Genomic DNA, 72,089 nt, shown 5'->3' on the forward strand with positions numbered 1-72,089 from the left:
GAGGGGAAAGCTGTAACTCTGTGAGCTGATTTCACAGAACACAAAGAAATTTCTCAGAAACTTTCTTTCTCTTTGTCATCGGAGGATATTTCCTTTGTCCCTATAGTCTCCAAACGGATCCGAAATATCTGTTCTCAGATTCCACAGAAATAAGGCTAGCAAAGAGATCCACGAAATACAGATGTAACTCTGTGAGATGAATTAACAGAACACTAAGCAGGTTCTCAGAAAGCTTCTTTCCAGATTTCATCTGAGGATATTTCCTTTTTCACCATAGCCCTCTATGGGCTTCCAGATATCACTTTGCCAATTCCACTAGAACTGTCTTAGCGAAAGGCTTCTTGAGGCGAAAGCTGTAACTCTGTGAGATGATTTCACAGAACACAAAGAAGTTTCTCAGAAAGCTTCTTTCTCTTTGTTATCGGAGGATATTTCCTTTGGCCCTATAGTCTCCAAAGGGATCCGAAATATCTGTTCTCAGATTCCACAGAATTAAGGCTAGTAAAGAGGCCCACGAAATAGAGATGTAACTCTTGAGATGAATTAACAGAACACTAAGCAGTTTCTCAGAAAGCTTCTTTCCAGATTTCATCTGAGGATATTTCCTTTTTCACCATAGCCCTCTATGGGCTTCCAAATACCACTTTGCCAATTCCACAAGAACTGTCTTAGCGAAAGGCTTCTTGAGGGGAAAGCTGTAACTCTGTGAGATGATTTCACAGAACACAAAGAAGTTTCTCAGAATGCTTCTTTCTCTTTGTTATCGGAGGATATTTCCTTTGGCCCTATATTATCCAAAGGGATCCGAAATATTTGTTCTCAGATTTCACAGAAATAAGGCTAATAAAAGAGATTCACGAAATACAGATGTAACTCTGTGAGATGAATTAACAGAACACTAAGCAGTTTCTCAGAAAGCTTCTTTCCAGATTTCATCTGAGGATATTTCCTTTTTCACCACAGCCCTCTATGGGCTTCCAAATATCACTTTGCCAATTCCACAAGAACTGTCTTAGCGAAAGGCTTCTTCAGGGGCAAGCTGTTACTCTGTGAGATGACTTCACAGAACACAAAGAAGTTTCTCAGGAAGCTTCTTTCTCTTGTTATCGGAGGATATTTCCCTTGGCCCTATAGTATCCAAAGGGATCCGAAATATCTGTTCTCAGATTTACAAAAATAAGGCTAGCAAGGAGATCCAGGAAATACAGATGTAACTCTGTGAGATGAATTAACAGAACACTAAGCAGTTTCTCAGAAAGCTTCTTTCCAGATTTCATCTGAGGATATTTCCTTTTTCAACATAGCCCTCTATGGGCTTCCAAATATCACTTTGCCAATTCCACAAAAACTGTCTTAGCGAAAGGCTTCTTGAGGGGAAATCTGTAACTCTGTTAGATGATTTCACAGAACACAAAGAAGTTTCTCAGAAAGCTTCTTTCTCTTTGTTATCCGAGGATATTTCCTTTGGCCCTATAGTCCCTAAAGGGAACCGAAATATCTGTTCTCAGATTCCACAGAAATAAGGCTAGCAAAGAGATCCACGAAGTACAGATGTAACTCTGTGAGATGAATTAACAGAACACTAAGCAGTTTCTCAGAAAGCATCTTTCCAGATTTCATCTGAGGATATTTCCTTTTTCACCATAGCCCTCTATGGGCTTCCAAATATCACTTTGCCAGTTCCACAAGAACTGTCTTAGCGAAAGGCTTCTTGAGGGGAAAGCTGTAACTCCGTGAGATGATTTCACAAAACACAAAGAAGTTTCTCAGAAAGCTTCTTTCTCTTTGTTATCGGAGGATATTTCCTTTAGCCCTATACTATCCTAAGGGATCCGAAATATCTGTTCTCAGATTTCACAGAAATAAGGCTGTTAAAAGAGATCCACGAAATACAGATGTAACTCTGTGAGATGATTTCACAGAACTCAAGGACGTTTCTCAGAAAGCTTCTCTCTCTTTGTTATCGGAGGATATTTCCTTTGGCCCTATAGTCTCCAAAGGGATCCGAAATATCTGTTCTCAGATTCCACAGAAATAAGGCTAGCAAAGAGATCCACGAAATACAGATGTAACTCTGTGAGATGAATTAACAGAACACTAAGCAGGTTCTCAGAAAGCTTCTTACCAGATTTCATCTGAGGATATTTCCTTTTTCACCATAGCCTTCTATGGGCTTCCAAATATCACTTTGCCAATTCCACAAGAACTGTCTTTGCGAAAGGCTTCTTGAGGGGAAAGCTGTAACTCTGTGAGCTGATTTCACAGAACACAAAGAAATTTCTCAGAAACTTTCTTTCTCTTTGTCATCGGAGGATATTTCCTTTGTCCCTATAGTCTCCAAACGGATCCGAAATATCTGTTCTCAGATTCCACAGAAATAAGGCTAGCAAAGAGATCCACGAAATACAGATGTAACTCTGTGAGATGAATTAACAGAACACTAAGCAGGTTCTCAGAAAGCTTCTTTCCAGATTTCATCTGAGGATATTTCCTTTTTCACCATAGCCCTCTATGGGCTTCCAGATATCACTTTGCCAATTCCACTAGAACTGTCTTAGCGAAAGGCTTCTTGAGGCGAAAGCTGTAACTCTGTGAGATGATTTCACAGAACACAAAGAAGTTTCTCAGAAAGCTTCTTTCTCTTTGTTATCGGAGGATATTTCCTTTGGCCCTATAGTCTCCAAAGGGATCCGAAATATCTGTTCTCAGATTCCACAGAATTAAGGCTAGTAAAGAGGCCCACGAAATAGAGATGTAACTCTTGAGATGAATTAACAGAACACTAAGCAGTTTCTCAGAAAGCTTCTTTCCAGATTTCATCTGAGGATATTTCCTTTTTCACCATAGCCCTCTATGGGCTTCCAAATACCACTTTGCCAATTCCACAAGAACTGTCTTAGCGAAAGGCTTCTTGAGGGGAAAGCTGTAACTCTGTGAGATGATTTCACAGAACACAAAGAAGTTTCTCAGAATGCTTCTTTCTCTTTGTTATCGGAGGATATTTCCTTTGGCCCTATATTATCCAAAGGGATCCGAAATATTTGTTCTCAGATTTCACAGAAATAAGGCTAATAAAAGAGATTCACGAAATACAGATGTAACTCTGTGAGATGAATTAACAGAACACTAAGCAGTTTCTCAGAAAGCTTCTTTCCAGATTTCATCTGAGGATATTTCCTTTTTCACCACAGCCCTCTATGGGCTTCCAAATATCACTTTGCCAATTCCACAAGAACTGTCTTAGCGAAAGGCTTCTTCAGGGGCAAGCTGTTACTCTGTGAGATGACTTCACAGAACACAAAGAAGTTTCTCAGGAAGCTTCTTTCTCTTGTTATCGGAGGATATTTCCCTTGGCCCTATAGTATCCAAAGGGATCCGAAATATCTGTTCTCAGATTTACAAAAATAAGGCTAGCAAGGAGATCCAGGAAATACAGATGTAACTCTGTGAGATGAATTAACAGAACACTAAGCAGTTTCTCAGAAAGCTTCTTTCCAGATTTCATCTGAGGATATTTCCTTTTTCAACATAGCCCTCTATGGGCTTCCAAATATCACTTTGCCAATTCCACAAAAACTGTCTTAGCGAAAGGCTTCTTGAGGGGAAATCTGTAACTCTGTTAGATGATTTCACAGAACACAAAGAAGTTTCTCAGAAAGCTTCTTTCTCTTTGTTATCCGAGGATATTTCCTTTGGCCCTATAGTCCCTAAAGGGAACCGAAATATCTGTTCTCAGATTCCACAGAAATAAGGCTAGCAAAGAGATCCACGAAGTACAGATGTAACTCTGTGAGATGAATTAACAGAACACTAAGCAGTTTCTCAGAAAGCATCTTTCCAGATTTCATCTGAGGATATTTCCTTTTTCACCATAGCCCTCTATGGGCTTCCAAATATCACTTTGCCAGTTCCACAAGAACTGTCTTAGCGAAAGGCTTCTTGAGGGGAAAGCTGTAACTCCGTGAGATGATTTCACAAAACACAAAGAAGTTTCTCAGAAAGCTTCTTTCTCTTTGTTATCGGAGGATATTTCCTTTAGCCCTATACTATCCTAAGGGATCCGAAATATCTGTTCTCAGATTTCACAGAAATAAGGCTGTTAAAAGAGATCCACGAAATACAGATGTAACTCTGTGAGATGATTTCACAGAACTCAAGGACGTTTCTCAGAAAGCTTCTCTCTCTTTGTTATCGGAGGATATTTCCTTTGGCCCTATAGTCTCCAAAGGGATCCGAAATATCTGTTCTCAGATTCCACAGAAATAAGGCTAGCAAAGAGATCCACGAAATACAGATGTAACTCTGTGAGATGAATTAACAGAACACTAAGCAGGTTCTCAGAAAGCTTCTTACCAGATTTCATCTGAGGATATTTCCTTTTTCACCATAGCCTTCTATGGGCTTCCAAATATCACTTTGCCAATTCCACAAGAACTGTCTTTGCGAAAGGCTTCTTGAGGGGAAAGCTGTAACTCTGTGAGCTGATTTCACAGAACACAAAGAAATTTCTCAGAAACTTTCTTTCTCTTTGTCATCGGAGGATATTTCCTTTGTCCCTATAGTCTCCAAACGGATCCGAAATATCTGTTCTCAGATTCCACAGAAATAAGGCTAGCAAAGAGATCCACGAAATACAGATGTAACTCTGTGAGATGAATTAACAGAACACTAAGCAGGTTCTCAGAAAGCTTCTTTCCAGATTTCATCTGAGGATATTTCCTTTTTCACCATAGCCCTCTATGGGCTTCCAGATATCACTTTGCCAATTCCACTAGAACTGTCTTAGCGAAAGGCTTCTTGAGGCGAAAGCTGTAACTCTGTGAGATGATTTCACAGAACACAAAGAAGTTTCTCAGAAAGCTTCTTTCTCTTTGTTATCGGAGGATATTTCCTTTGGCCCTATAGTCTCCAAAGGGATCCGAAATATCTGTTCTCAGATTCCACAGAATTAAGGCTAGTAAAGAGGCCCACGAAATAGAGATGTAACTCTTGAGATGAATTAACAGAACACTAAGCAGTTTCTCAGAAAGCTTCTTTCCAGATTTCATCTGAGGATATTTCCTTTTTCACCATAGCCCTCTATGGGCTTCCAAATACCACTTTGCCAATTCCACAAGAACTGTCTTAGCGAAAGGCTTCTTGAGGGGAAAGCTGTAACTCTGTGAGATGATTTCACAGAACACAAAGAAGTTTCTCAGAAAGCTACTTTCTCTTTGTTATCGGAGGATATTTCCTTTGGCCCTATAGTCTCCAAAGGGATCCGAAATATCTGTTCTCAGATTCCACAGAAAAAAGGCTAGCAAAGAGATCCACGAAATACAGATGTAACTCTGTGAGATGAATTAACAGAACACTAAGCAGTTTCTCAGAAAGCTTCTTTCCAGATTTCATCTGAGGTATTTCCTTTTTCACCATAGCCCTCTATGGGCTTCCAAATATCACTTTACCAATTCCACATGAACTGTCTTAACGAAAGGCTTCTTGAGGGGAAATCTGTAACTCTGTGAGATGATTTCACAGGACACAAAGAAGTTTCTCAGAAAGCTTCTTTCTCTTTGTTATCGGAGGATATTTCCTTTGGCCCTATAGTCTCCAAAGGGATCCGAAATATCTGTTCTCAGATTCCACAGAAATAAGGCTAACAAAGAGATCCACGAAATATATATGTAACCCTTGAGATGAATTAACAGAACACTAAGCAGTTTCTCAGAAAGCTTCTTTCCAGATTTCATCTGAGGATATTTCCTTTTTCACCATAGCTCTCTATGGGCTTCAAAATATCACTTTGCCAATTCCAGAAGAACTGTCTCAGGAGTGGCTTCTTGAGGGGAAAGCTGTAACTCAGTGAGATGATTTCACAGAACACAAAGAAGTTTCTCAGAAAGTTTCTTTCTCTTTGATATCGGAGGATATTTTCTTTGGCCCTATAGTCTCCAAAGGGAACCGAAATATCAGTTCTCAGATTCCACAGAAATAAGGCTAGCAAAGAGATCCACGAAATACAGATGTAACTCTGTGAGATGAATAAACAGAACACTAAGCAGTTTCTCAGAAAGCTTCTTTCCACATTTCATCTGAGGATACTTCCTTTTTCACCATAGCCCTCTATGGGCTTCCAAATAAGAGTTGCCAATTCCACAAGAACTGTCTTATCGAAAGTCTTCTTGAGGGGAAAGCTGTAACTCTGTGAGATGATTTCACAGAACACAAAGAAGTTTCTCAGAAAGCTTCTTTCTCTTTGTTATCAGAGGATATTTCCTTTGTCCCTATATTATCCAAAGGGATCCGAAATATCTGTTCTCAGATTTCAGAGAAATAAGGCTATTAAAAGAGATTCACGAAATACAGATGTAACTCTGTGAGATGAATTAACAGAACACTAAGCAGTTTCTCAGAAAGCTTCTTTCCAGATTTCATCTGAGGATATTTCCTTTTTCACCATAGCCCTCTATGGGCTTCCAAATATCACTTTGCCAATTCCACAAGAACTGTCTTAGCGAAAGGTTTCTTGAGGGGAAAGCTGTAACTCTGTGAGATGATTTCACAGAACACAAAGAAGTTTCTCAGGAAGCTTCTTTCTCTTGTTATCGGAGGATATTTCCCTTGGCCTTATAGTATCCAAAGGGATCCGAAATATCTGTTCTCAGATTTACAAAAATAAGGCTAGCAAAGAGATCCACGCAATACAGATGTAACTCTGTGAGATGAATTAACAGAACACTAAGCAGTTTCTCAGAAAGCTTCTTTCCAGATTTCATCTGAGGATATTTCCTTTTTCACCATAGCCCTCTATGGGCTTCCAAATATCACTTTGCCAATTCCACAAAAACTGTCTTAGCGAAAGGCTTCTTGAGGGGAAATCTGTAACTCTGTGAGATGATTTCACAGAACACAAAGAAGTTTCTCAGAAAGCTTCTTTCTCTTTGTTATCGGAGGATATTTCCTTTGGCACCATAGTCTCCAAAGGGATCGAAATATCTGTTCTCAGATTCCACAGAAATAAAGCAAGCAAAGAGATCCACGAAATACAGATGTAACTATGTTGGATGAATTAACAGAACACTAAGCAGATTCTCAGAAAGCTTCTTTCCAGATTTCATCTGAGGATATTTCCTTTTTCACCATAGCCCTCTATGGGCTTCCAAATATCACTTTGCCAATTCCACATGAACTGTCTTAGCGAAAGGCTTCTTGAGGGGAAAGCTGTAACTCTGTGAGATGATTTCACAGAACACAAAGAAGTTTCTCAGAAAGCTTCTTTCTCTTTGTTATCGGAGGATATTTCCTTTGGCCCTATAGTATCCAAAGGGATCCGTAATATCTGTTTTCAGTTTCCACAAAATAAGGCTAGCAAAGAGATCCACGAAATACAGATGTAACTCTGTGAGATGAATTAACAGAACACTAAGCAGTTTCTAAGAAAGCTTCTTTCCAGATTACATCTGAGGATATTTCCTTTTTCACCATAGCCCTCTATGGGCTTCCAAATATCACTTTGCCAATTCCACAAAAACTGTCTTAGCGAAAGGCTTCTTGAGGGGAAATCTGTAACTCTGTGAGACGATTTCACAGAACACAAAGAAGTTTCTCAGAAAGCTTCTTTCTCTTTGTTATCGGAGGATATTTCCTTTGGCCCTATAGTCTCCAAAGGGAACCGAAATATCTGTTCTCAGATTCCACAGAAATAAGGCTAGCAAAGAGATCCACGAAGTACAGATGTAACTCTGTGAGATGAATTAACAGAACACTAAGCAGTTTCTCAGAAAGCTTCTTTCCAGATTTCATTTGAGGATATTTCCTTTTTCACCTTAGCCCTCTATGGGCTTCCAAATATCACATTGCCAATTCCACAAGAACTATCTTAGCGAAAGGCTTCTTGAGGGGAAAGCTGTAACTCTGTGAGATGATTTCACAGAACACAAGGAAGTTTCTCAGAAAGCTTCTTTCTCTTTGTTATCGGAGGATATTTCCATTGGCCCTATAGTCTTCAAGGGATCCGAAATATCTGGTCTCAGATTCCACTGAAATAAGGCTAGCAAAGAGATCCACGAAATACAGATGTAACTCCGTGAGATGAATTAACAGAACACTAAGCAGTATCTCAGAAAGCTTCTTTCCAGATTTCATCTGAGGATATTTCGTTTTTCACCATAGCCCTCTATGGGCTTCGAAATATCACTTTGCCAATTCCACAAGAACTGTCTTAGCGAAAGGCTTCTTGAGGGGAAAGCTGTAACTCTGTGAGACGTTTTCACAGATCACAAAGAAGTTTCTCAGAAAGCTTCTTTCTCTTTCTTATCGGAGGATATTTCCTTTGGCCCTATATTATCCAAAGGGATCCGAATTATCTGTTCTCAGATTCCACAGAAATGAGGCTAGCAAAGAGATCCACGAAATACAGATGTAACTCTGTGAGATGAATTAACAGAACACTAAGCAGTTTCTCAGAAAGCTTCTTTCCAGATTTCATCTGAGGATATTTCCTTTTTCACCCTAGCCCTCTATGGGCTTCCAAATATCACTTAGTCAGTTCCACAAGAACTGTCTTAGCGAAAGGCTTCTTGAGGGGAAAGCTGTAACTCTGTGAGATGATTTCACAGAACACAAAGAAGTTTCTCAGAAAGCTTCTTTCTCTTTGTTATCGGAGGATATTTCCCTTGGCCCTATAGTCTCCAAAGGGATCCGAAATAACTGTTGTCAGATTCCACAGCTATAAAGCTAGCAAAGAGATCCACGAAATACAGATGTAACTCTGTAAGATGAATTAGCAGAAAACTCAGCAGTTTCTCAGAAAGCTTCTTTCCAGATTTCATCTGAGGATATTTCCTTTTTCACCATAGCCCTCTATGGGCTTCCAAATATCACTTTGCCAATTCCACAAGAACTGTCTTAGCGAAAGGCTTCTTGAGGGGAAAGCTGTAACTCTGTGAGATGATTTCACAGAACACAAAGAAGTTTCTCAGAATGCTTCTTTCTCTTTGTTATCGGAGGATATTTCCTTTGGCCCTATATTATCCAAAGGGATCCGAAATATCTGTTCTCAGATTTCACAGAAATAAGGCTAATAAAAGAGATTCACGAAATACAGATGTAACTCTGTGAGATGAATTAACAGAACACTAAGCAGTTTCTCAGAAAGCTTCTTTCCAGATTTCATCTGAGGATATTTCCTTTTTCACCACAGCCCTCTATGGGCTTCCAAATATCACTTTGCCAATTCCACAAGAACTATCTTAGCGAAAGGCTTCTTGAGGGGCAAGCTGTTACTCTGTGAGATGACTTCACAGAACACAAAGAAGTTTCTCAGGAAGCTTCTTTCTCTTGTTATCGGAGGATATTTCCCTTGGCCCTATAGTATCCAAAGGGATCCGAAATATCTGTTCTCAGATTTACAAAAATAAGGCTAGCAAGGATATCCAGGAAATACAGATGTAACTCTGTGAGATGAATTAACAGAACACTAAGCAGTTTCTCAGAAAGCTTCTTTCCAGATTTCATCTGAGGATATTTCCTTTTTCAACATAGCCCTCTATGGGCTTCCAAATATCCCTTTGCCAATTCCACAAAAACTGTCTTAGCGAAAGGCTTCTTGAGGGGAAATCTGTAACTCTGTTAGATGATTTCACAGAACACAAAGAAGTTTCTCAGAAAGCTTCTTTCTCTTTGTTATCCGAGGATATTTCCTTTGGCCCTATAGTCCCTAAAGGGAACCGAAATATCTGTTCTCAGATTCCACAGAAATAAGGCTAGCAAAGAGATCCACGAAGTACAGATGTAACTCTGTGAGATGAATTAACAGAACACTAAGCAGTTTCTCAGAAAGCTTCTTTCCAGATTTCATCTGAGGATATTTCCTTTTTCACCATAGCCCTCTATGGGCTTCCAAATATCACTTTGCCAGTTCCACAAGAACTGTCTTAGCGAAAGGCTTCTTGAGGGGAATGCTGTAACTCCGTGAGATGATTTCACAAAACACAAAGAAGTTTCTCAGAAAGCTTCTTTCTCTTTGTTATCGGAGGATATTTCCTTTAGCCCTATACTATCCTAAGGGATCCGAAATATCTGTTCTCAGATTTCACAGAAATAAGGCTGTTAAAAGAGATCCACGAAATACAGATGTAACTCTGTGAGATGAATTAACAGAACACTAAGCAGTTTCTCAGAAAGCTTCTTTCCAGATTTTATCTGAGGATATTTCCTTTTTCACCATAGCCCTCTATGGGCTTCCAAATATCACTTGGCCAACTCCACAAGAACTGTCTTAGCGAAAGGCTTCTTGAGGGGAAAGCTGTAACTCTGTGAGATGATTTCACAGAACTCAAGGACGTTTCTCAGAAAGCTTCTCTCTCTTTGTTATCGGAGGATATTTCCTTTGGCCCTATAGTCTCCAAAGGGATCCGAAATATCTGTTCTCAGATTCCACAGAAATAAGGCTAGCAAAGAGATCCACGAAATACAGATGTAACTCTGTGAGATGAATTAACAGAACACTAAGCAGGTTCTCAGAAAGCTTCTTACCAGATTTCATCTGAGGATATTTCCTTTTTCACCATAGCCCTCTATGGGCTTCCAAATATCACTTTGCCAATTCCACAAGAACTGTCTTTGCGAAAGGCTTCTTGAGCGGAAAGCTGTAACTCTGTGAGCTGATTTCACAGAACACAAAGAAATTTCTCAGAAACTTTCTTTCTCTTTGTCATCGGAGGATATTTCCTTTGGCCCTATAGTCTCCAAACGGATCCGAAATATCTGTTCTCAGATTCCACAGAAATAAGGCTAGCAAAGAGATCCACGAAATACAGATGTAATTCTGTGAGATGAATTAACAGAACACTAAGCAGGTTCTCAGAAAGCTTCTATCCAGATTTCATCTGAGGATATTTCCTTTTTCACCATAGCCCTCTATGGGCTTCCAGATATCACTTTGCCAATTCCACTAGAACTGTCTTAGCGAAAGGCTTCTTGAGGGGAAAGCTGTAACTCTGTGAGATGATTTCACAGAACACAAAGAAGTTTCTCAGAAAGCTTCTTTCTCTTTGTTATCGGAGGATATTTCCTTTGGCCCTATAGTCTCCAAAGGGATCTGAAATATCTGTTCTCAGATTCCACAGAAATAAGGCTAGCAAAGAGATCCACGAAATACAGATGTGACTCTGTGAGATGAATTAACAGAACACTAAGCAGGTTCTCAGAAAGCTTCTTTCCAGATTTCATCTAAGGATATCTCCTTTTTCACCATAGCCCTCTATGGGCTTCCAAATATCACTTTGCCAATTCCACAAGAACTGTCTTAGCGAAAGGCTTCTTGAGGGGAAAGCTGTAACTCTGTGAGATGATTTCACAGAACACAAAGAAGTTTCTCAGAAAGCTTCTTTCTCTTTGTTATCGGAGGATATTTCCTTTGGCCTTATAGTCTCCAAAGGGATCCGAAATATCTGTTCTCAGATTCCACAGAAATAAGGCTAGCAAGGATATCCACGAAACACAGATGTAACTCTGTGAGATGAATTAACAGAACACTAAGCAGTTTCTCAGAAAGCTTCTTTCCAGATTTTATCTGAGGATATTTCCTTTTTCACCATAGCCCTCTATGGGCTTCCAAATATCACTTGGCCAACTCCACAAGAACTGTCTTAGCGAAAGGCTTCTTGAGGGGAAAGCTGTAACTCTGTGAGATGATTTCACAGAACTCAAGGACGTTTCTCAGAAAGCTTCTCTCTCTTTGTTATCGGAGGATATTTCCTTTGGCCCTATAGTCTCCAAAGGGATCCGAAATATCTGTTCTCAGATTCCACAGAAATAAGGCTAGCAAAGAGATCCACGAAATACAGATGTAACTCTGTGAGATGAATTAACAGAACACTAAGCAGGTTCTCAGAAAGCTTCTTACCAGATTTCATCTGAGGATATTTCCTTTTTCACCATAGCCCTCTATGGGCTTCCAAATATCACTTTGCCAATTCCACAAGAACTGTCTTTGCGAAAGGCTTCTTGAGCGGAAAGCTGTAACTCTGTGAGCTGATTTCACAGAACACAAAGAAATTTCTCAGAAACTTTCTTTCTCTTTGTCATCGGAGGATATTTCCTTTGGCCCTATAGTCTCCAAACGGATCCGAAATATCTGTTCTCAGATTCCACAGAAATAAGGCTAGCAAAGAGATCCACGAAATACAGATGTAATTCTGTGAGATGAATTAACAGAACACTAAGCAGGTTCTCAGAAAGCTTCTATCCAGATTTCATCTGAGGATATTTCCTTTTTCACCATAGCCCTCTATGGGCTTCCAGATATCACTTTGCCAATTCCACTAGAACTGTCTTAGCGAAAGGCTTCTTGAGGGGAAAGCTGTAACTCTGTGAGATGATTTCACAGAACACAAAGAAGTTTCTCAGAAAGCTTCTTTCTCTTTGTTATCGGAGGATATTTCCTTTGGCCCTATAGTCTCCAAAGGGATCCGAAATATCTGTTCTCAGATTCCACAGAATTAAGGCTAGTAAAGAGGCCCACGAAATAGAGATGTAACTCTTGAGATGAATTAACAGAACACTAAGCAGTTTCTCAGAAAGCTTCTTTCCAGATTTCATCTGAGGATATTTCCTTTTTCACCATAGCCCTCTATGGGCTTCCAAATACCACTTTGCCAATTCCACAAGAACTGTCTTAGCGAAAGGCTTCTTGAGGGGAAAGCTGTAACTCTGTGAGATGATTTCACAGAACACAAAGAAGTTTCTCAGAAAGCTTCTTTATCTTTGTTATCGGAGGATATTTCCTTTGGCCCTATAGTCTCCAAAGGGATCCGAAATATCTGTTCTCAGATTCCACAGAAATAAGGCTAACAAAGAGATCCACGAAATATAGATGTAAACCTTGAGATGAATTAACAGAACACTAAGCAGTTTCTCAGAAAGCTTCTTTCCAGATTTCATCTGAGGATATTTCCTTTTTCACCATAGCTCTCTATGGGCTTCAAAATATCACTTTGCCAATTCCAGAAGAACTGTCTCAGGAGTGGCTTCTTGAGGGGAAAGCTGTAACTCTGTGAGATGATTTCACAGAACACAAAGAAGTTTCTCAGAAAGCTTCTTTCTCTTTGTTATCGGAGGATATTTCCTTTGGCCCTATAGTCTCCAAAGGGAACCGAAATATCTGTTCACAGATTCCACAGAAATAAGGCTAGCAAAGAGATCCACGAAATACAGATGTAACTCTGTGAGATGAATTAACAGAACACTAAGCAGTTTCTCAGAAAGCTTCTTTCCATATTTCATCTGAGGATATTTCCTTTTTCACCCTAGCCCTCCTTGGGCTTCCAAATATTACTTTGCCAATTCCACGAGAACTGTCTTAGCGAAAGGCTTCTTGAGGGGAAAGCTGTAACTCTGTGAGATGATTTCACAGAACACAAAGAAGTTTCTCAGAAAGCTTCTTTCTCTTTGTTATCGGAGGATATTTCCTTTGGCCCTATAGTCTCCAAAGGGATCTGAAATATCTGTTCTCAGATTCCACAGAAATAAGGCTAGCAAAGAGATCCACGAAATACAGATGTGACTCTGTGAGATGAATTAACAGAACACTAAGCAGGTTCTCAGAAAGCTTCTTTCCAGATTTCATCTAAGGATATCTCCTTTTTCACCATAGCCCTCTATGGGCTTCCAAATATCACTTTGCCAATTCCACAAGAACTGTCTTAGCGAAAGGCTTCTTGAGGGGAAAGCTGTAACTCTGTGAGATGATTTCACAGAACACAAAGAAGTTTCTCAGAAAGCTTCTTTCTCTTTGTTATCGGAGGATATTTCCTTTGGCCTTATAGTCTCCAAAGGGATCCGAAATATCTGTTCTCAGATTCCACAGAAATAAGGCTAGCAAGGATATCCACGAAACACAGATGTAACTCTGTGAGATGAATTAACAGAACACTAAGCAGTTTCTCAGAAAGCTTCTTTCCAGATTTCATCTGAGGATATTTCCTTTTTCACCCTAGCCCTCTATGGGCTTCCAAATATCACTTTGCCAATTCCAGAAGAACTGTCTCAGCGAATGGCTTCTTGAGGGGAAAGCTGTATCTCTGTGAGATGATTTCACAGAACACAAAGAAGTTTCTCAGAAAGCTTCTTTCTCTTTGATATCGGAGGATATTTCCTTTGGCCCTATAGTCTCCAAAGGGAACCGAAATATCAGTTCTCAGATTCCACAGAAATCAGGCTAGCAAAGAGATCCACGAAATACAGATGTAACTCTGTGAGATGAATAAACAGAACACTAAGCAGTTTCTCCGAAAGCTTCTTTCCAAATTTCATCTGAGGATACTTCCTTTTTCACCATAGCCCTCTATGGGCTTCCAAATACGAGTTTGCCAATTCCACATGAACTGTCTTAGCGAAAGGCTTCTTCAGGGGAAAGCTGTAACTCTGTAAGATGATTTCACAGAAAACAAAGAAGTTTCTCAGAAAGCTTCTTTCTCTTTGTTATCGGAGGATATTTCCTTTGGCCCTATAGTCTCCAAATGGATCCGAAATATCTGTTCTCAGATTCCACAGAAATAAGGCTAGCAAAGAGATCCACGAAATACAGATGTAACTCTGTGAGATGAATTAACAGAACACTAAGCAGTTTCTCAGAAAGCTTCTTTCCAGATTTCATCTGAGGATATTTCCTTTTTCACCCTAGCCCTCCTTGGGCTTCCAAATATCACTTTGCCAATTCCACGAGAACTGTCTTAGCGAAAGTCTTCTTGAGGGGAAAGCTGTAACTCTGTGAGATGATTTCACAGAACACAAAGAAGTTGCTCAGAAAGCTTCTTTCTCTTTGTTATCGGAGGATATTTCCTTTGGCCCTATGGTCTCCAAAGGGATCCGAAATATCTGTTGTCAGATTCCACAGAAATAAGGCTAGCAAAGAGATCCACGAAATACAGATGTAACTCTGTGAGATGAATTAACAGAACACTAAGCAGTTTCTCAGAAAGCTTCTTTCCAGATTTCATCTGAGGATATCTCCTTTTTCACCATAGCCCTCTATGGGCTTCCAAATATCACTTTGCCAATTCCACAAGAACTGTCTTAGCGAAAGGCTTCTTGAAGGGAAAGTTGTAACTCTGTGAGATGATTTCACAGAACACAAAGAAGTTTCTCAGAAAGCTTCTTTCTCTTTGTTATCGGAGGATATTTCCTTTGGCCCTATATTATCCAAAGGGATCCGAAATATCTGTTCTCAGATTTCACAGAAATAAGGCTAATAAAAGAGATTCACGAAATACAGATGTAACTCTGTGAGATGAATTAACAGAACACTAAGCAGTTTCTCAGAAAGCTTCCTTCCAGATTTCATCTGAGGATATTTCCTTTTTCACCATAGCCCTCTATGGGCTTCCAAATATCACTTTGCCAATTCCACAAGAACTGTCTCAGCGAAAGGCTTCTTGAGGGGAAAGCTGTTACTCTGTGAGATGATTTCACAGAACACAAAGAAGTTTCTCAGGAAGCTTCTTTCTCATGTTATCGGAGGATATTTCCCTTGGCCCTATAGTATCCAAAGGGATCCGAAATATCTGTTCCCAGATTTACAAAAATAAGGCTAGCAAAGAGATCCAGGAAATACAGATGTAACTCTGTGAGATGAATTAACAGAACACTAAGCAGTTTCTCAGAAAGCTTCTTTCCAGATTTCATCTGAGGATATTTCCTTTTTCAACATAGCCCTCTATGGGCTTCCAAATATCACTTTGCTAATTCCACAAAAACTGTCTTAGCGAAAGGCTTCTTGAGGGGAAATCTGTAACTCTGTTAGATGATTTCACAGAACACAAAGAAGTTTCTCAGAAAGCTTCTTTCTCTTTGCTATCCGAGGATATTTCCTTTGGCCCTATAGTCCCTAATGGGAACCGAAATATCTGTTCTCAGATTCCACAGAAATAAGGCTAGCAAAGAGATCCACGAAATACAGATGTAACTCTGTGAGATGAATTAACAGAACACTAAGCAGTTCTCAGAAAGCTTCTTTCCAGATTTCATCTGAGGATATTTCCTTTTTCACCATAGCCCTCTATGGGCTTCCAAATATCACTTGGCCAACTCCACAAGAACTGTCTTAGCGAAAGGCTTCTTGAGGGGAAAGCTGTAACTCTGTGATATGATTTCACAGAACTCAAGGACGTTTCTCAGAAAGCTTCTTTCTCTTTGTTATCGGAGGATATTTCCTTTGGCCCTATAGTCTCCAAAGGGATCCGAAATATCTGTTCTCAGATTCCACAGAAATAAGGCTAGCAAAGAGATCCACGAAATACAGATGTAACTCTGTGAGATGAATTAACAGAACACTAAGCAGTTTCTCAGAAAGCTTCTTTCCAGATTTCATCTGAGGATATTTCCTTTTTCACCATAGCCCTCTATGGGCTTCCAAATATCACTTTGCCAATTCCACATGAACTGTCTTAACGAAAGGCTTCTTGAGGGGAAATCTGTAACTCTGTGAGATGATTTCACAGAACACAAAGAAGTTTCTCAGAAAGCTTCTTTCTCTTTGTTATCGGAGGATATTTCCTTTGGCCCTATAGTCTCCAAAGGGATCCGAAATATCCGTTCTCAGATTCCACAGAAATAAGGCTAGCAAAGAGATCCACGAAATACAGATGTAACTCTGTGAGATGAATTAATAGAACACTAAGCAGGTTCTCAGAAAGCTTCTTACCAGATTTCATCTGAGGATATTTCCTTTTTCACCATAACCCTCTATGGCTTCCAAATATCACTTTGCCAATTCCACAAGAACTGTCTTTGTGAAAGGCTTCTTGAGGGGAAAGCTGTAACTCTGTGAGATGATTTCACAGAACACAAAGAAATTTCTCAGAAACCTTCCTTCTCTTTGTTATCGGAGGATATTTCCTTTGGCCCTATAGTCTCCAAAGGGATCCGAAATATCTGTTCTCAGATTCCACAGAAATAAGGCTAGCAAAGAGATCCACGAAATACCGATGTAACTCTGTGAGATGAATTAACAGAACACTAAGCAGGTTCTCAGAAAGCTTCTTTCCAGATTTCATCTGAGGATATTTCCTTTTTCACCATAGCCCTCTATGGGCTTCCAAATATCACTTTGCCAATTCCACAAGAACTGTCTTAGCGAAAGGCTTCTTGAGGGGAAAGCTGTAACTCTGTGAGATGATTTCACAGAACACAAAGAAGTTTCTCAGAAAGCTTCTCTCTCTTTGTTATCGGAGGATATTTCCTATGGCCCTATAGTCTCCAAAGGGATCCGAAATATCTGTTCTCAGATTCCACAGAAATAAGGCTAGCAAAGAGATCCACGAAATACAGATGTAACTCTGTGAGATGAATTAACAGAACACTAAGCAGTTTCTCAGAAAGCTTCTTTCCAGATTTCATCTGAGGATATTTCCTTTTTCACCATAGCCCTCTATGGGCTTCCAAATACCACTTTGCCAATTCCACAAGAACTGTCTTAGCGAAAGGCTTCTTGAGGGGAAAGCTGTAACTCTGTGAGATGATTTCACAGAACACAAAGAAGTTTCTCAGAAAGCTTCTTTCTCTTTGTTATCGGAGGATATTTCCTTTGGCCCTATAGTCTCCAAAGGGATCCGAAATATCTGTTCTCAGATTCCACAGAAATAAGGCTAGCAAAGAGATCCACGAAATATAGATGTAACTCTGTGAGATGAATTAACAGAACACTAAGCAGTTTCTCAGAAAGCTTCTTTCCAGATTTCATCTGAGGATATTTCCTTTTTCACCATAGCCCTCTATGGGCTTCAAAATATCACTTTGCCAATTCCACATGAACTGTCTTAGCGAAAGGCTTCTTGAGGGGAAAGTTGTAAGTCTGTGAGACGATTTCACAGAACACAAAGAAGTTTCTAAGAAAGCTTCTTTCTCTTTGTTATCGGAGGATATTTCCTTTGGCCCTATAGTCTCCAAAGGGAACCGAAATATCTGTTCTCAGATTCCACAGAAATAAGGCTAGCAAAGAGATCCACGAAATACAGATGTAACACTGTGAGATGAATTAACAGAACACTAAGCAGTTTCTCAGAAAGCTTCTTTCCAGATTTCATCTAAGGATATTTCCTTTTTCACCATAGCCCTCTATGGGCTTCCAAATATCACTTTGCCAATTCCACAAGAACTGTCTTTGCGAAAGGCTTCTTCAGGGGAAAGCTGTAACTCTGTGAGCTGATTTCTCAGAACACAAAGAAATTTCTCAGAAACCTTCTTTCTCTTTGTTATCAGAGTTTATTTCCTTTGGCCCTATAGTCTCCAAAGGGATCCGAAATATCTGTTCTCAGATTCCATAGAAATAAGGCTAGCAAAGAGATCCACGAAATACAGATGTAACTCTGTGAAATGAATTAACAGAACACTAAGCAGGTTCTCCGAAAGCTTCTTTCCATATTTCATCTGAGGATATCTCCTTTTTCACCATAGCCCTCTATGGGCTTCCAAATATCACTTTGCCAGTTCCACAAGAACTGTCTTAGCGAAAGGCTTCTTGAGGGGAAAGCTGTAACTCTGTGAGATAATTTCACAGAACACAAAGAAGTTTCTCAGAAAGCTTCTTTCTCTTTGTTATCGGAGGATATTTCCTTTGGCCCTGTAGTCTCCAAAGGGATCCGAAATATCTGTTCTCAGATTCCACAGAAATAAGGCTAACAAAGAGATCCACGAAATACAGATGTAACCCTTGAGATGAATTAACCGAACACTAAGCAGTTTCTCAGAAAGCTTCTTTCCATATTTCGTCTGAGGATATTTCCTTTTTCACCATAGACCTCTAAGGGCTTCCAAATATCACTTTGCCAATTCCACAAGAACTGTCTTAGCGAAAGGCTTCTTGAGGGGAAAGCTGTGACTCTTTGAGATGATTTCACAGAACACAAAGAAGTTTCTCAGAAAGCTTCTTTCTCTTTGTTATCGGAGGATATTTCCTTTGGCCTTATAGTCTCCAAAGGGATCCGAAATATCTGTTCTCAGATTCCACAGAAATAAGGCTAGCAAAGAGATCCACGAAATACCGATGTAACTCTGTGAGATGAATTAACAGAACACTAAACAGTTTCTCAGAAAGCTTCTTTCCAGATTTCATCTGAGGATATTTCCTTTTTCACCATAGCCCTCTATGGGCTTCCAAATATCACTTTGCCAAATCCACAAGAACTGTCTTAGCGAAAGGCTTCCTGAGGGAAAGCTGTAACTCTGTGAGACGATTTCACAGAACACAAAGAAGTTTCTCAGAAAGCTTCTCTCTCTTTGTTATCGGAGTATATTTCCTTTGGCCATATAGTCTCCACAGGGATCCGAAATATCTGTTCTCAGATTCCACAGAAATAAGGCTAGGAAAGAGATCCACGAAATACAGCTGTAACTCTGTGAGATGAATTAACAGAACACTAAGCAGTTTCTCAGAAAGCTTCTTTCCAGATTTCATCTGAGGATATTTCCTTTTTCACCATAGCCCTCTATGGGCTTCCAAATATCACTTTGCCAATTCCACAAGAACTGTCTTAGCGAAAGGCTTCTTGAGGGGAAAGCTGTAACTCTGTGAGATGATTTCACAGAACACAAAGAAGTTTCTCAGAAAGCTTCTTTCTCTTTGTTATCGGAGGATATTTCCTTTGGCCCTATAGTCTCCAAAGGAATCCGAAATATCTGTTCTCAGATTCCACAGAAATAAGGCTAGCAAAGAGATCCACGAAATACAGATGTAACTCTGTGAGATGAATTAACAGAACACTAAGCAGTTTCTCAGAAAGCTTCTTCCCAGATTTCATCTGAGGATATCTCCTTTTTCACCATAGCCCTCTATGGGCTTCCAAATATCACTTTGCCAATTCCACAAGAACTGTCTTAGCGAAAGGCTTCTTGAGGGGAAATCTGTAACTCTGTGAGATGATTTCACAGAACACAAAGAAGTTTCTCAGAAAGCTTCTTTCTCTTTGTTATCGGAGGATATTTCCTTTGGCCCTATAGTCTCCAAAGGTATCCGAAATATCTGTTCTCATATTCCACAGAAATAAGGCTAGCAAACAGATCCACGAAATACAGATATAACTGTGTGAGATGAATTAACAGAACACTAAGCAGTTTCTCAGAAAGCTTCTTTCCAGATTTCATCTGAGGATATTTCCTTTTTCACCATAGCCCTCTATGGGCTTCCAAATATCACTTTGCCAAATCCACAAGAACTGTATTAGCGAAAGGCTTCTTGAGGGGAAAGCTGTAACTCTGTGAGATGATTTCACAGAACACAAAGAAGTTTCTCAGAAAGCTTCTCTCTCTTTGTTATCGGAGGATATTTCCTTTGGCCCTATAGTCTCCAAAGGGATCCGAAATATCTGTTCTCAGATTCCACAGAAATAAGGCTAGCAAAGAGATCCACGAAATACAGATGTAACTCCGTGAGATGAATTAACAGAACACTAAGCAGTTTCTAAGAAAGCTTCTTTCTAGATTTCATCTGAGGATATTTCCTTTTTCACCGTAGCCCTCTATGGGCTTCCAAATATCACTTTGCCTATTCCACAAGAACTGTCTTAGCGAAAGTCTTCTTGAGGGGAAAGCTGTAACTCTGTGAGATGATTTCACAGAACACAAAGAAGTTTCTCAGAAAGCTTCTTTCTCTTTGTTATCGGAGGATATTTCCTTTGGCCCTATAGTCTCCAAAGGGATCCGAAATATCTGTTCTCAGATTCCACAGAAATAAGGCTAGCAAAGAGATCCAGGAAATACAGATGTAACTCTGTGAGATGAATTAACAGAATACTAAGCAGGTTCTCAGAAAGCTTCTTTCCAGATTTCATCTGAGGATATCTCCTTTTTCACCATAGCCCTCTATGGGCTTCCAAATATCACTTTGCCAATTCCACAAGAACTGTCTTAGCGAAAGGCTTCTTGAGGGGAAATCTGTAACTTTGTGAGATGATTTCACAGAACACAAAGAAGTTTCTCAGAAAGCTTCTTTCTCTTTGTTATCGGAGGATATTTCCTTTGGCCCTATAGTCTCCAAACGGATCCGAAATATCTGTTCTCAGATTCCACAGAAATAAGGCTATCAAAGAGATCCACGAAATACAAATGTAACTCTGTGAGATGAATTAACAGAACACTAAGCAGTTTCTCAGAAAGCTTCTTTCCAGATTTCATCTGAGGATATCTCCTTTTTCACCATAGCCCTCTATGGGCTTCCAAATATCACTTTGCCAATTCCAAAAGAACTGTCTTAGCGAAAGGCTTCTTGAGGGGAAATCTGTAACTCTGTGAGATGATTTCACAGAACACAAAGAAGTTTCTCAGAAAGCTTATTTCTCTTTGATATCGGAGGATATTTCCTTTGGCCCTATAGTCTCCAAAGGGAACCGAAATATCTGTTGTCAGATTCCACAGAAATAAGGCTAGCAAAGAGATCCACGAAATAAAGATGTAACTCTGTGAGATGAATTAACAGAACCCTAAGCAGTTTCTCAGAAAGCTTCTTTCCAGATTTCATCTGAGGATATTTCTTTTTTCACCAGAGCCCTCTATGGGCTTCCAAATATCACCTTGCCTATTCCACAAGACTGTCTTACCGAAAGGCTTCTTGAGGGGAAAGCTGTAACTCTGTGAGATGATTTCACAGAACAGAAAGAAGTTTCTCAGAAAGCTTCTTTCTCTTTGTTATCGGAGGATATTTCCTTTGGCCCTATAGTCTCCAAAGGGATCCGAAATATCTGTTCTCAGATTCCACAGAAATAAGGCTAGCAAAGAGATCCACGAAATACAGATGTAACTCTGTGAGATGAATTAACAGAACACTAAGCAGTTTCTCAGAAAGCTTCCTTCCAGATTTCATCTGAGGATATTTCCTTTTTCACCATAGCCCTCTATGGGCTTCCAAATATCACTTTGCCAATTCCACAAGAACTGTCTCAGCGAAAGGCTTCTTGAGGGGAAAGCTGTTACTCTGTGAGATGATTTCACAGAACACAAAGAAGTTTCTCAGGAAGCTTCTTTCTCATGTTATCGGAGGATATTTCCCTTGGCCCTATAGTATCCAAAGGGATCCGAAATATCTGTTCCCAGATTTACAAAAATAAGGCTAGCAAAGAGATCCAGGAAATACAGATGTAACTCTGTGAGATGAATTAACAGAACACTAAGCAGTTTCTCAGAAAGCTTCTTTCCAGATTTCATCTGAGGATATTTCCTTTTTCAACATAGCCCTCTATGGGCTTCCAAATATCACTTTGCTAATTCCACAAAAACTGTCTTAGCGAAAGGCTTCTTGAGGGGAAATCTGTAACTCTGTTAGATGATTTCACAGAACACAAAGAAGTTTCTCAGAAAGCTTCTTTCTCTTTGCTATCCGAGGATATTTCCTTTGGCCCTATAGTCCCTAATGGGAACCGAAATATCTGTTCTCAGATTCCACAGAAATAAGGCTAGCAAAGAGATCCACGAAATACAGATGTAACTCTGTGAGATGAATTAACAGAACACTAAGCAGTTCTCAGAAAGCTTCTTTCCAGATTTCATCTGAGGATATTTCCTTTTTCACCATAGCCCTCTATGGGCTTCCAAATATCACTTGGCCAACTCCACAAGAACTGTCTTAGCGAAAGGCTTCTTGAGGGGAAAGCTGTAACTCTGTGATATGATTTCACAGAACTCAAGGACGTTTCTCAGAAAGCTTCTTTCTCTTTGTTATCGGAGGATATTTCCTTTGGCCCTATAGTCTCCAAAGGGATCCGAAATATCTGTTCTCAGATTCCACAGAAATAAGGCTAGCAAAGAGATCCACGAAATACAGATGTAACTCTGTGAGATGAATTAACAGAACACTAAGCAGTTTCTCAGAAAGCTTCTTTCCAGATTTCATCTGAGGATATTTCCTTTTTCACCATAGCCCTCTATGGGCTTCCAAATATCACTTTGCCAATTCCACATGAACTGTCTTAACGAAAGGCTTCTTGAGGGGAAATCTGTAACTCTGTGAGATGATTTCACAGAACACAAAGAAGTTTCTCAGAAAGCTTCTTTCTCTTTGTTATCGGAGGATATTTCCTTTGGCCCTATAGTCTCCAAAGGGATCCGAAATATCCGTTCTCAGATTCCACAGAAATAAGGCTAGCAAAGAGATCCACGAAATACAGATGTAACTCTGTGAGATGAATTAACAGAACACTAAGCAGGTTCTCAGAAAGCTTCTTACCAGATTTCATCTGAGGATATTTCCTTTTTCACCATAACCCTCTATGGCTTCCAAATATCACTTTGCCAATTCCACAAGAACTGTCTTTGTGAAAGGCTTCTTGAGGGGAAAGCTGTAACTCTGTGAGATGATTTCACAGAACACAAAGAAATTTCTCAGAAACCTTCCTTCTCTTTGTTATCGGAGGATATTTCCTTTGGCCCTATAGTCTCCAAAGGGATCCGAAATATCTGTTCTCAGATTCCACAGAAATAAGGCTAGCAAAGAGATCCACGAAATACCGATGTAACTCTGTGAGATGAATTAACAGAACACTAAGCAGGTTCTCAGAAAGCTTCTTTCCAGATTTCATCTGAGGATATTTCCTTTTTCACCATAGCCCTCTATGGGCTTCCAAATATCACTTTGCCAATTCCACAAGAACTGTCTTAGCGAAAGGCTTCTTGAGGGGAAAGCTGTAACTCTGTGAGATGATTTCACAGAACACAAAGAAGTTTCTCAGAAAGCTTCTCTCTCTTTGTTATCGGAGGATATTTCCTATGGCCCTATAGTCTCCAAAGGGATCCGAAATATCTGTTCTCAGATTCCACAGAAATAAGGCTAGCAAAGAGATCCACGAAATACAGATGTAACTCTGTGAGATGAATTAACAGAACACTAAGCAGTTTCTCAGAAAGCTTCTTTCCAGATTTCATCTGAGGATATTTCCTTTTTCACCATAGCCCTCTATGGGCTTCCAAATACCACTTTGCCAATTCCACAAGAACTGTCTTAGCGAAAGGCTTCTTGAGGGGAAAGCTGTAACTCTGTGAGATGATTTCACAGAACACAAAGAAGTTTCTCAGAAAGCTTCTTTCTCTTTGTTATCGGAGGATATTTCCTTTGGCCCTATAGTCTCCAAAGGGATCCGAAATATCTGTTCTCAGATTCCACAGAAATAAGGCTAGCAAAGAGATCCACGAAATATAGATGTAACTCTGTGAGATGAATTAACAGAACACTAAGCAGTTTCTCAGAAAGCTTCTTTCCAGATTTCATCTGAGGATATTTCCTTTTTCACCATAGCCCTCTATGGGCTTCAAAATATCACTTTGCCAATTCCACATGAACTGTCTTAGCGAAAGGCTTCTTGAGGGGAAAGTTGTAAGTCTGTGAGACGATTTCACAGAACACAAAGAAGTTTCTAAGAAAGCTTCTTTCTCTTTGTTATCGGAGGATATTTCCTTTGGCCCTATAGTCTCCAAAGGGAACCGAAATATCTGTTCTCAGATTCCACAGAAATAAGGCTAGCAAAGAGATCCACGAAATACAGATGTAACACTGTGAGATGAATTAACAGAACACTAAGCAGTTTCTCAGAAAGCTTCTTTCCAGATTTCATCTAAGGATATTTCCTTTTTCACCATAGCCCTCTATGGGCTTCCAAATATCACTTTGCCAATTCCACAAGAACTGTCTTTGCGAAAGGCTTCTTCAGGGGAAAGCTGTAACTCTGTGAGCTGATTTCTCAGAACACAAAGAAATTTCTCAGAAACCTTCTTTCTCTTTGTTATCAGAGTTTATTTCCTTTGGCCCTATAGTCTCCAAAGGGATCCGAAATATCTGTTCTCAGATTCCATAGAAATAAGGCTAGCAAAGAGATCCACGAAATACAGATGTAACTCTGTGAAATGAATTAACAGAACACTAAGCAGGTTCTCCGAAAGCTTCTTTCCATATTTCATCTGAGGATATCTCCTTTTTCACCATAGCCCTCTATGGGCTTCCAAATATCAGTTTGCCAGTTCCACAAGAACTGTCTTAGCGAAAGGCTTCTTGAGGGGAAAGCTGTAACTCTGTGAGATAATTTCACAGAACACAAAGAAGTTTCTCAGAAAGCTTCTTTCTCTTTGTTATCGGAGGATATTTCCTTTGGCCCTGTAGTCTCCAAAGGGATCCGAAATATCTGTTCTCAGATTCCACAGAAATAAGGCTAACAAAGAGATCCACGAAATACAGATGTAACCCTTGAGATGAATTAACCGAACACTAAGCAATTTCTCAGAAAGCTTCTTTCCATATTTCGTCTGAGGATATTTCCTTTTTCACCATAGACCTCTAAGGGCTTCCAAATATCACTTTGCCAATTCCACAAGAACTGTCTTAGCGAAAGGCTTCTTGAGGGGAAAGCTGTGACTCTTTGAGATGATTTCACAGAACACAAAGAAGTTTCTCAGAAAGCTTCTTTCTCTTTGTTATCGGAGGATATTTCCTTTGGCCTTATAGTCTCCAAAGGGATCCGAAATATCTGTTCTCAGATTCCACAGAAATAAGGCTAGCAAAGAGATCCACGAAATACCGATGTAACTCTGTGAGATGAATTAACAGAACACTAAACAGTTTCTCAGAAAGCTTCTTTCCAGATTTCATCTGAGGATATTTCCTTTTTCACCATAGCCCTCTATGGGCTTCCAAATATCACTTTGCCAAATCCACAAGAACTGTCTTAGCGAAAGGCTTCCTGAGGGAAAGCTGTAACTCTGTGAGACGATTTCACAGAACACAAAGAAGTTTCTCAGAAAGCTTCTTTCTCTTTGTTATCGAAGTATATTTCCTTTGGCCATATAGTCTCCACAGGGATCCGAAATATCTGTTCTCAGATTCCACAGAAATAAGGCTAGCAAAGAGATCCACGAAATACAGCTGTAACTCTGTGAGATGAATTAACAGAACACTAAGCAGTTTCTCAGAAAACTTCTTTCCAGATTTCATCTGAGGATATTTCCTTTTTCACCATAGCCCTCTATGGGCTTCCAAATATCACTTTGCCAATTCCACAAGAACTGTCTTAGCGAAAGGCTTCTTGAGGGGAAAGCTGTGACTCTTTGAGATGATTTCACAGAACACAAAGAAGTTTCTCAGAAAGCTTCTTTCTCTTTCTTATTGGAGGATATTTCCTTTGGCCCTATAGTCTCCAAAGGGATCCGAAATATCTGTTCTCAGATTCCACAGAAATAAGGCTAGCAAAGAGATCCACGACATACAGATGTAACTCTGTGAGATGAATAAACAGAACACTAAGCAGTTTCTCAGAAAGCTTCTTTCCAGATTTCATCTGAGGATATTTCCTTTTTTACCTTAGCCCTCTATGGGCTTCCAAATATCACTTTGCCTATTCCACAAAAACTGTCTTAGCGAAAGGCTTCTTGAGGGGAAAGCTGTAACTCTGTGAGATGATTTCACAGAACACAAAGAAGTTTCTCAGAAAGCTTCTTTCTCTTTGTTATCGGAGGATATTTCCTTTGGCCCTATAGTCTCCAAAGGAATCCGAAATATCTGTTCTCAGATTCCACAGAAATAAGGCTAGCAAAGAGATCCACGAAATACAGATGTAACTCTGTGAGATGAATTAACAGAACACTAAGCAGTTTCTCAGAAAGCTTCTTCCCAGATTTCATCTGAGGATATCTCCTTTTTCACCATAGCCCTCTATGGGCTTCCAAATATCACTTTGCCAATTCCACAAGAACTGTCTTAGCGAAAGGCTTCTTGAGGGGAAATCTGTAACTCTGTGAGATGATTTCACAGAACACAAAGAAGTTTCTCAGAAAGCTTCTTTCTCTTTGTTATCGGAGGATATTTCCTTTGGCCCTATAGTCTCCAAAGGTATCCGAAATATCTGTTCTCATATTCCACAGAAATAAGGCTAGCAAACAGATCCACGAAATACAGATATAACTGTGTGAGATGAATTAACAGAACACTAAGCAGTTTCTCAGAAAGCTTCTTTCCAGATTTCATCTGAGGATATTTCCTTTTTCACCATAGCCCTCTATGGGCTTCCAAATATCACTTTGCCAAATCCACAAGAACTGTATTAGCGAAAGGCTTCTTGAGGGGAAAGCTGTAACTCTGTGAGATGATTTCACAGAACACAAAGAAGTTTCTCAGAAAGCTTCTCTCTCTTTGTTATCGGAGGATATTTCCTTTGGCCCTATAGTCTCCAAAGGGATCCGAAATATCTGTTCTCAGATTCCACAGAAATAAGGCTAGCAAAGAGATCCACGAAATACAGATGTAACTCCGTGAGATGGATTAACAGAACACTAAGCAGTTTCTAAGAAAGCTTCTTTCTAGATTTCATCTGAGGATATTTCCTTTTTCACCGTAGCCCTCTATGGGCTTCCAAATATCACTTTGCCTATTCCTCAAGAACTGTCTTAGCGAAAGTCTTCTTGAGGGGAAAGCTGTAACTCTGTGAGATGATTTCACAGAACACAAAGAAGTTTCTCAGAAAGCTTCTTTCTCTTTGTTATCGGAGGATATTTCCTTTGGCCCTATAGTCTCCAAAGGGATCCGAAATATCTGTTCTCAGATTCCACAGAAATAAGGCTAGCAAAGAGATCCAGGAAATACAGATGTAACTCTGTGAGATGAATTAACAGAATACTAAGCAGGTTCTCAGAAAGCTTCTTTCCAGATTTCATCTGAGGATATCTCCTTTTTCACCATAGCCCTCTACGGGCTTCCAAATATCACTTTGCCAATTCCACAAGAACTGTCTTAGCGAAAGGCTTCTTGAGGGGAAATCTGTAACTTTGTGAGATGATTTCACAGAACACAAAGAAGTTTCTCAGAAAGCTTCTTTCTCTTTGTTATCGGAGGATATTTCCTTTGGCCCTATAGTCTCCAAACGGATCCGAAATATCTGTTCTCAGATTCCACAGAAATAAGGCTATCAAAGAGATCCACGAAATACAGATGTAACTCTGTGAGATGAATTAACAGAACACTAAGCAGTTTCTCAGAAAGCTTCTTTCCAGATTTCATCTGAGGATATCTCCTTTTTCACCATAGCCCTCTATGGGCTTCCAAATATCACTTTGCCAATTCCAAAAGAACTGTCTTAGCGAAAGGCTTCTTGAGGGGAAATCTGTAACTCTGTGAGATGATTTCACAGAACACAAAGAAGTTTCTCAGAAAGCTTATTTCTCTTTGATATCGGAGGATATTTCCTTTGGCCCTATACTCTCCAAAGGGAACCGAAATATCTGTTGTCAGATTCCACAGAAATAAGGCTAGCAAAGAGATCCACGAAATAAAGATGTAACTCTGTGAGATGAATTAACAGAACCCTAAGCAGTTTCTCAGAAAGCTTCTTTCCAGATTTCATCTGAGGATATTTCTTTTTTCACCAGAGCCCTCTATGGGCTTCCAAATATCACCTTGCCTATTCCACAAGACTGTCTTACCGAAAGGCTTCTTGAGGGGAAAGCTGTAACTCTGTGAGATGATTTCACAGAACAGAAAGAAGTTTCTCAGAAAGCTTCTTTCTCTTTGTTATCGGAGGATATTTCCTTTGGCCCTATAGTCTCCAAAGGGATCCGAAATATCTGTTCTCAGATTCCACAGAAATAAGGCTAGCAAAGAGATCCACGAAATACAGATGTAACTCTGTGAGATGAATTAACAGAACACTAAGCAGTTTCTCAGAAAGCTTCTTTCCAGATTTCATCTGAGGATATCTCCTTTTTCACCATAGCCCTCTATGGGCTTCCAAATATCACTTTGCCAATTCCACAAGAACTGTCTTAGCGAAAGGCTTCTTGAGGGGAAATATGTAACTCTGTGAGATGATTTCACAGAACACAAAGAAGTTTCTCAGAAAACTTATTTCTCTTTGTTATCGGAGGATATTTCCATTGGCCTTATAGTCTCCAAACGGATCCGAAATATCTGTTCTCAGATTCCACAGATATAAGGCTAGCAAGGAGATCCACGAAATACAGAAGTAACTCTGTGAGATGAATTAACAGAACACTAAGCAGTTTCTCAGAAAGCTTCTATCCAGATTTCATCTGAGGATATTTCCTTTTTCACCCTAGCCCTCTAGGGGTTCCAAATATCACTTTGCCAATTCCAGGAGAACTGTCTCTGCGAAAGGCTTTTGAGGGGTAAGCTGTAACTCTGTGAGATGATTTCATAGAACACAAAGAAGTTTCTCAGAAAGTTTCTTTCTCTTTGATATCGGAGGATATTTCCTTTGGCCCTATAGTCTCCAAAGGGAACCGAAATATCTGTTGTCAGATTCCACAGAAATGAGGCTAGCAAAGAGATCCACGAAATACAGATGTAACTCTGTGAGATGAATTAACAGAACCCTAAGCAGTTTCTCAGAAAGCTTCTTTCCAGATTTCATCTGAGGATATTTCCTTTTTCACCACAGCCCTCAACGGGCTTCCAAATATCACTTTGCCTATTCCTCAAGAACTGTCTTAGGGAAAGGCTTCTTGAGGGGAAAGCTGTAACTCTGTGAGATGATTTCACAGAACACAAAGAAGTTTCTCAGAAAGCTTCTTTCTCTTTGTTATCGGAGGATATTTCCTTTGGCCCTATAGTCTCCAAAGGGATCCGAAATATCTGTTCTCAGATTCCACGGAAATAAGGCTAGCAAAGAGATCCACGAAATACAGATGTTACTCTGTGAGATGAATTAACAGAACACTAAGCAGTTTCTCAGAAAGCTTCTTTCCAGATTTCATCTGAGGATATTTCCTTCTTCACCATAGCCCTCTATGGGCTTCCAAATATCACTTTGTCAAATCCACAAGAACTGTCTTAGCCAAAGGCTTCTTGAGGGGAAAGCTGTAACTCTGTGAGATGATTTCACAGAACACAAAGAAGTTTCTCAGAAAGCTTCTTTCTCTTTGTTATCGGAGGATATTTCCTTTGACCCCATAGTCTCCAAAGGGATCCGAAATATCTGTTCTCAGATTCCACAGAAATAAGGCTAGCAAAGAGATCCACGAAATATAGATGTAACTCTGTGAGATGAATTAACAGAACACTAAGCAGTTTCTCAGAAAGCTTCTTTCCAGATTTCATCTCAGGATATTTCCTTTTTCACCATAGCCCTCTAGGGGCTTCCAAATATCACTTTGCCTATTCCACAAGAACTGTCTTAGCGAAAGGCTTCTTGAGGTGAAAGCTGTAACTCTGTGAGATGATTTCACAGAACATAAAGAAGTTTCTCAGAAAGCTTCTTTCTCTTTGTTATCGGAGGATATTTCCTTTGGCCCTATAGTCTCCAAAGGGATCCGAAATATCTGTTCTCAGATTCCACAGAAATAAGGCTAGCAAAGAGATCCACGAAATACAGATGTAACTCTGTGAGATGAATTAACAGAACACTAAGCAGTTTCTCAGAAAGCTTCTTTCCAGATTTCATCTGAGGATATCTCCTTTTTCACCATAGCCCTCTATGGGCTTCCAAATATCACTTTGCCAATTCCACAAGAACTGTCTTAGCGAAAGGCTTCTTGAGGGGAAATCTGTAACTCTGTGAGATGATTTCACAGAACACAAAGAAGTTTCTCAGAAAGCTTCTTTCTCTTTGTTATCGGAGGATATTGCCATTGGCCCTATAGTCTCCAAACGGATCCGAAATATCTGTTCTCAGATTCCACAGAAATATTGCTAACAAGGAGATCCACGAAATACAGATGTAACTCTGTGAGATGAATTAACAGAACACTAAGCAGTTTCTCAGAAAGCTTCTTTCCAGATTAGAACTGAGGATATCTACTTTTTCACCATAGCCCTCTATGGGCTTCCAAATATCACTTTGCCAATTCCACAAGAACTGTCTTAGCGAAAGGCTTCTTGAGGGGAAATTTGTAACTCTGTGAGATGATTTCACAGAACACAAAGAAGTTTCTCAGAAAGCTTATTTCTCTTCTTATCGGGGATATTTCCATTGGCCCTATAGTCTCCAAACGGATCCGAAATATCTGTTCTCAGATTCCACAGAAATAAAGCTAGCAAGGAGATCCACGAAATACAGATGTAACTCTGTGAGATGAATTAACAGAACACTAAGCAGTTTCTCAGAAAGCTTCTTTCCAGATTTCATCTGAGGATATTTCCTTTTTACCCCTAGCCCTCTAGGGGTTCCAAATATCACTTTGAAATTCCACAAGAACTGTCTCTGCGAAAGGCTTCTTGAGGGGTAAGCTGTAACTCTGTGAGATGATTTCATAGAACACAAAGAAGTTTCTCAGAAAGTTTCTTTCTCTTTGATATCGGAGGATATTTCCTTTGGCCCTATAGTCTGCAAAGGGAACCGAAATATCTGTTGTCAGATTCCACAGAAATAAGGCTAGCAAAGAGATCCACGAAATAAAGATGTAAGTCTGTGAGATGAATTAACAGAACACTAAGCAGTTTCTCAGAAAGCTTCTTTCCAGATTTCATCTGAGGATATTTCCTTTTTCACCACAGCCCTCTATGGGCTTCCAAATATCACTTTGCCTATTCCACAAGAACTGTCTTAGCGAAAGGCTTCTTGAGGGGAAAGCTGTAACTCTGTGAGATGATTTCACAGAACACAAAGAAGTTTCTCAGAAAGCTTCTTTCTCTTTGTTATCGGAGGATATTTCCTTTGGCCCTATAGTCTCCAAAGGGATCCGAAATATCTGTTCTCAGATTCCACAGAAATAAGGCTAGCAAAGAGATCCACGAAATACAGATATAACTCTGTGAGATGAATTAACAGAACACTAAGCATCTTCTCAGAAAGCTTCTTTCCAGATTTCATCTGAGGATATCTCCTTTTTCACCATAGCCCTCTATGGGCTTCCAAATATCACTTTGCCAATTCCACAAGAACTGTCTTAGCGAAAGGCTTCTTGAGGGGAAATCTGTAACTCTGTGAGATGATTTCACAGAACACAAAGAAGTTTTTCAGAAAGCTTCTTTCTCTTTGTTATCGGAGGATATTTCCTTTGGCCATATAGTCTCCTAACGGATACGAAATATCTGTTCTCAGATTCCACAGAAATAAGGCTAGCAAGGAGATCCACGAAATACAGATGTAACTCTGTGAGATGAATTAACAGAACACTAAGCAGTTTCTCAGAAAGCTTCTTTCCAGATTTCATCTGAGGATATTTCCTTTTTCACCCTAGCCCTTTAGGGGTTCCAAATATCACTTTGCCAATTCCAGAAGAACTGTCTCTGCGAAAAGCTTCTTGAGGGGAAAGCTGTAACTCTGTGAGATGATTTCATAGAACACAAAGAAGTTTCTCAGAAAGTTTCTTTATCTTTGATATCGGAGGATATTTCCTTTGGCCCTATAGTCTCCAAAGGGAACCGAAATATCTGTTGTGAGATTCCACAGAAATAAGGCTAGCAAAGAGATCCACGAAATACAGATGTAACTCTGTGAGATGAATTAACAGAACCCTAAGCAGTTTCTCAGAAAGCTTCTTTCCAGATTTCATCTGAGGATATTTCCTTCTTCACCCTAGCCCTCTATGGGCTTCCAAAATCACTTTGTCACTTCCACAAGAACTGTCTTAGCGAAAGGCTTCTTGAGGGGAAAGCTGTAACTCTGTGAGATGATTTCACAGAACACAAAGAAGTTTCTCAGAAAGCTTCTTTCTCTTTTTTATCGGAGGATATTTCCTTTGGCCCTATAGTCTCCAAAGGGATCCGAAATATCTGTTCTCAGATTCCACAGAAATAAGGCTAGCAAAGAGATCCACGAAATACAGATGTAACTCTGTGAGATGAATTAACAGAACACTAAGCAGTTTCTCAGAAAGCTTCTTTCCAGATTTCATCTGAGGATATTTCCTTTTTCACCATAGCCCTCTATGGGCTTCCAAATATCACTTTGCCTATTCCACAAGAACTGTCTTAGCGAAAGGCTTCTTGAGGGGAAAGCTGTAACTCTGTGAGATGATTTCACAGAACACAAAGAAGTTTCTCAGAAAGCTTCTTTCTCTTTGTTATCGGAGGATATTTCCTTTGGCCCTATAGTCTCCAAAGGGATCCGAAATATCTGTTCTCAGATTCCACAGAAATAAGGCTAGCAAAGAGATCCACGAAATACAGATGTAACTCTGTGAGATGAATTAACAGAACACTAAGCAGTTTCTCAGAAAGCTTCTTTCCAGATTTCATCTGAGGATATCTACTTTTTCACCATAGCCCTCTATGGGCTTCCAAATATCACTTTGCCAATTCCACAAGAACTGTCTTAGCGAAAGGCTTTTTGAGGGGAAATTTGTAACTCTGTGAGATGATTTCACAGAACACAAAGAAGTTTCTCAGAAAGCTTATTTCTCTTCTTATCGGGGATATTTCCATTGGCCCTATAGTCTCCAAACGGATCCGAAATATCTGTTCTCAGATTCCACAGAAATAAGGCTAGCAAGGAGATCCACGAAATATAGATGTAACTCTGTGAGATGAATTAACAGAACACTAAGCAGTCTCTCAGAAAGCTTCTATCCAGATTTCATCTGAGGATATTTCCTTTTTCACCCTAGCCCTTTAGGGGTTCCAAATATCACTTTGCCAATTCCACAAGAACTGTCTCTGCGAAAGGCTTCTTGAGGGGAAAGCTGTAACTCTGTGAGATGATTTCATAGAACACAAAGAAGTTTCTCCGAAAGTTTCTTTCTCTTTGATATCGGAGGATATTTCCTTTGACCCTATAGTCTCCAAAGGGAACCGAAATATCTGTTCTCAGATTCCACAGAAATAAGGCTAGCAAAGAGATCCACGAAATACAGATGTAACTCTGTGAGATGAATTAACAGAACACTAAGCAGTTTCTCAGAAAGCTTCTTTCCAGATTTCATCTGAGGATATTTCCTTTTTCACCATAGCCCTTAAGGGCTTCCAAATATCACTTTGCCAAATCCACAAGAACTGTCTTAGCGAAAGGCTTCTTGAGGGGAAAGCTTTAACTCTGTGAGATGATTTCACAGAACACAAAGAAGTTTCTCAGAAAGCTTCTTTCCCTTTCTTATCGGAGGATATTTCCTTTGGCCCTATAGTCTCCAAAGGGATCCGAAATATCTGTTCTCAGATTCCACAGAAATAAGGCTAGCAAAGAGATCCACGAAATACAGATGTAACTCTGTGAGATGAATTAACAGAACACTAAGCAGTTTCTCAGAAAGCTTCTTTCCAGATTTCATCTGAGGATATTTCCTTTTTCACCCTATCCCTCTATGGGCTTCCAAATATCACTTTGCCAATTCCAGAAGAACTGTCTTAGCGAAAGGCTTCTTGAGGGGAAATATGTAACTCTGTGAGATGATTTCACAGAACACAAAGAAGTTTCTCAGAAAGCTTATTTCTCTTTGTTATCGGAGGATATTTCCATTGGCCCTATAGTCTCCAAACGGATCCGAAATATCTGTTCTCAGATTCCACAGAAATAAGGCTAGCAAGGAGATCCAAGAAATACAGATGTAACTCTGTGAGATGAATTAACAGAACACTAAGCAGTTTCTCAGAAAGCTTCTATCCAATTTCATCTGAGGATATTTCCTTTTTCACCCTAGCCCTCTAGGGGTTCCAAATATCACTTTGCCAATTCCAGAAGAACTGTCTCTGCGAAAGGCTTCTTGAGGGGTAAGCTGTAACTCTGTGAGATGATTTCACAGAACACAAAGAAGTTTCTCAGAAAGCTTCTTTCTCTTTGTTATCGGAGGATATTTCCTTTGGCCCTATAGTCTCCAAAGGAATCCGAAATATCTGTTCTCAGATTCCACAGAAATAAGGCTAGCAAAGAGATCCACGAAATACAGATGTAACTCTGTGAGATGAATTAACAGAACACTAAGCAGTTTCTCAGAAAGCTTCTTCCCAGATTTCATCTGAGGATATCTCCTTTTTCACCATAGCCCTCTATGGGCTTCCAAATATCACTTTGCCAATTCCACAAGAACTGTCTTAGCGAAAGGCTTCTTGAGGGGAAATCTGTAACTCTGTGAGATGATTTCACAGAACACAAAGAAGTTTCTCAGAAAGCTTCTTTCTCTTTGTTATCGGAGGATATTTCCTTTGGCCCTATAGTCTCCAAAGGTATCCGAAATATCTGTTCTCATATTCCACAGAAATAAGGCTAGCAAACAGATCCACGAAATACAGATATAACTGTGTGAGATGAATTAACAGAACACTAAGCAGTTTCTCAGAAAGCTTCTTTCCAGATTTCATCTGAGGATATTTCCTTTTTCACCATAGCCCTCTATGGGCTTCCAAATATCACTTTGCCAAATCCACAAGAACTGTATTAGCGAAAGGCTTCTTGAGGGGAAAGCTGTAACTCTGTGAGATGATTTCACAGAACACAAAGAAGTTTCTCAGAAAGCTTCTCTCTCTTTGTTATCGGAGGATATTTCCTTTGGCCCTATAGTCTCCAAAGGGATCCGAAATATCTGTTCTCAGATTCCACAGAAATAAGGCTAGCAAAGAGATCCACGAAATACAGATGTAACTCCGTGAGATGGATTAACAGAACACTAAGCAGTTTCTAAGAAAGCTTCTTTCTAGATTTCATCTGAGGATATTTCCTTTTTCACCGTAGCCCTCTATGGGCTTCCAAATATCACTTTGCCTATTCCTCAAGAACTGTCTTAGCGAAAGTCTTCTTGAGGGGAAAGCTGTAACTCTGTGAGATGATTTCACAGAACACAAAGAAGTTTCTCAGAAAGCTTCTTTCTCTTTGTTATCGGAGGATATTTCCTTTGGCCCTATAGTCTCCAAAGGGATCCGAAATATCTGTTCTCAGATTCCACAGAAATAAGGCTAGCAAAGAGATCCAGGAAATACAGATGTAACTCTGTGAGATGAATTAACAGAATACTAAGCAGGTTCTCAGAAAGCTTCTTTCCAGATTTCATCTGAGGATATCTCCTTTTTCACCATAGCCCTCTACGGGCTTCCAAATATCACTTTGCCAATTCCACAAGAACTGTCTTAGCGAAAGGCTTCTTGAGGGGAAATCTGTAACTTTGTGAGATGATTTCACAGAACACAAAGAAGTTTCTCAGAAAGCTTCTTTCTCTTTGTTATCGGAGGATATTTCCTTTGGCCCTATAGTCTCCAAACGGATCCGAAATATCTGTTCTCAGATTCCACAGAAATAAGGCTATCAAAGAGATCCACGAAATACAGATGTAACTCTGTGAGATGAATTAACAGAACACTAAGCAGTTTCTCAGAAAGCTTCTTTCCAGATTTCATCTGAGGATATCTCCTTTTTCACCATAGCCCTCTATGGGCTTCCAAATATCACTTTGCCAATTCCAAAAGAACTGTCTTAGCGAAAGGCTTCTTGAGGGGAAATCTGTAACTCTGTGAGATGATTTCACAGAACACAAAGAAGTTTCTCAGAAAGCTTATTTCTCTTTGATATCGGAGGATATTTCCTTTGGCCCTATACTCTCCAAAGGGAACCGAAATATCTGTTGTCAGATTCCACAGAAATAAGGCTAGCAAAGAGATCCACGAAATAAAGATGTAACTCTGTGAGATGAATTAACAGAACCCTAAGCAGTTTCTCAGAAAGCTTCTTTCCAGATTTCATCTGAGGATATTTCTTTTTTCACCAGAGCCCTCTATGGGCTTCCAAATATCACCTTGCCTATTCCACAAGACTGTCTTACCGAAAGGCTTCTTGAGGGGAAAGCTGTAATTCTGTGAGATGATTTCACAGAACAGAAAGAAGTTTCTCAGAAAGCTTCTTTCTCTTTGTTATCGGAGGATATTTCCTTTGGCCCTATAGTCTCCAAAGGGATCCGAAATATCTGTTCTCAGATTCCACAGAAATAAGGCTAGCAAAGAGATCCACGAAATACAGATGTAACTCTGTGAGATGAATTAACAGAACACTAAGCAGTTTCTCAGAAAGCTTCTTTCCAGATTTCATCTGAGGATATCTCCTTTTTCACCATAGCCCTCTATGGGCTTCCAAATATCACTTTGCCAATTCCACAAGAACTGTCTTAGCGAAAGGCTTCTTGAGGGGAAATATGTAACTCTGTGAGATGATTTCACAGAACACAAAGAAGTTTCTCAGAAAACTTATTTCTCTTTGTTATCGGAGGATATTTCCATTGGCCTTATAGTCTCCAAACGGATCCGAAATATCTGTTCTCAGATTCCACAGAAATAAGGCTAGCAAGGAGATCCACGAAATACAGAAGTAACTCTGTGAGATGAATTAACAGAACACTAAGCAGTTTCTCAGAAAGCTTCTATCCAGATTTCATCTGAGGATATTTCCTTTTTCACCCTAGCCCTCTAGGGGTTCCAAATATCACTTTGCCAATTCCAGAAGAACTGTCTCTGCGAAAGGCTTCTTGAGGGGTAAGCTGTAACTCTGTGAGATGATTTCATAGAACACAAAGAAGTTTCTCAGAAAGTTTCTTTCTCTTTGATATCGGAGGATATTTCCTTTGGCCCTATAGTCTCCAAAGGGAACCGAAATATCTGTTGTCAGATTCCACAGAAATGAGGCTAGCAAAGAGATCCACGAAATACAGATGTAACTCTGTGAGATGAATTAACAGAACCCTAAGCAGTTTCTCAGAAAGCTTCTTTCCAGATTTCATCTGAGGATATTTCCTTTTTCACCACAGCCCTCAACGGGCTTCCAAATATCACTTTGCCTATTCCTCAAGAACTGTCTTAGGGAAAGGCTTCTTGAGGTGAAAGCTGTAACTCTGTGAGATGATTTCACAGAACACAAAGAAGTTTCTCAGAAAGCTTCTTTCTCTTTGTTATCGGAGGATATTTCCTTTGGCCCTATAGTCTCCAAAGGGATCCGAAATATCTGTTCTCAGATTCCACGGAAATAAGGCTAGCAAAGAGATCCACGAAATACAGATGTTACTCTGTGAGATGAATTAACAGAACACTAAGCAGTTTCTCAGAAAGCTTCTTTCCAGATTTCATCTGAGGATATTTCCTTCTTCACCATAGCCCTCTATGGGCTTCCAAATATCACTTTGTCAAATCCACAAGAACTGTCTTAGCCAAAGGCTTCTTGAGGGGAAAGCTGTAACTCTGTGAGATGATTTCACAGAACACAAAGAAGTTTCTCAGAAAGCTTCTTTCTCTTTGTTATCGGAGGATATTTCCTTTGACCCCATAGTCTCCAAAGGGATCCGAAATATCTGTTCTCAGATTCCACAGAAATAAGGCTAGCAAAGAGATCCACGAAATATAGATGTAACTCTGTGAGATGAATTAACAGAACACTAAGCAGTTTCTCAGAAAGCTTCTTTCCAGATTTCATCTCAGGATATTTCCTTTTTCACCATAGCCCTCTAGGGGCTTCCAAATATCACTTTGCCTATTCCACAAGAACTGTCTTAGCGAAAGGCTTCTTGAGGTGAAAGCTGTAACTCTGTGAGATGATTTCACAGAACATAAAGAAGTTTCTCAGAAAGCTTCTTTCTCTTTGTTATCGGAGGATATTTCCTTTGGCCCTATAGTCTCCAAAGGGATCCGAAATATCTGTTCTCAGATTCCACAGAAATAAGGCTAGCAAAGAGATCCACGAAATACAGATGTAACTCTGTGAGATGAATTAACAGAACACTAAGCAGTTTCTCAGAAAGCTTCTTTCCAGATTTCATCTGAGGATATCTCCTTTTTCACCATAGCCCTCTATGGGCTTCCAAATATCACTTTGCCAATTCCACAAGAACTGTCTTAGCGAAAGGCTTCTTGAGGGGAAATCTGTAACTCTGTGAGATGATTTCACAGAACACAAAGAAGTTTCTCAGAAAGCTTCTTTCTCTTTGTTATCGGAGGATATTGCCATTGGCCCTATAGTCTCCAAACGGATCCGAAATATCTGTTCTCAGATTCCACAGAAATAGGGCTAACAAGGAGATCCACGAAATACAGATGTAACTCTGTGAGATGAATTAACAGAACACTAAGCAGTTTCTCAGAAAGCTTCTTTCCAGATTAGAACTGAGGATATCTACTTTTTCACCATAGCCCTCTATGGGCTTCCAAATATCACTTTGCCAATTCCACAAGAACTGTCTTAGCGAAAGGCTTCTTGAGGGGAAATTTGTAACTCTGTGAGATGATTTCACAGAACACAAAGAAGTTTCTCAGAAAGCTTATTTCTCTTCTTATCGGGGATATTTCCATTGGCCCTATAGTCTCCAAACGGATCCGAAATATCTGTTCTCAGATTCCTCAGAAATAAAGCTAGCAAGGAGATCCACGAAATACAGATGTAACTCTGTGAGATGAATTAACAGAACACTAAGCAGTTTCTCAGAAAGCTTCTTTCCAGATTTCATCTGAGGATATTTCCTTTTTACCCCTAGCCCTCTAGGGGTTCCAAATATCACTTTGAAATTCCACAAGAACTGTCTCTGCGAAAGGCTTCTTGAGGGGTAAGCTGTAACTCTGTGAGATGATTTCATAGAACACAAAGAAGTTTCTCAGAAAGTTTCTTTCTCTTTGATATCGGAGGATATTTCCTTTGGCCCTATAGTCTGCAAAGGGAACCGAAATATCTGTTGTCAGATTCCACAGAAATAAGGCTAGCAAAGAGATCCACGAAATAAAGATGTAAGTCTGTGAGATGAATTAACAGAACACTAAGCAGTTTCTCAGAAAGCTTCTTTCCAGATTTCATCTGAGGATATTTCCTTTTTCACCACAGCCCTCTATGGGCTTCCAAATATCACTTTGCCTATTCCACAAGAACTGTCTTAGCGAAAGGCTTCTTGAGGGGAAAGCTGTAACTCTGTGAGATGATTTCACAGAACACAAAGAAGTTTCTCAGAAAGCTTCTTTCTCTTTGTTATCGGAGGATATTTCCTTTGGCCCTATAGTCTCCAAAGGGATCCGAAATATCTGTTCTCAGATTCCACAGAAATAAGGCTAGCAAAGAGATCCACGAAATACAGATATAACTCTGTGAGATGAATTAACAGAACACTAAGCATCTTCTCAGAAAGCTTCTTTCCAGATTTCATCTGAGGATATCTCCTTTTTCACCATAGCCCTCTATGGGCTTCCAAATATCACTTTGCCAATTCCACAAGAACTGTCTTAGCGAAAGGCTTCTTGAGGGGAAATCTGTAACTCTGTGAGATGATTTCACAGAACACAAAGAAGTTTTTCAGAAAGCTTCTTTCTCTTTGTTATCGGAGGATATTTCCTTTGGCCATATAGTCTCCTAACGGATACGAAATATCTGTTCTCAGATTCCACAGAAATAAGGCTAGCAAGGAGATCCACGAAATACAGATGTAACTCTGTGAGATGAATTAACAGAACACTAAGCAGTTTCTCAGAAAGCTTCTTTCCAGATTTCATCTGAGGATATTTCCTTTTTCACCCTAGCCCTTTAGGGGTTCCAAATATCACTTTGCCAATTCCAGAAGAACTGTCTCTGCGAAAAGCTTCTTGAGGGGAAAGCTGTAACTCTGTGAGATGATTTCATAGAACACAAAGAAGTTTCTCAGAAAGTTTCTTTATCTTTGATATCGGAGGATATTTCCTTTGGCCCTATAGTCTCCAAAGGGAACCGAAATATCTGTTGTGAGATTCCACAGAAATAAGGCTAGCAAAGAGATCCACGAAATACAGATGTAACTCTGTGAGATGAATTAACAGAACCCTAAGCAGTTTCTCAGAAAGCTTCTTTCCAGATTTCATCTGAGGATATTTCCTTCTTCACCCTAGCCCTCTATGGGCTTCCAAAATCACTTTGTCACTTCCACAAGAACTGTCTTAGCGAAAGGCTTCTTGAGGGGAAAGCTGTAACTCTGTGAGATGATTTCACAGAACACAAAGAAGTTTCTCAGAAAGCTTCTTTCTCTTTGTTATCGGAGGATATTTCCTTTGGCCCTATAGTCTCCAAAGGGATCCGAAATATCTGTTCTCAGATTCCACAGAAATAAGGCTAGCAAAGAGATCCACGAAATACAGATGTAACTCTGTGAGATGAATTAACAGAACACTAAGCAGTTTCTCAGAAAGCTTCTTTCCAGATTTCATCTGAGGATATTTCCTTTTTCACCACAGCCCTCTATGGGCTTCCAAATATCACTTTGCCTATTCCACAAGAACTGTCTTAGCGAAAGGCTTCTTGAGGGGAAAGCTGTAACTCTGTGAGATGATTTCACAGAACACAAAGAAGTTTCTCAGAAAGCTTCTTTCTCTTTGTTATCGGAGGATATTTCCTTTGGCCCTATAGTCTCCAAAGGGATCCGAAATATCTGTTCTCAGATTCCACAGAAATAAGGCTAGCAAAGAGATCCACGAAATACAGATATAACTCTGTGAGATGAATTAACAGAACACTAAGCATCTTCTCAGAAAGCTTCTTTCCAGATTTCATCTGAGGATATCTCCTTTTTCACCATAGCCCTCTATGGGCTTCCAAATATCACTTTGCCAATTCCACAAGAACTGTCTTAGCGAAAGGCTTCTTGAGGGGAAATCTGTAACTCTGTGAGATGATTTCACAGAACACAAAGAAGTTTTTCAGAAAGCTTCTTTCTCTTTGTTATCGGAGGATATTTCCTTTGGCCATATAGTCTCCTAACGGATACGAAATATCTGTTCTCAGATTCCACAGAAATAAGGCAAGCAAGGAGATCCACGAAATACAGATGTAACTCTGTGAGATGAATTAACAGAACACTAAGCAGTTTCTCAGAAAGCTTCTTTCCAGATTTCATCTGAGGATATTTCCTTTTTCACCCTAGCCCTTTAGGGGTTCCAAATATCACTTTGCCAATTCCAGAAGAACTGTCTCTGCGAAAAGCTTCTTGAGGGGAAAGCTGTAACTCTGTGAGATGATTTCATAGAACACAAAGAAGTTTCTCAGAAAGTTTCTTTATCTTTGATATCGGAGGATATTTCCTTTGGCCCTATAGTCTCCAAAGGGAACCGAAATATCTGTTGTGAGATTCCACAGAAATAAGGCTAGCAAAGAGATCCACGAAATACAGATGTAACTCTGTGAGATGAATTAACAGAACCCTAAGCAGTTTCTCAGAAAGCTTCTTTCCAGATTTCATCTGAGGATATTTCCTTCTTCACCCTAGCCCTCTATGGGCTTCCAAAATCACTTTGTCACTTCCACAAGAACTGTCTTAGCGAAAGGCTTCTTGAGGGGAAAGCTGTAACTCTGTGAGATGATTTCACAGAACACAAAGAAGTTTCTCAGAAAGCTTCTTTCTCTTTGTTATCGGAGGATATTTCCTTTGGCCCTATAGTCTCCAAAGGGATCCGAAATATCTGTTCTCAGATTCCACAGAAATAAGGCTAGCAAAGAGATCCACGAAATACAGATGTAACTCTGTGAGATGAATTAACAGAACACTAAGCAGTTTCTCAGAAAGCTTCTTTCCAGATTTCATCTGAGGATATTTCCTTTTTCACCATAGCCCTCTATGGGCTTCCAAATATCACTTTGCCTATTCCACAAGAACTGTCTTAGCGAAAGGCTTCTTGAGGGGAAAGCTGTAACTCTGTGAGATGATTTCACAGAACACAAAGAAGTTTCTCAGAAAGCTTCTTTCTCTTTGTTATCGGAGGATATTTCCTTTGGCCCTATAGTCTCCAAAGGGATCCGAAATATCTGTTCTCAGATTCCACAGAAATAAGGCTAGCTAAGAGATCCACGAAATACAGACGTAACTCTGTGAGATGAATTAACAGAACACTAAGCAGTTTCTCAGAAAGCTTCTTTCCAGATTTCATCTGAGGATATCTACTTTTTCACCATAGCCCTCTATGGGCTTCCAAATATCACTTTGCCAATTCCACAAGAACTGTCTTAGCGAAAGGCTTTTTGAGGGGAAATTTGTAACTCTGTGAGATGATTTCACAGAACACAAAGAAGTTTCTCAGAAAGCTTATTTCTCTTCTTATCGGGGATATTTCCATTGGCCCTATAGTCTCCAAACGGATCCGAAATATCTGTTCTCAGATTCCACAGAAATAAGGCTAGCAAGGAGATCCACGAAATATAGATGTAACTCTGTGAGATGAATTAACAGAACACTAAGCAGTCTCTCAGAAAGCTTCTATCCAGATTTCATCTGAGGATATTTCCTTTTTCACCCTAGCCCTTTAGGGGTTCCAAATATCACTTGGCCAATTCCACAAGAACTGTCTCTGCGAAAGGCTTCTTGAGGGGAAAGCTGTAACTCTGTGAGATGATTTCATAGAACACAAAGAAGTTTCTCCGAAAGTTTCTTTCTCTTTGATATCGGAGGATATTTCCTTTGACCCTATAGTCTCCAAAGGGAACCGAAATATCTGTTCTCAGATTCCACAGAAATAAGGCTAGCAAAGAGATCCACGAAATACAGATGTAACTCTGTGAGATGAATTAACAGAACACTAAGCAGTTTCTCAGAAAGCTTCTTTCCAGATTTCATCTGAGGATATTTCCTTTTTCACCATAGCCCTTAAGGGCTTCCAAATATCACTTTGCCAAATCCACAAGAACTGTCTTAGCGAAAGGCTTCTTGAGGGGAAAGCTTTAACTCTGTGAGATGATTTCACAGAACACAGAAGTTTCTCAGAAAGCTTCTTTCTCTTTCTTATCGGAGGATATTTCCTTTGGCCCTATAGTCTCCAAAGGGATCCGAAATATCTGTTCTCAGATTACACAGAAATAAGGCTAGCAAAGAGATCCACGAAATACAGATGTAACTCTGTGAGATGAATTAACAGAACCCTAAGCAGTTTCTCAGAAAGCTTCTTTCCAGATTTCATGTGAGGATATTTCCTTTTTCACCACAGCCCTCTACGGGCTTCCAAATATCACTTTGCCTATTCCACAAGAACTGTCTTAGCGAAAGGCTTCTTGAGGGGAAAGCTGTAACTCTGTGAGATGATTTCACAGAACAGAAAGAAGTTTCTCAGAAAGCTTCTTTCTCTTTGTTATCAGAGGATATTTCCTTTGGCCCTATAGTCTCCAAAGGGATCCGAAATATCTGTTCTCAGATTCCACAGAAATAAGGCTAGCAAAGAGATCCACGAAATACAGATGTAACTCTGTGAGATGAATTAACAGAACACTAAGCAGTTTCTCAGAAAGCCTCTTTCCAGATTTCATCTGAGGATATTTCCTTCTTCCCCATAGCCCTCTATGGGCTTCCAAATATCACTTTGCCAAATCCACAAGAACTGTCTTAGCCAAAGGCTTCTTGAGGGGAAAGCTGTAACTCTGTGAGATGATTTCACAGAACACAAAGAAGTTTCTCAGAAAGCTTCTTTCTCTTTCTTATCGGAGGATATTTCCTTTGGCCCTATAGTCTCCAAAGGGATCCGAAATATCTGTTCTCAGATTCCACAGAAATAAGGCTAGCAAAGAGATCCACGAAATACAGATGTAACTCTGTGAGATGAATTAACAGAACAATAAGCAGTTTCTCAGAAAGCTTCTTTCCAGATTTCATCTGAGGATATTTCCTTTTTCACCATAGCCCTCTATGGGCTTCCAAATATCACTTTGCCTATTCCACAAGAACTGTCTTAGCGAAAGGCTTCTTGAGGGGAAAGCTGTAACTCTGTGAGATGATTTCACAGAACACAAAGAAGTTTCTCAGAAAGCTTCTTTCTCTTTGTTATCGGAGGATATTTCCTTTGGCCCTATAGTCTCCAAAGGGATCCGAAATATCTGTTCTCAGATTCCACAGAAATAAGGCTAGCAAAGAGATCCACGAAATACAGATGTAACTCTGTGAGATGAATTAACGGAACACTAAGCAGTTTCTCAGAAAGCTTCTTTCCAGATTTCATCTGAGGATATCTCCTTTTTCACCATAGCCCTCTATGGGCTTCCAAATATCACTTTGCCAATTCCACAAGAACTGTCTTAGCGAAAGGCTTCTTGAGGGGAAATCTGTAACTCTGTGAGATCATTTCACAGAACACAAAGAAGTTTCTCAGAAAGCTTCTTTCTCTTTGTTATCGGAGGATATTTCCATTGGCCCTATAGTCTCCAAACGGATCTGAAATATCTGTTCTCAGATTCCACAGAAATAAGGCTAACAAGGAGATCCACGAAATACAGATGTAACTCTGTGAGATGAATTAACAGAACACTAAGCAGTTTCTCAGAAAGCTTCTTTCCAGATTTCATCTGAGGATATCTACTTTTTCACCATAGCCCTCTATGGGCTTCCAAATATCAGTTTGCCAATTCCATAAGAACTGTCTCTGCGAAAGGCTTCTTGAGGGGAAAGCTGTAACTCTGTGAGATGATTTCATAGAACACAAAGAAGTTTCTCAGAAAGTTACTTTATCTTTGATATCGGAGGATATTTCCTTTGGCCCTATAGTCTCCAAAGGGAACCGAAATATCTGTTGTCAGATTCCACAGAAATAAGGCTAGCAAAGAGATCCACGAAATACAGATGTAACTCTGTGAGATGAATTAACAGAACCCTAAGCAGTTTCTCAGAAAGCTTCTTTCCAGATTTCATCTGAGGATATTTCCTTCTTCACCCTAGCCCTCTATGGGCTTCCAAAATCACTTTGTCACTTCCACAAGAACTGTCTTAGCGAAAGGCTTCTTGAGGGGAAAGCTGTAACTCTGTGAGATGATTTCACAGAACACAAAGAAGTTTCTCAGAAAGCTTCTTTCTCTTTGTTATCGGAGGATATTTCCTTTGGCCATATAGTCTCCAAAGGGATCCAAAATATCTGTTCTCAGATTCCACAGAAATAAGGCTAGCAAAGAGATCCACGATATAAAGATGTAACTCTGTGAGATGAATTAACAGAACACTAAGCAGTTTCTCAGAAAGCTTCTTTCCAGATTTCATCTGAGGATATTTCCTTTTTCACCATAGCCCTCTATGGGCTTCCAAATATCACTTTGCCAAATCCACAAGAACTGTCTTAGCGAAAGTCTTCTTGAGGGGAAAGCTGTAACTCTGTGAGATGATTTCACAGAACACAAAGAAATTTCTCAGAAAGCTTCTTTCTCTTTGTTATCGGAGGATATTTCCTTTGGCCCTATAGTCTCCAAAGGGATCCGAAATATCTGTTCTCAGATTCCACAGAAATAAGGCTAGCAAAGAGATCCACGAAATACAGATGTAACTCTGTGAGATGAATTAACAGAACACTAAGCAGTTTCTCAGAAAGCTTCTTTCCAGATTTCATCTGAGGATATTTCCTTTTTCACCATGCCCTCTATGGGCTTCCAAATATCACTTTGCCAAATCCACAAGAACTGTCTTAGCGAAAGGCTTCTTGAGGGAAAAGCTGTAACTCTGTGAGATGATTTCACAGAACACAAAGAAGTTTCTCAGAAAGCTTCTTTCTCTTTCTTATCGGAGGATATTTCCTTTGGCTCTATAGTCTCCACAGGGATCCGAAATATCTGTTCTCAGATTGCACAGAAATAAGGCTAGCAAAGAGATCCACGAAATACAGATGTAACTCTGTGAGATGAATTAACCGAACACTAAGCAGTTTCTCAGAAATCTTCTTTCCAGATTTCATCTGAGGATATTTCCTTCTTCACCCAAGCCCTCTATGGGCTTCCAAATATCACTTTGCCACTTCCACAAGAACTGTCTTAGCGAAAGGCTTCTTGAGGGGAAAGATGTAACTCTGTGAGATGATTTCACAGAACACAAAGAAGTTTCTCAGAAAGCTTCTTTCTCTTTGTCATCGGAGGATATTTCCTTTGGCCCTATAGTCTCCAAAGGGATCCAAAACATCTGTTCTCAGATTCCACAGAAATAAGGCTAGCAAAGAGATCCACGAAATACAGATGTAACTCTGTGAGATGAATTAACAGAACACTAAGCAGGTTCTCAGAAAGCTTCTTTCCAGATTTCATCTGAGGATATCTCCTTTTTCACCATAGCCCTCTATGGGCTTCCAAATATCACTTTTCCAATTCCACAAGAACTGTCTTAGCGAAAGGCTTCTTGAGGGAAAATGTGTAACTCTGTGAGATAATTTCACAGAACACAAAGAAGTTTCTCAGAAAGCTTCTTTCTCTTTGTTATCGGAGGATATTTCCTTTGGCCCTATAGTCTCCAAACGGATCCGAAATATCTGTTCTCAGATTCCACAGAAATAAGGCTAGCAAGGAGACCCACGAAATACAGATGTAACTCTGTGAGATGAATTAACAGAACACTAAGCAGTTTCTCAGAAAGCTTCTTTCCAGATTTCATCTGAGGATATTTCCTTTTTCACCCTAGCCCTCTAGGGGTTCCAAATATCACTTTGCCAATTCCAGAAGAACTGTCTCAGCGAAAGGCTTCTTGAGAGGAAAGCTGTAACTCTGTGAGATGATTTCATAGAACACAAAGATGTTTCTCAGAAAGTTTCTTTCTCTTTGATATCGGAGGATATTTCCTTTGGCCCTGTAGTCTCCAAAGGGAACCGAAATATCTGTTGTCAGATTCCACAGAAATAAGGCTAGCAAAGAGATCCACGAAATACAGATGTAACACTGTGAGATGAATTAACAGAACCGTAAGCAGTTTCTCAGAAAGCTTCTTTCCAGAAATCATCTGAGGATATTTCCTTCTTCACCCTAGCCCTCTATGGGCTTCCAAATATCACTTTGCCACTTCCACAAGAACTGTCTTAGCGAAAGGCTTCTTGAGGGGAAAGCTGTAACTCTGTGAGATGATTTCACAGAACACAAAGAAGTTTCTCAGAAAGCTTCTTTCTCTTTGTTATCGGAGGATATTTCCTTTGACCATATAGTCTCCAAAGGGATCCAAAATATCTGTTCTCAGATTCCACAGAAATAAGGCTAGCAAAGAGATCCACGATATACAGATGTAACTCTGTGAGATGAATTAACAGAACACTAAGCAGTTTCTCAGAAAGCTTCTTTCCAGATTTCATCTGAGGATATTTCCTTTTTCACCATAGCCCTCTATGGGCTTCCAAATATCACTTTGCCAAATCCACAAGAACTGTCTTAGCGAAAGGCTTCTTGAGGGGAAAGCTGTAACTCTGTGAGATGATTTCACACAACACAAAGAAGTTTCTCAGAAAGCTTCTTTCTCTTTGTCATCGGAGGATATTTCCTTTGGCCCTATAGTCTCCAAAGGGATCCAAAATATCTGTTCTCAGATTCCACAGAAATAAGGCTAGCAAAGAGATCCACGAAATACAGATGTAACTCTGTGAGATGAATTAACAGAACACTAAGCAGTTTCTCAGAAAGCTTCTTTCCAGATTTCATCTGAGGATATTTCCTTTTTCACCATAGCCTTCTATGGGCTTCCAAATATCACTTTGCCAAATCCACAAGAACTGTCTTAGCGAAAGGCTTCTTGAGGGGAAAGCTGTAACTCTGTGAGATGATTTCACAGAACACAAAGAAGTTTCTCAGAAAACTTCTTTCTCTTTGCTATCGGAGGATATTTCCTTTGGCCCTATAGTCTCCAAAGGGATCCGAAATATCTGTTCTCAGATTCCACAGAAATAAGGCTAGCAAAGAGATCCACGAAATACAGATGTAACTCTGTGAGATGAATTAACAGAACACTAAGCAGTTTCTCAGAAAGCTTCTTTCCAGATTTCATCTGAGGATATTTCCTTTTTCACCATAGCCCTCTAAGGGCTTCAAAATATCACTTTGCCAATACCACAAGAAGTGTCTTAGCGAAAGGCTTCTTGAGGGGTAAGCTGTAACTCTGTGAAATGATTTCACAGAACACAAAGAAGTTTCTCAGAAAGCTCTTTCTCTTTGTTATCGGAGGATATTTCCTTTGGCCCTATAGTCTCCAAAGGGATCCGAAATATCTGTTCTCAGATTCCACAGAAATAAGGCTAGCAAAGAGATCCACGAAATACAGATGTACCTCTGTGAGATGAATTTAGAGAACACTAAGCAGTTTCTCAGAAAGCTTCTTTCCAGATTTCATCTGAGGATATTTCCTTTTTCACCATAGCCCTCTATGGGCTTCCAAATATCACTTTGCCAATTCCACAAGAACTGTCTTAGCGAAAGGCTTCTTGAGGGGAAATTTGTAACTCTGTGAGATGATTTCAAAGAACACAAAGAAGTTTCTCAGGAAGCTTCTTTCTCTTTGTTATCGGAGGATATTTCCTTTGGCCCTATAGTCTCCAAAGGGATCCGAAATATCTGTTCTCAGATTCCACAGAAAAAAGGCTAGCAAAGAGATCCACGAAATACAGATGTAACTCTGTGAGATGAATTAACAGAACACTAAGCAGTTTTTCAGAAAGCTTCTTTCCAGATTTCATCTGAGGATATCTCCTTTTTCACCATAGCCCTCTATGGGCTTCCAAATATCACTTTGCCAATTCCACAAGAACTGTCTTAGCGAAAGGCTTCTTGAGGGGAATTCTGTTACTCTGTGAGATGATTTCACAGAACACAAAGAAGTTTCTCAGAAAGCTTCTTTCTCTTTGTTATCGGAGGATATTTCCTTTGGCCCTATAGTCTCCAAAGGGATCCGAAATATCTGTTCTCAGATTCCACAGAAATAAGGCTAGCAAAGAGATCCACGAAATACAGATGTAACTCGGTGAGATGAATTAACAGAACACTGAGCAGTTTCTCAGAAAGCTTCTTTCCAGATTTCATCTGAGGATATTTCCTTTTTCACCATGCCCTCTATGGGCTTCCAAATATCACTTTGCCAAATCCACAAGAATTGTCTTAGCGAAAGGCTTCTTGAGGGGAAAGCTGTAACTCTGTGAGATGATTTCACAGAACACAAAGAAGTTTCTCAGAAAGCTTCTTTCTCTTTGTTATCGGAGGATATTTCCTTTGGCCCTATAGTCTCCAAAGGGATCCGAAATATCTGTTCTCAGATTGCACAGAAATAAGGCTAGCAAAGAGATCCACGAAATACAGATGTAACTCTGTGAGATGAATTTACAGAACACTAAGCAGTTTCTCAGAAAGCTTCTTTCCAGATTTCATCTGAGGATATTTCCTTTTTCACCCTAGCCCTCTTGGGCTTCCGAATATCACTTTGCTACTTCCACAAGAACTGTCTTAGCGAAAGGCTTCTTGAGGGGAAAGCTGTAACTCTGTGAGATGATTTCACAGAACACAAAGAAGTTTCTCAGAAAGCTTCTTTCTCTTTGTTATCGGAGGATATTTCCTTTGGCCCTATAGTCTCCAAAGGGATCCGAAATATCTGTTCTCAGATTCCACAGAAATAAGGCTAGCAAAGAGATCCTCGAAATACAGATGTAACTCTGTGAGATGAATTAACAGAACACTAAGCAGTTTCTCAGAAAGCTTCTTTCCAGATTTCATCTGAGGATATCTCCTTTTTCACCATAGCCCTCTATGAGCTTCCAAATATCACTGTGCCAATTCCACAAGAACTGTCGTAGCGAAAGGCTTCTTGAAGGGAAAGCTGTAACACTGTGCGATGATTTCACAGAACAGAAAGAAGTTTCTCAGAAAGCTTCTTTCTCTTTGTTATCGGAGGATATTTCCTTTGGCCCTATAGTCTCCAAAGGGATCCGAAATATCTGTTCTCAGATTCCACAGAAATAAGGCTAGCAAAGAGATCCACGAAATACAGATGTAACTCTGTGAGATGAATTAACAGAACACTAAGCAGTTTCTCAGAAAGCTTCTTTCCAGATTTCATCTGAGGATATTTCCTTTTTCACCATAGCCCTCTATGGGCTTCCAAATATCACTTTGCCAAATCCACAAGAACTGTCTTAGCGAAAGGCTTCTTGAGGGGAAAGCTGTAACTCTGTGAGATGATTTCACAGAACACAAAGAAGTTTCTCAGAAAGCTTCTTTCTCTTTGTTATCGGAGGATATTTCCTTTGGCCCTATAGTCTCCAAAGGGATCCGAAATATCTGTTCTCAGATTCCACAGAAATAAGGCTAGCAAAGAGATCCACGAAATACAGATGTAACTCTGTGAGATGAATTAACAGAACACTAAGCAGTTTCTCAGAAAGCTTCTTTCCAGATTTCATCTGAGGATATTTCCTTTTTCACCATAGCCCTCTATGGGCTTCCAAATATCACTTTGCCAAATCCACAAGAACTGTCTTAGCGAAAGGCTTCTTGAGGGGAAAGCTGTAAGTCTGTGAGATGATTTCACAGAACACAAAGAAGTTTCTCAGAAAGCTTCTTTCTCTTTGTTATCGGAGGATATCTCCTTTGGCCCTATAGTCTCCAAAGGGATCCGAAATATCTGTTCTCAGATTCCACAGAAATAAGTCTAGCAAAGAGATACACGAAATACAGATGTAACTCTGTGAGATGAATTAACAGAACACTAAGCAGTTTCTCAGAAAGCTTCCTTCCATATTTCATCTGAGGATATTTCCTTTTTCACCATAGCCCTCTATGGGGTTCCAAATATCACTTTGCCTATTCCACAAGAACTGTCTTAGCGAAAGGCTTCTTGAGGGGAAAGCTGCAACTCTGTGAGATGATTTCACAGAACACAAGGAAGTTTCTCAGAAAGCTTCTTTCTCTTTGTTATCGGAGGATATTTCCTTTGGCCCTATAGTCTCCAAAGGGATCCGAAATATCTGTTCTCAGATTCCACAGAAATAAGGCTAGCAAAGAGATCCACGAAATACAGATGTAACTCTTTCAGATGAATTAACAGAACACTAAGCAGTTTCTCAGAAAGCTTCTTTCCAGATTTCATCTGAGGATATCTCCTTTTTCACCATAGCCCTCTATGGGCTTCCAAATATCACTTTGCCAATTCCACAAGAACTGTCATAGCGAAAGGCTTCTTGAGGGGAAATCTGTAACTCTGTGAGATGATTTCACAGAACACAAGGAAGTTTCTCAGAAAGCTTCTTTCTCTTTGTTATCGGAGGATATTTCCTTTGGCCCTAAAGTCTCCAAAGGGATCCGAAATATCTGTTCTCAGATTGCACAGAAATAAGGCTAGCAAAGAGATCCACGAAATACAGATGTAACTCTGTGAGATGAATTTACAGAACACTAAGCAGTTTCTCAGAAAGCTTCTTTCCAGATTTCATCTGAGGATATTTCCTTTTTCACCCTAGCCCTCTTGGGCTTCCGAATATCACTTTGCCAATTCCACAAGAACTGTCTTAGCGAAAGGCTTCTTGAGGGGAAAGCTGTAACTCTGTGAGATGATTTCCCAGAACACAAAGAAGTTTCTCAGAAAGCTTCTTTCTCTTTGTTATCGGAGGATATTTCCTTTGGCCCTATAGTCTCCAAAGGGATCCGAAATATCTGTTCTAAGATTCCACAGAAATAAGGCTAGCAAGGAGATCCACGAAATACAGATGTAACTCTGTGAGATGAATTAACAGAACACTAAGCAGTTTCTCAGAAAGCTTCTTTCCAGATTTCATCTGAGGATATTTCCTTTTTCACCATAGCCCTCTATGGGCTTCCAAATATCACTTTGCCAATTCCAGAAGAACTGTCTCTGCGAAAGGCTTCTTGAGGGGAAAGTTGTAACTCTGTGAGATGATTTCACAGAACACAAAGAAGTTTCTCAGAAAGCTTCTTTCTGTTTTTTATCGGAGGATATTTCCTTTGGCCCTATAGTCTCCAAAGGGATCCGAAATATCTGTTCTCAGATTCCACAAAAATAAGGCTAGCAAAGAGATCCACGAAATACAGATGTAACTCTGTGAGATGAATTAACAGAACACTAAGCAGTTTCTCAGAAAGCTTCTTTCCAGATTTCATCTGAGGATATTTCCTTTTTCACCCTAGCCCTCTATGAGCTTCGAAATATCACTTTGACAATTCCTCAAGAACTGTCTTAGCGAAAGGCTTCTTGAGGGGAAAGCTGTAACCCTCTGAGATGATTTCACAGAACACAAAGAAGTTTCTCAGAAAGCTTCTTTCTCTTTGTTATCGGAGGATATTTCCTTTGGCCCTATAGTCTCCAAAGGGATCCGAAATATCTGTTCTCAGATTCCAGAGAAATAAGGCTAGCAAAGAGATCCACGAAATACAGATGTAACTCTGTGAGTTGAATTTACAGAACACTAAGCAGTTTCTCAGAAATATTCCTTCCAGATTTCATCTGAGGATATTTCCTTTTTCATCATAGCCCTCTATGGGCTTCCAAATATCACTTTGCCAATTCCACAAGAACTGTCTTAGCGAAAGGCTTCTTGAGGGGAAATCTGTACTCTGTGAGATGATTTCACAGAACACAAAGAAGTTTCTCAGAAAGCTTCTTTCTCTTTGTTATCGGAGGATATTTCCTTTGGCCCTATAGTCTCCAAAGGGATCCGAAATATCTGTTCTCAGATTGCACAGAAATAAGGCTAGCAAAGAGATCCACGAAATACAGATGTAACTCTGTGAGATGAATTAACAGAACACTAAGCAGTTTCTCAGAAAGCTTCTTTCCAGATTTCATCTGAGGATATTTCCTTTTTCACCCTAGCCCTCTTGGGCTTCCAAATATCACTTTGCCACTTCCACAAGAACTGTCTTAGCGAAAGGCTTCTTGAGGGGAAAGCTGTAACTCTGTGAGATGAATTCACAGAACACAAAGAAGTTTCTCAGGAGCTTCTTTCTCTTTGTTATAGGAGGATATTTCCTTTGGCCCTATAGTCTCCAAAGGGATCCGAAATATCTGTTCTCAGATTACACAGAAATAAGGCTAGCAAAGAGATCCACGAAATACAGATGTAACTCTGTGAGATGAATTAACAGAACACTAAGCAGTTTCTCAGAAAGCTTCTTTCCAGATTTCATCTGAGGATATCTCCTTTTTCACCATAGCCCTCTATGAGCTTCCAAATATCACTTTGCCAATTCCACAAGAACTGTCTTAGCGAAAGGCTTCTTGAGGGGAAAGCTGTAACTCTGTGAGATGATTTCACAGAACACAAAGAAGTTTCTCAGAAAGCTTCTTTCTCTTTGTTATCGGAGGATATTTCCTTTGGCCCTATAGTCTCCAAAGGGATCCGAAATATCTGTTCTAAGATTCCACAGAAATAAGGCTAGCAAGGAGATCCACGAAATACAGATGTAACTCTGTGAGATGAATTAACAGAACACTAAGCAGTTTCTCAGAAAGCTTCTTTCCAGATTTCATCTGAGGATATTTCCTTTTTCACCCTAGCCCTCTTGGGCTTCCAAATATCACTTTGCCACTTCCACAAGAACTGTCTTAGCGAAATGCTTCTTGAGGGGAAAGCTGTAACTCTGTGAGATGAATTCACAGAACACAAAGAAGTTTCTCAGAAAGCTTCTTTCTCTTTGTTATAGGAGGATATTTCCTTTGGCCCTATAGTCTCCAAAGGGATCCGAAATATCTGTTCTCAGATTACACAGAAATAAGGCTAGCAAAGAGATCCACGAAATACAGATGTAACTCTGTGAGATGAATTAACAGAACACTAAGCAGTTTCTCAGAAAGCTTCTTTCCAGATTTCATCTGAGGATATCTCCTTTTTCACCATAGCCCTCTATGAGCTTCCAAATATCACTTTGCCAATTCCACAAGAACTGTCTTAGCGAAAGGCTTCTTGAGGGGAAAGCTGTAACTCTGTGAGATGATTTCACAGAACACAAAGAAGTTTCTCAGAAAGCTTCTTTCTCTTTGTTATCGGAGGATATTTCCTTTGGCCCTATAGTCTCCAAAGGGATCCGAAATATCTGTTCTAAGATTCCACAGAAATAAGGCTAGCAAGGAGATCCACGAAATACAGATGTAACTCTGTGAGATAAATTAACAGAACACTAAGCAGTTTCTCAGAAAGCTTCTTTCCAGATTTCATCTGAGGATATTTCCTTTTCACCGTAGCCCTCTATGGGCTTCCAAATATCACTTTGCCAATTCCACAAGAACTGTCTCTGCGAAAGGCTTCTTGAGGGGAAAGCTGTAACTCTGTGAGATGATTTCACAGAACACAAAGAAGTTTTCAGAAAGTTTCTTTCTCTTTGATATCGGAGGATATTTCCTTTGGCCCTATAGTCTCCAAAGGGATCCGAAATATCTGTTCTCAGATTCCACAGAAATAAGGCTAGCAAAGAGATCCACGAAATACAGATGTAACTCTGTGAGATGAATTAACAGAACACTAAGCAGGTTCTCAGAAAGCTTCTTTCCAGATTTCATCTGAGGATATCTCCTTTTTCACCATAGCCCTCTATGGGCTTCCAAATATCACTTTGCCAATTCCACAAGAACTCTCTTAGCGAAAGGCTTCTTGAGTGGAAATCTGTAACTCTGTGAGATGATTTCACAGAACACAAAGAAGTTTCTCAGAAAGCTTCTTTCTCTTTGTTATCGGAGGATATTTCCATTGGCCCTATAGTCTCCAAACGGATCCGAAATATCTGTTCTCAGATTCCACAGAAATAAGGCTAGCAAGGAGATCCACGAAATACAGATGTAACTCTGTGAGATGAATTAACAGAACACTAAGCAGTTTCTCAGAAAGCTTCTTTCCAGATTTCATCTGAGGATATCTCCTTTTTCACCGTAGCCCTCTATGGGCTTCCAAATATCACTTTGCCAATTCCACAAGAACTGTCTTAGCGAAAGGCTTCTTGAGGGGAAAGCTGTAACTCTGTGAGATGATTTCACAGAACACAAAGAAGTTTCTCAGAAAGCTTCTTTCTCTTTGTTATCGGAGGATATTTCCTTTGGCCCTATAGTCTCCAAAGGGATCCGAAATATCTGTTCTCAGATTCCACAGAAATAAGTCTAGCAAAGAGATACACGAAATACAGATGTAACTCTGTGAGATGAATTAACAGAACACTAAGCAGTTTCTCAGAAAGCTTCCTTCCAGATTTCATCTGAGGATATTTCCTTTTTCACCATAGCCCTCTATGGGCTTCCAAATATCACTTTGCCTATTCCACAAGAACTGTCTTAGCGAAAGGCTTCTTGAGGGGAAAGCTGTAACTCTGTGAGATGATTTCACAGAACACAAGGAAGTTTCTCAGAAAGCTTCTTTCTCTTTGTTATCGGAGGATATTTCCTTTGGCCCTAAAGTCTCCAAAGGGATCCGAAATATCTGTTCTCAGATTCCACAGAAATAAGGCAAGCAAAGAGATCCACGAAATACAGATGTAACTCTGTGAGATGAATTAACAGAACACTAAGCAGGTTCTCAGAAAGCTTCTTTCCAGATTTCATCTGAGGATATCTCCTTTTTCACCATAGCCCTCTATGGGCTTCCAAATATCACTTTGCCAATTCCACAAGAACTGTCTTAGCGAAAGGCTTCTTGAGGGGAAAGCTGTAACTCTGTGAGATGATTTCGCAGAACACAAAGAAGTTTCTCAGAAAGCTTCTTTCTCTTTCTTATCGGAGGATATTTCCTTTGGCCCTATAGTCTCCAAAGGGATCCGAAATATCTGTTCTAAGATTCCACAGAAATAAGGCTAGCAAGGAGATCCACGAAATACAGATGTAACTCTGTGAGATGAATTAACAGAACACTAAGCAGTTTCTCAGAAAGCTTCTTTCCAGATTTCATCTGAGGATATTTCCTTTTTCACCATAGCCCTCTATGGGCTTCCAAATATCACTTTGCCAATTCCAGAAGAACTGTCTCTGCGAAAGGCTTCTTGAGGGGAAAGCTGTAACTCTGTGAGATGATTTCACAGAACACAAGGAAGTTTCTCAGAAAGTTTCTTTCTCTTTGATATCGGAGGATATTTCCTTTGGCCCTATAGTCTACAAAGGGAACCGAAATATCTGTTCTCAGATTCCACAGAAATAAGGCTAGCAAAGAGATCCACGAAATACAGATGTAACTCTGTGAGATGAATTAACAGAACCCTAAGCAGTTTCTCAAAAAGCTTCTTTCCAGATTTCATGTGAGGATATTTCCTTTCTCACCATAGCCCTCTATGGGCTTCCAAATATCACCTTGGCAATTCCAGAAGAACTGTCTTAGCGAAAGGCTTCTTGAGGGGAAAGTTGTAACTCTGTGAGATGATTTCACAGAACACAAAGAAGTTTCTCAGAAAGCTTCTTTCTCTTTTTTATCGGAGGATATTTCCTTTGGCCCTATAGTCTCCAAAGGGATCCGAAATATCTGTTCTCAGATTCCACAAAAATAAGGCTAGCAAAGAGATCCACGAAATACAGATGTAACTCTGTGAGATGAATTAACAGAACACTAAGCAGTTTCTCAGAAAGCTTCTTTCCAGATTTCATCTGAGGATATTTCCTTTTTCACCCTAGCCCTCTATGAGCTTCCAAATATCACTTTGACAATTCCTCAAGAACTGTCTTAGCGAAAGGCTTCTTGAGGGGAAAGCTGTAACCCTCTGAGATGATTTCACAGAACACAAAGAAGTTTCTCAGAAAGCTTCTTTCTCTTTGTTATCGGAGGATATTTCCTTTGGCCCTATAGTCTCCAAAGGGATCCGAAATATCTGTTCTCAGATTCCACAGAAATAAGGCTAGCAAAGAGATCCACGAAATACAGATGTAACTCTGTGAGTTGAATTTACAGAACACTAAGCAGTTTCTCAGAAATATTCCTTCCAGATTTCATCTGAGGATATTTCCTTTTTCATCATAGCCCTCTATGGGCTTCCAAATATCACTTTGCCAATTCCACAAGAACTGTCTTAGCGAAAGGCTTCTTGAGGGGAAATCTGTAACTCTGTGAGATGATTTCACAGAACACAAAGAAGTTTCTCAGAAAGCTTCTTTTTCTTTGTTATCGGAGTATATTTCCTTTGGCCCTATAGTCTCCAAAGGGATCCGAAATATCTGTTCTCAGATTGCACAGAAATAAGGCTAGCAAAGAGATCCACGAAATACAGATGTAACTCTGTGAGATGAATTAACAGAACACGAAGCAGTTTCTCAGAAAGCTTCTTTCCAGATTTCATCTGAGGATATTTCCTTTTTCACCCTAGCCCTCTTGGGCTTCCAAATATCACTTTGCCACTTCCACAAGAACTGTCTTAGCGAAAGGCTTCTTGAGGGGAAAGCTGTAACTCTGGAGATGAATTCACAGAACACAAAGAAGTTTCTCAGAAAGCTTCCTTCTCTTTGTTATCGGAGGATATTTCCTTTGGCCCTATAGTCTCCAAAGGGATCCGAAATATCTGTTCTCAGATTACACAGAAATAAGGCTAGCAAAGAGATCCACGAAATACAGATGTAACTCTGTGAGATGAATTAACAGAACACTAAGCAGTTTCTCAGAAAGCTTCTTTCCAGATTTCATCTGAGGATATCTCCTTTTTCACCATAGCCCTCTATGAGCTTCCAAATATCACTTTGCCAATTCCACAAGAACTGTCTTAGCGAAAGGCTTCTTGAGGGGAAAGCTGTAACTCTGTGAGATGATTTCACAGAACACAAAGAAGTTTCTCAGAAAGCTTCTTTCTCTTTGTTATCGGAGGATATTTCCTTTGGCCCTATAGTCTCCAAAGGGATCCGAAATATCTGTTCTAAGATTCCACAGAAATAAGGCTAGCAAGGAGATCCACGAAATACAGATGTAACTCTGTGAGATGAATTAACAGAACACTAAGCAGTTTCTCAGAAAGCTTCTTTCCAGATTTCATCTGAGGATATCAACTTTTTCACCATAGCACTCTATGGGCTTCCAAATATCACTTTGCCACTTCCACAAGAACTGTCTTAGCGAAAGGCTTCTTGAGGGGAAAGCTGTAACTCTGTGAAATGATTTCACAGAACACAAAGAAGTTTCTCAGAAAGCTTATTTCTCTTTGTTATCGGAGGATATTTCCATTGGCCCTATAGTCTCCAAACGGATCCGAAATATCTGTTCTCAGATTCCACAGAAATAAATCTAGCAAGGAGAGCCTCGAAATACAGATGTAACTCTGTGAGATGAATTAACAGAACACTAAGCAGTTTCTCAGAAAGCTTCTATCCAGATTTCATCTGAGGATATTTCCTTTTTCACCCTAGCCCTCTAGGGCTTCCAAATATCACTTTGCCAATTCCACAAGAACTGTCTCTGCGAAAGGCTTCTTGAGTGGTAAGCTGTAACTCTGTGAGATGATTTCATAGAACACAAAGAAGTTTCTCAGAAAGTTTCTTTCTCTTTGATATCGGAGGATATTTCCTTTGGCCCTATAGTCTCCAAAGGGAACCGAAATATCTGTTGTCAGATTCCACAGAAATAAGGCTAGCAAAGAGATCCACGAAATACAGATGTAACTCTGTGAGATGAATTAACAGAACACTAAGCAGTTTCTCAGAAAGCTTCTTTCCAGATTTCATCTGAGGATATTTCCTTTTTCACCACAGCCCTCTACGGGCTTCCAAATATCACTTTGCCTATTGCACAAGAACTGTCTTAGCGAAAGGCTTCTTGAGGGGAAAGCTGTAACTCTGTGAGATGATTTCACAGAACACAAAGATGTTTCTCAGAAAGCTTCTTTCTCTTTGTTATCGGAGGATATTTCCTTTGGCCCTATAGTCTCCAAAGGGATCCGAAATATCTGTTCTCAGATTACACAGAAATAAGGCTAGCAAAGAGATCCACGAAATACAGATGTAACTCTGTGAGATGAATTAACAGAACACTAAGCAGTTTCTCAGAAAGCTTCTTTCCAGATTTCATCTGAGGATATCTCCTTTTTCACCATAGCCCTCTATGAGCTTCCAAATATCACTTTGCCAATTCCACAAGAACTGTCTTAGCGAAAGGCTTCTTGAGGGGAAAGCTGTAACTCTGTGAGATGATTTCACAGAACACAAAGAAGTTTCTCAGAAAGCTTCTTTCTCTTTGTTATCGGAGGATATTTCCTTTGGCCCTATAGTCTCCAAAGGGATCCGAAATATCTGTTCTAAGATTCCACAGAAATAAGGCTAGCAAGGAGATCCACGAAATACAGATGTAACTCTGTGAGATAAATTAACAGAACACTAAGCAGTTTCTCAGAAAGCTTCTTTCCAGATTTCATCTGAGGATATTTCCTTTTCACCGTAGCCCTCTATGGGCTTCCAAATATCACTTTGCCAATTCCACAAGAACTGTCTCTGCGAAAGGCTTCTTGAGGGGAAAGCTGTAACTCTGTGAGATGATTTCACAGAACACAAAGAAGTTTTCAGAAAGTTTCTTTCTCTTTGATATCGGAGGATATTTCCTTTGGCCCTATAGTCTCCAAAGGGATCCGAAATATCTGTTCTCAGATTCCACAGAAATAAGGCTAGCAAAGAGATCCACGAAATACAGATGTAACTCTGTGAGATGAATTAACAGAACACTAAGCAGGTTCTCAGAAAGCTTCTTTCCAGATTTCATCTGAGGATATCTCCTTTTTCACCATAGCCCTCTATGGGCTTCCAAATATCACTTTGCCAATTCCACAAGAACTCTCTTAGCGAAAGGCTTCTTGAGTGGAAATCTGTAACTCTGTGAGATGATTTCACAGAACACAAAGAAGTTTCTCAGAAAGCTTCTTTCTCTTTGTTATCGGAGGATATTTCCATTGGCCCTATAGTCTCCAAACGGATCCGAAATATCTGTTCTCAGATTCCACAGAAATAAGGCTAGCAAGGAGATCCACGAAATACAGATATAACTCTGTGAGATGAATTAACAGAACACTAAGCAGTTTCTCAGAAAGCTTCTTTCCAGATTTCATCTGAGGATATCTCCTTTTTCACCGTAGCCCTCTATGGGCTTCCAAATATCACTTTGCCAATTCCACAAGAACTGTCTTAGCGAAAGGCTTCTTGAGGGGAAAGCTGTAACTCTGTGAGATGATTTCACAGAACACAAAGAAGTTTCTCAGAAAGCTTCTTTCTCTTTGTTATCGGAGGATATTTCCTTTGGCCCTATAGTCTCCAAAGGGATCCGAAATATCTGTTCTCAGATTCCACAGAAATAAGTCTAGCAAAGAGATACACGAAATACAGATGTAACTCTGTGAGATGAATTAACAGAACACTAAGCAGTTTCTCAGAAAGCTTCCTTCCAGATTTCATCTGAGGATATTTCCTTTTTCACCATAGCCCTCTATGGGCTTCCAAATATCACTTTGCCTATTCCACAAGAACTGTCTTAGCGAAAGGCTTCTTGAGGGGAAAGCTGTAACTCTGTGAGATGATTTCACAGAACACAAGGAAGTTTCTCAGAAAGCTTCTTTCTCTTTGTTATCGGAGGATATTTCCTTTGGCCCTAAAGTCTCCAAAGGGATCCGAAATATCTGTTCTCAGATTCCACAGAAATAAGGCAAGCAAAGAGATCCACGAAATACAGATGTAACTCTGTGAGATGAATTAACAGAACACTAAGCAGGTTCTCAGAAAGCTTCTTTCCAGATTTCATCTGAGGATATCTCCTTTTTCACCATAGCCCTCTATGGGCTTCCAAATATCACTTTGCCAATTCCACAAGAACTGTCTTAGCGAAAGGCTTCTTGAGGGGAAAGCTGTAACTCTGTGAGATGATTTCGCAGAACACAAAGAAGTTTCTCAGAAAGCTTCTTTCTCTTTCTTATCGGAGGATATTTCCTTTGGCCCTATAGTCTCCAAAGGGATCCGAAATATCTTTTCTAAGATTCCACAGAAATAAGGCTAGCAAGGAGATCCACGAAATACAGATGTAACTCTGTGAGATGAATTAACAGAACACTAAGCAGTTTCTCAGAAAGCTTCTTTCCAGATTTCATCTGAGGATATTTCCTTTTTCACCATAGCCCTCTATGGGCTTCCAAATATCACTTTGCCAATTCCAGAAGAACTGTCTCTGCGAAAGGCTTCTTGAGGGGAAAGCTGTAACTCTGTGAGATGATTTCACAGAACACAAGGAAGTTTCTCAGAAAGTTTCTTTCTCTTTGATATCGGAGGATATTTCCTTTGGCCCTATAGTCTACAAAGGGAACCGAAATATCTGTTCTCAGATTCCACAGAAATAAGGCTAGCAAAGAGATCCACGAAATACAGATGTAACTCTGTGAGATGAATTAACAGAACCCTAAGCAGTTTCTCAAAAAGCTTCTTTCCAGATTTCATGTGAGGATATTTCCTTTCTCACCATAGCCCTCTATGGGCTTCCAAATATCACCTTGGCAATTCCAGAAGAACTGTCTTAGCGAAAGGCTTCTTGAGGGGAAAGTTGTAACTCTGTGAGATGATTTCACAGAACACAAAGAAGTTTCTCAGAAAGCTTCTTTCTCTTTTTTATCGGAGGATATTTCCTTTGGCCCTATAGTCTCCAAAGGGATCCGAAATATCTGTTCTCAGATTCCACAAAAATAAGGCTAGCAAAGAGATCCACGAAATACAGATGTAACTCTGTGAGATGAATTAACAGAACACTAAGCAGTTTCTCAGAAAGCTTCTTTCCAGATTTCATCTGAGGATATTTCCTTTTTCACCCTAGCCCTCTATGAGCTTCCAAATATCACTTTGACAATTCCTCAAGACTGTCTTAGCGAAAGGCTTCTTGAGGGGAAAGCTGTAACCCTCTGAGATGATTTCACAGAACACAAAGAAGTTTCTCAGAAAGCTTCTTTCTCTTTGTTATCGGAGGATATTTCCTTTGGCCCTATAGTCTCCAAAGGGATCCGAAATATCTGTTCTCAGATTCCACAGAAATAAGGCTAGCAAAGAGATCCACGAAATACAGATGTAACTCTGTGAGTTGAATTTACAGAACACTAAGCAGTTTCTCAGAAATATTCCTTCCAGATTTCATCTGAGGATATTTCCTTTTTCATCATAGCCCTCTATGGGCTTCCAAATATCACTTTGCCAATTCCACAAGAACTGTCTTAGCGAAAGGCTTCTTGAGGGGAAATCTGTAACTCTGTGAGATGATTTCACAGAACACAAAGAAGTTTCTCAGAAAGCTTCTTTTTCTTTGTTATCGGAGTATATTTCCTTTGGCCCTATAGTCTCCAAAGGGATCCGAAATATCTGTTCTCAGATTGCACAGAAATAAGGCTAGCAAAGAGATCCACGAAATACAGATGTAACTCTGTGAGATGAATTAACAGAACACGAAGCAGTTTCTCAGAAAGCTTCTTTCCAGATTTCATCTGAGGATATTTCCTTTTTCACCCTAGCCCTCTTGGGCTTCCAAATATCACTTTGCCACTTCCACAAGAACTGTCTTAGCGAAAGGCTTCTTGAGGGGAAAGCTGTAACTATGGAGATGAATTCACAGAACACAAAGAAGTTTCTCAGAAAGCTTCTTTCTCTTTGTTATCGGAGGATATTTCCTTTGGCCCTATAGTCTCCAAAGGGATCCGAAATATCTGTTCTCAGATTACACAGAAATAAGGCTAGCAAAGAGATCCACGAAATACAGATGTAACTCTGTGAGATGAATTAACAGAACACTAAGCAGTTTCTCAGAAAGCTTCTTTCCAGATTTCATCTGAGGATATCTCCTTTTTCACCATAGCCCTCTATGAGCTTCCAAATATCACTTTGCCAATTCCACAAGAACTGTCTTAGCGAAAGGCTTCTTGAGGGGAAAGCTGTAACTCTGTGAGATGATTTCACAGAACACAAAGAAGTTTCTCAGAAAGCTTCTTTCTCTTTGTTATCGGAGGATATTTCCTTTGGCCCTATAGTCTCCAAAGGGATCCGAAATATCTGTTCTAAGATTCCACAGAAATAAGGCTAGCAAGGAGATCCACGAAATACAGATGTAACTCTGTGAGATGAATTAACAGAACACTAAGCAGTTTCTCAGAAAGCTTCTTTCCAGATTTCATCTGAGGATATTTCCTTTTTCACCATAGCCCTCTATGGGCTTCCAAATATCACTTTGCCAATTCCACAAGAACTGTCTCTGCGAAAGGCTTCTTGAGGGGAAAGCTGTAACTCTGTGAGATGATTTCACAGAACACAAAGAAGTTTCTCAGAAAGCTTCTTTCTCTTTGTTATCGGAGGATATTTCCATTGGCCCTATAGTCTCCAAACGGATCCGAAATATCTGTTCTCAGATTCCACAGAAATAAGGCTAGCAAGGAGATCCACGAAATACAGATGTAACTCTGTGAGATGAATTAACAGAACACTAAGCAGTTTCTCAGAAAGCTTCTTTCCAGATTTCATCTGAGGATATCTCCTTTTTCACCATAGCCCTCTATGGGCTTCCAAATATCACTTTGCCACTTCCACAAGAACTGTCTTAGCGAAAGGCTTCTTGAGGGGAAAGCTGTAACTCTGTGAGATGATTTCACAGAACACAAAGAAGTTTCTCAGAAAGCTTATTTCTCTTTGTTATCGGAGAATATTTCCATTGGCCCTATAGTCTCCAAACGGATCCGAAATATCTGTTCTCAGATTCCACAGAAATAAGGCTAGCAAGGAGAGCCTCGAAATACAGATGTAACTCTGTGAGATGAATTAACAGAACACTAAGCAGTTTCTCAGAAAGCTTCTATCCAGATTTCATCTGAGGATATTTCCTTTTTCACCCTAGCCCTCTAGGGCTTCCAAATATCACTTTGCCAATTCCACAAGAACTGTCTCTGCGAAAGGCTTCTTGAGTGGTAAGCTGTAACTCTGTGAGATGATTTCATAGAACACAAAGAAGTTTCTCAGAAAGTTTCTTTCTCTTTGATATCGGAGGATATTTCCTTTGGCCCTATAGTCTCCAAAGGGAACCGAAATATCTGTTGTCAGATTCCACAGAAATAAGGCTAGCAAAGAGATCCACGAAATACAGATGTAACTCTGTGAGATGAATTAACAGAACACTAAGCAGTTTCTCAGAAAGCTTCTTTCCAGATTTCATCTGAGGATATTTCCTTTTTCACCACAGCCCTCTACGGGCTTCCAAATATCACTTTGCCTATTGCACAAGAACTGTCTTAGCGAAAGGCTTCTTGAGGGGAAAGCTGTAAATCTGTGAGATGATTTCACAGAACACAAAGATGTTTCTCAGAAAGCTTCTTTCTCTTTGTTATCGGAGGATATTTCCTTTGGCCCTATAGTCTCCAAAGGGAGCCGAAATATCTGTTCTCAGATTCCACAGAAATAAGGCTAGCAAAGAGATCCACGAAATACAGATGTAACTCTGTGAGATGAATTAACAGAACACTAAGCAGTTTCTCAGAAAGCTTCTTTCCAGATTTCATCTGAGGATATTTCCTTTTTCACCATAGCCCTCTATGGGCTTCCAAATATCACTTTGCCAAATCCACAAGAACTGTCTTAGCGAAAGGCTTCTTGAGGGGAAAGCTGTAACTCTGTGAGATGATTTCACAGAACACAAAGAAGTTTCTCAGAAAGCTTCTTTCTCTTTGTTATCGGAGGATATTTCCTTTGGCCCTATAGTCTCCAAAAGGATCCGAAATATCTGTTCTCAGATTCCACAGAAATAAGTCTAGCAAAGAGATACACGAAATACAGATGTAACTCTGTGAGATGAATTAACAGAACACTAAGCAGTTTCTCAGAAAGCTTCCTTCCAGATTTCATCTGAGGATATTTCCTTTTTCACCATAGCCCTCTATGGGCTTCCAAATATCACTTTGCCTATTCCACAAGAACTGTCTTAGCGAAAGGCTTCTTGAGGGGAAAGCTGTAACTCTGTGAGATGATTTCACAGAACACAAGGAAGTTTCTCAGAAAGCTTCTTTCTCTTTGTTATCGGAGGATATTTCCTTTGGCCCTAAAGTCTCCAAAGAGATCCGAAATATCTGTTCTCAGATTCCACAGAAATAAGGCAAGCAAAGAGATCCACGAAATACAGATGTAACTCTGTGAGATGAATTAACAGAACACTAAGCAGGTTCTCAGAAAGCTTCTTTGCAAATTTAATGTGAGGATATCTCCTTTTTCACCATAGCCCTCTATGAGCTTCCAAATATCACCTTGACAATTCCAGAAGAACTGTCTTAGCGAAAGGCTTCTTGAGGGGAAAGTTGTAACTCTGTGAGATGATTTCACAGAACACAAAGAAGTTTCTCAGAAAGCTTCTTTCTCTTTTTTATCGGAGGATATTTCCTTTGGCCCTATAGTCTCCAAAGGGATCCGAAATATCTGTTCTCAGATTCCACAAAAATAAGGCTAGCAAAGAGATCCACGAAATACAGATGTAACTCTGTGAGATGAATTAACAGAACACTAAGCAGTTTCTCAGAAAGCTTCTTTGCAGATTTCATCTGAGGATATTTCCTTTTTCACCCTAGCCCTCTATGAGCTTCCAAATATCACTTTGACAATTCCTCAAGAACTGTCTTAGCGAAAGGCTTCTTGAGGGGAAAGCTGTAACCCTCTGAGATGATTTCACAGAACACAAAGAAGTTTCTCAGAAAGCTTCTTTCTCTTTGTTATCGGAGGATATTTCCTTTGGCCCTATAGTCTCCAAAGGGATCCGAAATATCTGTTCTCAGATTCCACAGAAATAAGGCTAGCAAAGAGATCCACGAAATACAGATGTAACTCTGTGAGTTGAATTTACAGAACACTAAACAGTTTCTCAGAAATATTCCTTCCAGATTTCATCTGAGGATATTTCCTTTTTCATCATAGCCCTCTATGGGCTTCCAAATATCACTTTGCCAATTCCACAAGAACTGTCTTAGCGAAAGGCTTCTTGAGGGGAAATCTGTAACTCTGTGAGATGATTTCACAGAACACAAAGAAGTTTCTCAGAAAGCTTCTTTTTCTTTGTTATCGGAGTATATTTCCTTTGGCCCTATAGTCTCCAAAGGGATCCGAAATATCTGTTCTCAGATTGCACAGAAATAAGGCTAGCAAAGAGATCCTCGAAATACAGATGGAACTCTGTGAGATGAATTAACAGAACACTAAGCAGTTTCTCAGAAAGCTTCTATCCAGATTTCATCTGAGGATATTTCCTTTTTCACCCTAGCCCTCTAGGGGTTCCAAATATCACTTTGCCAATTCCACAAGAACTGTCTCTGCGAAAGGCTTCTTGAGGGGTAAGCTGTAACTCTGTGAGATGATTTCATAGAACACAAAGAAGTTTCTCAGAAAGTTTCTTTCTCTTTGATATCGGAGGATATTTCCTTTGGCCCTATAGTCTCCAAAGGGAACCGAAATATCTGTTGTCAGATTCCACAGAAATAAGGCTAGCAAAGAGATCCACGAAATACAGATGTAACTCTGTGAGATGAATTAACAGAACACTAAGCAGCTTCTCAGAAAGCTTCTTTCCAGATTTCATCTGAGGATATTTCCTTCTTCACCCTAGCCCTCTATGGGCTTCCAAATATCACTTTGCCACTTCCACAAAACTGTCTTAGCGAAAGGCTTCTTGAGGGGAAAGCTGTAACTCTGTGCGATGATTTCACAGAACAGAAAGAAGTTTCTCAGAAAACTTCTTTCTCTTTGTTATCGGAGGATATTTCCTTTGGCCCTATAGTCTCCAAAGGGATCCGAAATATCTGTTCTCAGATTCCACAGAAATAAGGCTAGCAAAGAGATCCACGAAATACAGATGTAACTCTGTGAGATGAATTAACAGAACACTAAGCAGTTTCTCAGAAAGCTTCTTTCCAGATTTCATCTGAGGATATTTCCTTTTTCACCATAGCCCTCTATGGGCTTCCAAATATCACTTTGCCAAATCCACAAGAACTGTCTTAGCGAAAGGCTTCTTGAGGGGAAAGCTGTAACTCTGTGAGATGATTTCACAGAACACAAAGAAGTTTCTCAGAAAGCTTCTTTCTCTTTGTTATCGGAGGATATTTCCTTTGGCCCTATAGTCTCCAAAGGGATCCGAAATATCTGTTCTCAGATTCCACAGAAATAAGGCTAGCAAAGAGATCCACGAAATACAGATGTAACTCTGTGAGATGAATTAACAGAACACTAAGCAGTTTCTCAGAAAGCTTCTTTCCAGATTTCATCTGAGGATATTTCCTTTTTCACCATAGCCCTCTATGGGCTTCCAAATATCACTTTGCCAAATCCACAAGAACTGTCTTAGCGAAAGGCTTCTTGAGGGGAAAGCTGTAACTCTGTGAGATGATTTCACAGAACACAAAGAAGTTTCTCAGAAAGCTTCTTTCTCTTTGTTATCGGAGGATATTTCCTTTGGCCCTATAGTCTCCAAAGGGATCCGAAATATCTGTTCTCAGATTCCACAGAAATAAGTCTAGCAAAGAGATACACGAAATACAGATGTAACTCTGTGAGATGAATTAACAGAACACTAAGCAGTTTCTCAGAAAGCTTCCTTCCAGATTTCATCTGAGGATATTTCCTTTTTCACCATAGCCCTCTATGGGCTTCCAAATATCACTTTGCCTATTCCACAAGAACTGTCTTAGCGAAAGGCTTCTTGAGGGGAAAGCTGTAACTCTGTGAGATGATTTCACAGAACACAAGGAAGTTTCTCAGAAAGCTTCTTTCTCTTTGTTATCGGAGGATATTTCCTTTGGCCCTATAGTCTCCAAAGGGATCCGAAATATCTGTTCTCAGATTCCACAGAAATAAGGCTAGCAAAGAGATCCACGAAATACAGATGTAACTCTGTGAGATGAATTAACAGAACACTAAGCAGGTTCTCAGAAAGCTTCTTTCCAGATTTCATCTGAGGATATCTCCTTTTTCACCATAGCCCTCTATGGGCTTCCAAATATCACTTTGCCAATTCCACAAGAACTGTCATAGCGAAAGGCTTCCTGAGGGGAAATCTGTAACTCTGTGAGATGATTTCACGGAACTCAAAGAAGTTTCTCAGAAAGCTTCTTTCTCTTTGTTATCGGAGGATATTTCATTTGGCCCTATAGTCTCCAAAGGGATCCGAAATATCTGTTCTCAGATTCCACAGAAATAAGGCTAGCAAAGAGATACAAGAAATACAGATGTAACTCTGTGAGATGAATTAACAGAACACTAAGCAGGTTCTCAGAAAGCTTCTTTCCAGATTTCATCTGAGGATATCTCCTTTTTCACCATAGCCCTCTATGGGCTTCCAAATATCACTTTGCGAATTCCACAAGAAGTGTCTTAGCGAAAGGCTTCTTGAGGGAAAATCTGTAACTCTGTGAGATGATTTCACAGAACACAAAGAAGTTTCTCAGAAAGCTTCTTTCTCTTTGTTATCGGAGGATATTTCCTTTGGCCCTATAGTCTCCAAAGGGATCCGAAATATCTGTTCTCAGATTCCACAGAAATAAGGCTAGGAAGGAGATCCACGAAATACAGATGTAACTCTGTGAGATGAATTAACAGAACACTAAGCAGTTTCTCAGAAAGCTTCTTTCCAGATTTCATCTGAGGATATTTCCTTTTTCACCCTAGCCCTCTAGGGGTTCCAAATATCACTTTGCCAATTCCAGAAGAACTGTCTCTGCGAAAGGCTTCTTGAGAGGAAAGCTGTAACTCTGTGAGATGATTTCATAGAACACAAAGAAGTTTCTCAGAAAGTTTCTTTCTCTTTGATATCGGAGGATATTTCCTTTGGCCCTATAGTCTCCAAAGGGAACCGAAATATCTGTTGTCAGATACCACAGAAATAAGGCTAGCAAAGAGATCCACGAAATACAGATGTAACTCTGTGAGATGAATTAACAGAACCGTAAGCAGTTTCTCAGAAAGCTTCTTTCCAGATTTCATCTGAGGATATTTCCTTCTTCACCCTAGCCCTCTATGGGCTTCCAAATATCACTTTTCCAAATCCACAAGAACTGTCTTAGCGAAAGGCTTCTTGAGGGGAAAGCTGTAACTCTGTGAGATGATTTCACAGAACACGAAGAAGTTTCTCAGAAAGCTTCTTTCTCTTTGTTATCGGAGGATATTTCCTTTGGCCATATAGTCTCCAAAGGGATCCAAAATATCTGTTCTCAGATTCCACAGAAATAAGGCTAGCAAAGAGATCCACGATATACAGATGTAACTCTGTGAGATGAATTAACAGAACACTAAGCAGTTTCTCAGAAAGCTTCTTTCCAGATTTCATCTGAGGATATTTCCTTTTTCACCATAGCCCTCTATGGGCTTCCAAATATCACTTTGCGAAATCCACAAGAACTGTCTTAGCGAAAGGCTTCTTGAGGGGAAAGCTGTAACTCTGGGAGATGATTTCACAGAACACAAAGAAGTTTCTCAGAAAGCTTCTTTCTCTTTGATATCGGAGGATATTTCCTTTGGCCCTATAGTCTCCAAAGGGATCCGAAATATCTGTTCTCAGATTCCACAGAAATAAGGCTAGCAAAGAGATCCACGAAATACAGATGTAACTCTGTGAGATGAATTAACAGAACACTAAGCAGTTTCTCAGAAAGCTTCTTTCCAGATTTCATCTGAGGATATTTCCTTTTCACCATGCCCTCTATGGGCTTCCAAATATCACTTTGAAAAATCCACAAGAACTGTCTTAGCGAAAGGCTTCTTGAGGGGAAAGCTGTAACTCTGTGAGATGATTTCACAGAACACAAAGAAGTTTCTCAGAAAGCTTCTTTCTCTTTGTTATCGGAGGATATTTCCTTTGGCCCTATAGTCTCCAAAGGGATCCAAAATATCTGTTCTCAGATTCCACAGAAATAAGGCTAGCAAAGAGATCCACGAAATACAGATGTAACTCTGTGAGATGAAATAACAGAACACTAAGCAGTTTCTCAGAAAGCTTCTTTCCAGATTTCATCTGAGGATATTTCCTTTTTCACCATAGCCTTCTATGGGCTTCCAAATATCACTTTGCCAAATCCACAAGAACTGTCTTAGCGAAAGGCTTCTTGAGGGGAAAGCTGTAACTCTGTGAGATGATTTCACAGAACACAAAGAAGTTTCTCAGAAAGCTTCTTTCTCTTTGTTATCGGAGGATATTTCCTTTGGCCCTATAGTCTCCAAAGGGATCCGAAATATCTGTTCTCAGATTCCACAGAAATAAGGCTAGCAAAGAGATCCACGAAATACAGATGTAACTCTGTGAGATGAATTAACAGAACACTAAGCAGTTTCTCAGAAAGCTTCTTTCAAGATTTCATCTGAGGATATTTCCTTTTTCACCATAGCCCTCTTAGGGCTTCAAAATATCACATTGCCAATTCCACAAGAACTGTCTTAGCGAAAGGCTTCTTGAGGGGTAAGCTGTAACTCTGTGAAATGATTTCAAAGAACACAAAGAAGTTTCTCAGAAAGCTTCTTTCTCTTTGTTATCGGACGATATTTCCTTTGGCCCTATAGTCTCCAAAGGGATCCAAAATATCTGTTCTCAGATTCCACAGAAATAAGGCTAGCAAAGAGATCCACGAAATACAGATGTAACTCTGTGGGATGAATTAACAGAACACTAAGCAGTTTTTCAGAAAGCTTCTTTCCAGATTTCATCTGAGGATATATCCTTTTTCACCATAGCCCTCTATGGGCTTCCAAATATCACTTTGCCAATTCCACAAGAACTGTCTTGGCGAAAGGCTTCTTGAGGGGAATTCTGTTACTCTCTGAGACGATTTCACAGAACACAAAGAAGTTTCTAAGAAAGCTTCTTTCTCTTTGTTATCGGAGGATATTTCCTTTGGCCCTATAGTCTCCAAAGGGATCCGAAATATCTGTTCTCAGATTCCACAGAAATAAGGCTAGCAAGGAGATCCACGAAATACAGATGTAACTCTGTGAGATGAATTAACAGAACACTAAGCAGTTTCTCAGAAAGCTTCTTTCCAGATTTCATTTGAGGATATTTCCTTTTAAACCATAGCCCTCTATGGGCTTCCAAATATCACTTTGCCAATTCCACAAGAACTGTCTTAGCGAAAGGCTTCTTGAGGGGAAAGCTGTAACTCTGTGAGATGATTTCACAGAACACAAAGAAGTTTCTCAGAAAGCTTCTTTCTCTTTGTTATCGGAGGATATTTCCTTTGGCCCTATAGTCTCCAAAGGGATCCGAAATATCTGTTCTCAGATTCCACATAAATAAGGCTAGCAAAGAGATCCACGAAATACAGATGTAACTCTGTGAGATGAATTAACAGAACACTAAGCAGTTTCTCAGAAAGCTTCTTTCCAGATTTCATCTGAGGATATCTTCTTTTTCACCATAGACCTCTATGAGCTTCCAAATATCACTTTGCCAATTCCACAAGAACAGTCTTAGTGAAAGGCTTCTTGAGGGGAAAGCTGTAACTCTGTGAGATGATTTCACAGAACACAAAGAAGTTTCTCAGAAAGCTTCTTTCTCTTTCTTATCGGAGGATATTTCCTTTGGCCCTATAGTCTGCAAAGGGATCCGAAATATCTGTTCTAAGATTCCA

This window comes from Macaca fascicularis, chromosome 20 (assembly GCF_037993035.2).
Source record: "Macaca fascicularis isolate 582-1 chromosome 20, T2T-MFA8v1.1".
Taxonomy (NCBI): Eukaryota; Metazoa; Chordata; class Mammalia; order Primates; family Cercopithecidae; genus Macaca; species Macaca fascicularis.